General features: G+C 44.8%; 2 protein-coding genes across 2 annotated transcripts; both read right to left on the bottom strand.

Annotated features, from left to right (window-relative positions):
* Window positions 1-23,718: 23,718 nt before the first annotated feature.
* Window positions 23,719-30,690, bottom strand: LOC123188082 (disease resistance protein Pik-2). The gene is made up of 3 exons (XM_044600118.1): window positions 29,341-30,690; window positions 27,463-28,122; window positions 23,719-25,923 (listed from the first exon to the last, which is right to left on the bottom strand). Exons 1-3 carry the CDS (start codon window positions 30,454-30,456, stop codon window positions 24,061-24,063), a joined length of 3,639 nt encoding a protein of 1,212 aa, XP_044456053.1. The 5' UTR covers window positions 30,457-30,690; the 3' UTR covers window positions 23,719-24,060.
* A 1,971-nt stretch (window positions 30,691-32,661) lies between these two features.
* On the bottom strand, window positions 32,662-44,364 carry LOC123188084 (protein FREE1). Its single transcript, XM_044600119.1, has 17 exons — window positions 43,587-44,364; window positions 43,321-43,407; window positions 43,094-43,225; window positions 42,083-42,217; window positions 41,755-41,820; window positions 41,549-41,659; window positions 40,970-41,062; window positions 40,000-40,107; window positions 36,935-36,965; window positions 36,785-36,858; window positions 35,728-35,768; window positions 35,449-35,599; window positions 35,091-35,352; window positions 34,545-34,773; window positions 34,270-34,420; window positions 33,990-34,172; window positions 32,662-33,026 (listed from the first exon to the last, which is right to left on the bottom strand). Exons 1-17 carry the CDS (start codon window positions 44,286-44,288, stop codon window positions 33,009-33,011), a joined length of 2,574 nt encoding a protein of 857 aa, XP_044456054.1. The 5' UTR covers window positions 44,289-44,364; the 3' UTR covers window positions 32,662-33,008.
* Window positions 44,365-72,089: the final 27,725 nt, after the last annotated feature.

Genomic DNA, 72,089 nt, shown 5'->3' with positions numbered 1-72,089 from the left:
TCAGTTCTTTGCCTCTGTTTACTTTCATCCCAGGGATGAGCGGAGGATGACCTGGATGACCAACACCCGTCAGATGTCTGCTACATGGAAGGGGTTCATGGATCTACTTCACATTCCTGATGACGGGCTTCACACCCCCGTTGGTGTTCGCCCCCACGCCAACTCTGAGTCTGTCAACAAGAACCTGCTTCAGCCATTCCTTGTTAAGAAGGTGCTCCCCAATGGCAAGTCAACTTGGGTGTTGAACTCCTTTCTGGATATCATGCATCGCATCTTCCGCAACACTCTGTTCCCAGGCATTGGCGACAAGGACGAGGTTCATGCCTATCTAGTGGATATGTTGCTCCTGTGTGCAGAGGCACATTCATCTCAGACTCAACCACTTTGATGTAGGGTGGAACCCTAGATGGCCGATCTTTCACGAAAGGAGCGGATCCCTACGAGGAACACGAAGAACATGAGGGGGGAAACGAGGGGAAACACAAGAGAAACACTCAACCAACAAGAAATAGATCACACATGTGCTAGATCCTCGAAACACAAAGAGAGATACAAGATCCAAAGTCAACAACGGACGATACACGGTAACCGGTTCTTCTCCGTGAGGAGGTCTTGATGGGGCCACCCAAGAGGGGGTCTTGAATCCAAGGGGATCTTCTCCGTAGAGGGGCCGCGGTCTCTCTCGTGGAGTAGATCTGTAATGGATGAGCGTAGCTCTATCTCTCAAATGAGCTATCACAACGCTAACCTAGAAAGGAGGAGGGAGAGGTCTATTTATAGTCTTAGTGCAAATGGGGGGAAAGTGAAGGGGTACATGGGCCTCAGCCCGCAACTGGACACAACCAGGTACCGGACGTCCGCTGGGGACCGGCCGTCCGGTGGCTCATGGGCGGCCGGACGTCCGGTAGGGGCCGGTCGTCCGCTCGATCTGGCTCGGATGCTGGTGTAGTGGATTTCCGGTCTGGACCGGTCGTCTGGTCGCCGGTCGTCCGGTGGCATCGGACGTCCGCTCATTTGGCTCGGGTGCAGGGACAATGGTCGTCCGGTCTGGACCGGTCGTCCGATGGATCTTCAGACGCCGGACGTCCGGACCCGACCGGTTGTCCGGTGGCTGGAGCTTCTTCGACAGCTCTTCTTCTTGCGTCTTCTCTTCCAGGCTTCCCTCACGGATGGTGTAGGTGATCCTTGGAGCTTGCACTCCTCCTCGTCATCCGTGAAGCTCCGACAACACCTATGCATGCACGATGGAGGGTCAAGTAGTATACCATCCTCGAAGGGGTCAAGTGAGCACGTGTAAAGGAGAGGATTCACCTTTATGTATGTGAAGTAGATGTCGCACGTGTCACTTGCCGAATGAACTCTTGACATGGTGATGTCCATAGGATGCTCCGCATCACACTTGATGTCTCACACATCATGTGGTGTGAGCTTCGGTTTGCGGTCTTCACTCACAAGGTACCTATCTATGGACCGTACTTGTTTCTGCTGCTCTCCACCACTTGGGAGAAGATGTACCCTGGTGATGAGTTCCTTGCTCCAAACTGGATTCGGCATGAGTCCATCAGCCTCCGCGTCAAGCCCAACTGGACCAACACTACCACCCGTGCTGAGGCTTCTTCTACTAGGAGGGCTGTTGGTGAGGAGGAGGCTGGTGCAGAGCATGTTGCTGAGGATCGTGCTGCTAGGTCTATCGCTCCTTCCTCTGAGCCGTCGTGGGCCAAGCAGTTAAAGGACAAGATGAAGACTCTCTTCTGCATGCAGGCAAAGGGACAGTGCAGGACTCATGTGGATGACAAGGAGAGTCGTCGCTGTGACAAGAAGGTCACGAGGCTCTTTGGAGAGGATGTGTCTGGCGGTTCTGAGGACGTCATCACGCCAGAGGCTGCCTGGATGACGAAGCAGGGGTACAAGTGGACCAGTTCAGAGGAAGACATCGAGGAGACCGTCCCCGCCGCTGAGTCTGACAAGGAGCACGAGGAGCAGTGGGACGACTTCTCTGCCTGAGCCACCCCGTGTGTGTAGGTGTCCTCTCTACCTTTTTGGCGTCTCGATGCCAAAGGGGGAGAGAGTGTAGGGATTTGCGTTGTGTCGTGCTTGGTGTGTTTGTTTGCTTTATCGTTTGAACCTCGTTTGCCTCGTTTGCTTTTGTTTGGTTTGTGCCTTCGAGACCTTTCCCACATATGGTGTAAGACATATGCACTCTATCTATCTTAGTTAACTTATGTTTGTGCTATCTTGTCTAGTGATAGCCTTCCTTTTACTAGATATACCTTGTTTCTATAATATAGGGGGAGCTTTGATCCTAGTATGTGTGCCGTGCAGTCCAAAGCACTCATCTAGGTGGCACACATCTAGGGGGAGCCCGTCTATATTCTAGAGAGGAGGGGTTTGCGGTTGCTTAATGCTATTTCCCTTGTGCAAATCCCGTATTGTCATCAATCCACCAAAAAGGGGGAGATTGTAAGGGCATATTTATCCCTAAGGTGTTTTGGTGATTGATGACAACGCGTTTGCAGACTAATCGTGTGCCTTGAGTATCCCAGACATTTCATCGCTAGGCACAAGACAGTTGGGTGCCCCTCGAAGACTGTTGAAGACGGCGTCTTTTCTACGTTTCTTTTTGGTGTATTTGAGTCGTAGGAAAGCCGTACTATTAAGAGGGGGTCCGCGTTGGAAAGGTTTGGGTGGAATCATCATGAACACGTCTCTTTCTAGTCCCCTCCTTTTCCCCTAGAGCGTCCTCCGTTTTCTTGCCTCCTTGGTTCTGGCTGCTGGGTTGGCTCACGGTAGTACTGCTCCCAGGTGAGCGGTAGTACCGTAGGCACCAGCGGTAGTACCGTGCGGTGGCGCGGTAGTACCGCAGGTGCCTACGGTAGTACCGCTCCCCTGGAGCTGCACTACCGTTGCCCACCAGGCTAGTACCGCTCCTTCGTGGTAGTAGGGGCGGATGTAATTTTTTACATCCGCGCCTACCGCGGTAGTACCGCTTTCGCTCCGCAGTAGTATCGTGCTATGTTGTCAGGCAGTAGTACCGCCCCTCGGCAGTACTACTGTGTCGGGTTTTTGTTTCTTTCGTTTCTTTGCGGAAGTAGGCGTGGTTGTATCCTTCCCCCTGGCTAAGGGATTCCTGCCGTGTGGTAGTACCGCATGGGGGGCGCGGTAGTACCGCGCTCGCGGAAGTACCGCCCTCAGATCCTGTGTTTCTGATTTGACCTTGCTATTGCTAGGGTTGCGGTAGTACCGCGGGCCTGTACGGTAGTACCGCATGTCCGTGCGGTAGTACCTCTTGGTAGCAAGCGGTAGTACCGCGCGGCCCTGCGGTAGTACCGCTGGCCTGGAGCGGTAGTACCGCTAGCCGCGGGCTGGTAGGTGGATAACGGTTGGATCTTTGTCCCACACTATATAAGGGGTTCTCTTCTTCCCCGTTGACTTATCTCTTCCAACCCTAAGCTCCATTGTTGCTCTAAGCTCCATTTTCGCCCGATCTCACTCCCTAGCCAATCAAACTTGTTGATTTGCTCGGGAGTGGTTGAGAAGGCCTCGATCCACACTTCCACCAAGAAAATTTGATTCCCCCCACTAATCCCTTGCGGATCTTGTTACTCTTGGGTGTTTGAGCATCCTAGACGGTTGAGGTCACCACGAAGCCATAGTCCATTGTGGTGAAGCTTCGGGGTGTCGTTGGGAGCCTCCAATTGAGTTGTGGAGATTGCCCCAACCTTGTTTGTAAAGGTTCGGTCGCCACCTCCAAGGGCACCAATAGTGGAATCACGGCATCTCGCATTGTGTGAGGGCATGAGGAGAATACGGTGGCCCTAGTGGCTTCTTGGGGAGCATTGTGCCTCCACACCGCTCCAACGGAGACGTACTTCCTCTCAAAGGGAAGGAACTTCGGCAACAAATCCTCGTCTCCACCGTCTCCACTCTTGGTTATCTCGTGCCTTTACTTGTGCAAGCTTATTTGTATCATATCACTTGCTTGCTTGTGTTCCTATCCTTGTTGCATCATATAGGTTGCTCACCTAGTTGCATATCTAGACAACCTACTTTGATGCAAAGTTTAAATTGTTAAAGAAAAGCTAAAAATTGTTACTTGCCTATTCACCCCCCTCTAGTCAACCATATCGATCCTTTCACAAAGGTCTAGCACCCGGAGAAGAAGGAGAAACGACCCCCACGACAACAGTCGGGCTTCTTCGTCCTCTCATATATGGTGGAGACTCGACAGACTTAAAGTCAACCCGAAATATCGTTTAATTATCTTTCTAAAAAAGGATTTGGCTGGTCTCACCTCAAGGTCGGAGGGGGTCGGTGACGGGGACGATGGCGGGGATGATCGAGGGGGGGTCCTAGATTTCTGCGAAAACAAAAACCCTATAAGCTATCAACTAATCATATGCATACGCCTTGCATAGTGCTCTCCAATTTTAGCATTCAAAGTAGGAGTAGTTTTCCAATTTGAGCATTCAATAAGCAAAATCAAATCGCAAAATAAAGTAGTATTCAAATTAGGATGCATTCAATTATAAGCAAAACTACATCATGTCTTGCGTCCGTACATCGTTGAATATTATCACTAATACAACTCGAATACTATCATACATATAACATCGCTAGTACAGCTAGAATCATAGCGCCCAACGGGTATCGGCACGGGCGATGGACACCCAAATAGAAGGAACCATCACATGATCGCTCCAGTGAGATCCGTGAAGAACCTGCCAGGTATTGTCGAACCTGCCCACCAGCGCAACCATGTAGCGACGGACGTGCTCGTCCTCCTCGCTGACACGGTGACGTACCACCTCCATGGTGTCCGAAAGCCTAGGCATTGTCACTGGCCCACGCGACCGCCACCAAACAAGGATCGGGTCAACGACGGGCTGGCTCCTCACCAACCTACGCCCCCGGAAGGTAGCACCTCCCAATACCAGCCCGGCGGAGCCCAGTCCCGGACATGGCCCCTCAATCAAGCCGGCCTCCTCCACCGAGTCGACGACTGCTACCTCTTGAGCACTGCGTTGGTTTTCCCTGAAGAGGAAGGGATGATGCAGCAAAGTAGCGCAAATATTTCCCTCAGTTTTTTAGAACCAAGGTATCAATCCAGTAGGAGGCTACGCGCGAGTTCCTCGCACCTGCACAACACAAATAAATCCTCGCAACCAACGCGATAAGGGGTTGTCAATCCCTACACGGCCACTTACGAGAGTGATATATGATAAGATAATATTTTTGGTATTTTTATGATAAAGATGCATAGTAAAATAAAAGCAAAGGAAATAACTAAGTATTGGTAGATTAATATGATGAAGATAGACCCGGGGGCCATAGGTTTCACTAGTGGCTTCTCTCAAGAGCATAAGTATTCTACGGTGGGTGAACGAATTACTGTTGAGCAATTGACAGAATTGAGCATAGTTATGAGAATATCTAGGTATGATCATGTATATAGGCATCACGTCCGAGACAAGTAGACCGACTCCTGCCTGCATCTACTACTATTACTCCACTCATCGACCGCTATCCAGCATGCATCTAGAGTATGAAGTTCATGAAAACAGAGTAACGCCTTAAGCAAGATGACATGATGTAGAGGGATAAACTCATGCAATATGATGAAAACCCCATCTTGTTATCCTCGATGGCAACAATACAATACGTGCCTTGCTGCCCCTACTGTCACTGGGAAAGTACACCACAAGATTGAACCCAAAGCTAAGCACTTCTCCCATTGCAAGAAAGATCAATCTAGTAGGCCAAACCAAACTGATAATTCGAAGAGACTTGCAAAGATAACCAATCATACATAAAAGAATTCAGAGAAGATTCAAATATTTTTCATAGATAGACTTGATCATAAACCTACAATTCATCGGTCTCAACAAACACACCGCAAAAAGAAGATTACATCGAATAGATCTCCACAAGAGAGGGGGAGAACATTGTATTGAGATCCAAAAAGAGAGAAGAAGCCATCTAGCTAATAACTATGGACCCGTAGGTCTGAGGTGAACTACTCACACTTCATCGGAGGGGCTATGGTGTTGATGTAGAAGCCCTCCGTGATCGATGCCCCCTCCGGCGTAGCTCCGAAACAGGCCCCAAGATGGGAGCTCGTGGATACAGAAAGTTGCGGCGGTGGAATTAGGGTTTTGGCTCCGTATCTGATCGTTTGGGGGTACGTAGGTATATATAGGAGGAAGGAGTACGTCGGTGGAGCAACAGGGGGCCCACAAGGGTGGAGGGCGCGCCTGGGGGGTAGGCGCGCCCCCTACCTCGTGGCCTCCTCTTTTGTTTCTTGACGTAGGGTCTAAGTCCCCTGGATCATGTTCGGTGAGAAAATCACGTTCCCGAAGGTTTCATTCCGTTTGGACTCTGTTTGATATTCCTTTTCTTCGAAACCTTGAAATAGGCAAAAAAACAACAATTCTGGGCTGGGCCTCCGGTTAATAGCTTAGTCCCAAAAATAATATAAAAGTGGATATAAAGCCCAATAATGTCCAAAACAGTAGATAATATAGCATGGAGCAATCAAAAATTATAGATACGTTGGAGACGTATCAAGCATCCCCAAGCTTAATTCCTGCTCATCCTCGAGTAGGTAAATGATAAAAACAGAATTTTTGATGCGGAGTGCTACTTGGAATAATTTTAATGTAATTCTTCTTAATTGTGGTATGAATATTAAGATCCGAAAGATTCAAGACAAAAGTTCATATTGACATAAAAATAATAATACTTCAAGCATACTAACTAAGCAATTATGTCTTCTCAAAATAACATGGCCAAAGAAAGTTCATCCAAAATCGTATAGTTTAGTCATGCTCCATTTTTGTCACACAAGAATGCTCTCATCATGCACAACCCCGATGACAAGCCAAGCAATTGTTTCATACTTTAGTAATCTCAAACCTATAAACTTTCACGCAATAAATGAGCGCGAGCCATGGACATAGCACTATGGGTGGAATAGAATATAATGAGGGGGTTATGTGGAGAAGACAAAAAAGGAGAAAGTCTCACATCAACGAGGCTAATCAATCGGCTATGGAGATGCCCATCGATTGATGTTAATGCAAGGAGTAGGGATTGCCATGCAGCGGATGCACTAGAGCTATAAATGTATGAAAGCTCAACAAAAGAAACGAAGTGGGTGTGCATCCAACTTGCTTGCTCACGAAGACCTAGGGCACTTCAGGAGGCCCATTGTTGGAATATACAAGCCAAGTTCTATAATGAAAATTCCCACTAGTATATGAAAGTGACAAAACAAGAGACTCTCTATCATGAAGATTATGGTGCTACTTTGAAGCACAAGTGTGGCAAAGGATAGTAACATTGTCCCTTCTCTCTTTTTCTCTCATTTTTTTATTTGGCCTTTCTCTTTTTTTATAATTCCTCACTTGGGACAATGCTCTAGAAAATGATGATCATCACACTTCTATCTATTTACAACTCAATGATTACAACTCGATGCTAGAACAAAAGATGACTCTATATGAATGCCTCCGGCGGTGTACCGGGATATGCAATGAACCAAGAGTGACATGTATGAAAGAATTATGAACGGTGGCTTTGCCACAAATACTATGTCAACTACATGATCATGCTAAGCAATATGACAATGATGAATGTGTCATGATAAACGGAATGGTGGAAAGTTGCATGGCAATATATCTCGGAATAGCTATGGAAATGCCATAATAGGTAGGTATGGTGGCTCTTTTGAGGAAGATATAAGGAGGTTTATGTGTGAAAGAGCGTATCATATCACGGGGTTTGGATGCACCGGCGAAGTTTGCACCAACTCTCAATGTGAGAAAGGGGCAATGCACGGTACCGAAGAGGCTGGCAAGGATGGAAGGGTGAGAGTGCGTATAATCCATGGACTCAACATTAGTCATAAAGAACTCACATACTTATTGCAAAAATCTACGAGTCATCAAAAACCTCGGTACTACGCGCATCCTCCTAGGGGGATAGATTGGTACGAAAAGACCATCGCTCGTCCCCGACCGCCACTCATAAGGAAGACAATCAAATAACACCTCATGTTTCAAATTTGTTACATAATGTTTACCATACATGCATGCTACGGGACTTGCAAACTTAAACACAAGCATTTCTCAATTTCGCAACTACCCAACTAGCACCACTTTGATATTATTACCTCCATATCTCAAAACAATCATCAAGCATCAAACTTCTCTTAGTATTCAAAACACTCATAAGAATTTTTTTACTAATCTTGAATACCTAGCATATTAGGATTTTAAGCAAACTACCATGCTATTTAAGACTCTCAAAATAATCTAAGTGAAGCATGAGATATCAATAATTTCTATAAAACAAATCCACCACCGTGCTCTAAAAGATATAAGTGAAGTACTAGAGCAAAACTATATAACTCAAAAGATATAAGCGAAGCACATAGAGTATTCTAACAAATTCTAAATCATGTATGGCTCTCTCAAAAGGTGTGTACAGTAAGGATGATTGTGGTAAAGTAAAAAGCAAAGACTCAAATCATACAAGACGCTCCAAGAAAAACACATATCATGTGGTGAATAAAAATATAGCTCCAAGTAAAGTTACCGATAAAAGTAGACGAAAGAGGGGATGCCTTCCGGGGCATCCCCAAGCTTTGGCTTTTAGGTGTCCTTAGATTATCTTGGGGGTGCCATGGGCATCCCCAATCTTAGGCTCTTGCCACTCCTTGTTCCATAATCCATCAAATCTTTACCCAAAACTTGAAAACTTCACAACACAAAACTCAAAGTAAAAAATATCGTGAGCTCCGTTAGCGAAAGAAAACAAAAGACCACTTCAAGATACTGTAATGAACTCATTATTTATTTATATTGGTGTTAAACCTACTGTATTCCAACTTCTCTATGGTTGATAAACTATTTTACTAGCCATAGATTCATCAAAATAAGCAAACAACACACGAAAAACAGAATCTGACAAAAACAGAACAGTCTGTAGTAATCTATAGCTAGCGCAAGATCTGGAACCCCAAAAATTCTAAAATAAATTGCTGGACATGAGGAATTTATCTATTAATCATATTAAAAAATAATTAACTAAATAGAACTTTCCAAATAAAAATGGCAGCAGTTCTCGTGAGCGCTAAAGTTTCTGTTTTTTACAGCAAGTTTAACAAGACTTTCCCCAAGTCTTCTCAATGGTTCTACTTGGCACGAACACTAATTAAACACAAAAAAACACAACCAAAAACAGATGCTATATAAATTATTTATTACTAAATAGGATCAAAAAGCAAGGAATAAAAATAAAATTGGGTTGTCTCCCAACAAGCGCTATCGTTTAACGCCCCTAGCTAGGCATAACAAGCAAGGATAGATCTAAGTATTGCCATCTTTGGTAGGCAATCCATAAGTGGCTCTCATAATAGATTCATAAGGTAATTTAATTTTCTTTCTAGGAAAGTGTTCAATGCCTTTCCTTAATGGAAATTGGAACCTAATATTTCCTTCCTTCATATCAATAATTGCACCAATCATTCTAAGGAAAGGTCTACCAAGAATAATAGGACATGAAGGATTGCAATCTATGTGAAGAACAATAAAATCTACAGGCACATAATTCCTATTTGCAACAATAAGAACATCATTAATTCTTCCCATGGGTTTCTTAATAGTGGAATCCGCAAGGTGCAAGTTTGGAGAGCAATCATCAAAATCACGGAAACCTAACAAATCACACAAAGTCTTTGGAATCGTGGAAACACTAGCACCCAAATCACATAAAGCATAGCATTCATGATCTTTAATTTCAATTTTAATAGTTGGTTCCCACTCATCATAAAGTTTTCTAGGGATAGAAACTTCCAATTCAAGTTTTTATTCATAAGATTGCATCAAGGCATCAACGATATGTTTAGTAAACGCTTTATTTTGACTATAAGCGTGAGGAGAATTTAGCACAGATTGCAACAAGGAAATACAATCAATCAAAGAGAAATTTTCATAATTAAATTCCTTGAAATCCAAAATAGTGGGTTTAGCAACATCTAGGGTTTTAATTTCTTCAATCCTACTTTTATCAATTTTAGCATCAAGATCTAAAAACTCTGAATTCTTGGAACGCCTTCTAGGTAAAGGTGGATCATATTCAGTCCCATCATTATCAAGATTCATATTGCAAAACAAAGATTTAATAGGGGACACATCAATAACTTTTAGATCTTCATCTTTATTATCATGAAAACTAGAAGAACACGCTCTTATAAAGGCATCTTTCTTAGCACGCATCCTAGCGGTTCTTTATTTGCACTCATCAATGGAAATTCTCATGACTTTGAGAGACTCATTGATATCATGCTTAGGTGGAATAGATCTAAGTTTGAAAGAATCAACATCAAGAGCAATTCTATCAACGTTCCTAGCCAACTCATCAATCTTAAGCAATTTTTCTTCAATCATGGCACTGAAACTCTTTTGCGAAGTAATAAATTCTTTAATATTAGATTCAAAATCAGAGGGCATCTTATTATAATTTCCATAAGAATTGATGTACGAATTACCATAATTATTAGAGGGATTACTAGGATAAGGCCTAGGATTAAAATTTCCTCTATACGCGTTATTACCAAAATTGTTCCTACCAACAAAATTCACATCCATAGATTCATTATTATTCTCAATCGAAGTAGACAAGGGCATATCATTAGGATCATAAGAAACACTCTTACTAGCAAATAATTTCATAAGTTCATCCATCTTTCCACTCAAAACATTAATTTCATAAGTTCATCCATCAGTATGCCATTGAGAATAATTAACCATAATATTATCTAGGACTTTAGTAGCTTCTCCTAAAGTGATTTCCATAAAAGTGCCTCCCGCGGCCGAATCTAAAAGATTTCTAGAAGCAAAATTCAATCCGGCATAAATTTTTTGTATAATCATCCACAAATTCAAACCATGAGTAGGGCAATTACGTATCATTAATTTCATTCTCTCCCAAGCTTGTGCAACATGTTCATGATCAAGTTTCTTAAAATTCATAATATCGTTTCTAAGAGAGATGATCTTAGCGGGAGGAAAATACTTAGAGATAAAAGCATCTTTGCACTTATTCCATGAATCAATACTATTTTTAGGCAAAGACGGAAACCAAGCTTTAGCACGATCTCTAAGTGAAAAAGGAAATAGATTCAATTTAACAATATCATTATCCACATCTTTCTTCCTTTGCATATCACACAAATCAACGAAGCTATTTAGATGGGTAGCGGCATCTTCACTAGGAAGGCCGGAAAACGGATCTTTCATGACAAGATTCAGCAAAGCAGTATTAATTTCACAAGATTCGGCATTGGTAAGAGGAGAAATCGGAGTGCTAATAAAATCATTGTTGTTGGTATTGGTGAAGTCACACAATTTAGTGTTATCTTGAGCCATCATGACAAGCAAGCAAACTAACACACAAGCAAACAAAAAGCAAGCGGGCAAAAAGAGGCAAACGGGAAAGAGAGGGAGGATAGACAGAGAGGGCGAATAAAACTGCAAGGGTGAAGTGGGGGAGAGGAAAACGAGAGGCAAATGGCAAATAATGTAATGTGGGAGATGAGGGTATGTGATGGGTACTTGGTATATTGACTTTTGCGTCGACCTCCCTGGCAACGGCGCCAGAAATCCTTCTTGCTACCTCTTGAGCACTGCATTGGTTTTCCCTGAAGAGGAAGGGATGATGCAGGTATATTGACTTTTGCATAGACTTCCCTGGCAACAGCGCCAGAAATCCTTCTTGCTACCTCTTGAGCACTGCGTTGGTTTTCCCTGAAGAGGAAGGGATGATGCAGCAAAGTAGCATAAGTATTTCCCTCAGTTTTTGAGAACCAAGGTATCAATCCAGTAGGAGGCTATGCGCGAGTCCCTCGCACCTGCACAAAACAAATAAATCCTCGCAACCAACACGATAAGGGGTTGTCAATCCCTACACGACCACTTACGAGAGTGAGATCTGATAGATATGATAAGATAATATTTTTGGTATTTTTATGATAAAGATGCAAAGTAAAATAAAATCAAAGGAAAAAGCAAAGGAAATAACTAAGTATTGGTAGATTAATATGATGAAGATAGACCCGGGGGCCATAGGTTTCACTAGTGGCTTCTCTCAAGAGCATAAGTATTCTACGGTGGGTGAATGAATTACTGTTGAGCAATTGATAGAATTGAGCATAGTTATGAGAATATCTAGCTTTGATCATGTATATAGGCATCACGTCCGAGACAAGTAGACCGACTCCTGCCTGCATCTACTACTATTACTCCACTCATCGACTGCTATCCAGCATGCATCTAGAGTATTAAGTTCATGATAACAGAGTAACGCCTTAAGCAAGATGACATGATGTAGAGGGATAAACTCATGCAATATGATGAAAACCCCATCTTGTTATCCTCGATGGCAACAATGCAATACGTGCCTTGCTGCCCCTACTGTCACTGGGAAAGGACACCGCAAGATTGAACCCGAAGCTAAGCACTTCTCCCATTGCAAGAAAGATCAATCTAGTAGGCCAAACCAAACTGATAATTCGAAGAGACTTGCAAAGATAACCAATTATACATAAAAGAATTAAGAGAAGATTCAAATATTGTTCATAGATAGACTTGATCGTAAACCCACAATTCATCGGTCTCAACAAACACACCGCAAAAAGAAGATTACATCGAATAGATCTCCACAAGAGAGGGGGAGAACATTGCATTGAGGTCCAAAAAGAGAGAAGAAGCCATCTAGCTAATAACTATGGACCCGTAGGTCTAAGGTGAACTACTCACACTTCATCGGAGGGGCTATGGTCTTGATGTAGAAGCCCTGCATGATCGATGCCCCCTCCGGCGGAGCTCCGTAATAGGCCCCAAGATGGGATCTCGTGGATACAGAAAGTTGCGGCAGTGGAATTAGGGTTTTGGCTCCGTATCTGATTGTTTGGGGGTACATAGGTATATATAGGAGGAAGGAGTACGTCGGTGGAGCAACAGGGGGCCCACGAGGGTGGAGGGCGCGCCTGGGGGGTAGGCGTGCCCCCCTACCTCGTGGCCTCTTCTTTTGTTTCTTGACGTAGGGTACAAGTCCCCTGGATCATGTTCAATGAGAAAATCACGTTTCCGAAGGTTTCATTCCGTTTGGACTTCGTTTGATATTCCTTTTCTTCGAAACCCTAAAATAGGCAAAAACAACAATTCTGGGTTGGGCCTCCGGTTAATAGGTTAGTCCCAAAAATAATATAAAAGTGGATAATAAAGCCCAATAATGTCCAAAACAGTAGATAATATAGCATGGAGCAATCAAAAATTATATATACGTTGGAGACGTATCAACGACGAGGATGCGGGATAGGCATCGTCGACGTCGATGCGGGAATAATTGTTTGAACTAAAAAGATAAACTAGTTCTATTAATTTTCTTGCTAAAAATAAACTACTTCTATAGTAAAATAAAGTAGTTTTATTAAATCAACTAGTTCAAGTACTAATTAAGCACTTACTATAAATAAAATAAAGTAGTACTTACTAAAAATAAACTACTTCTATATATTGTAAAATAAAGTAGTTTTATTAAATCAACTAGTTCAACTACTAAACACTTACTATAAATAAAATAAAGTAGTACTTACTAAAAATAAACTACTTCTATATATAGTAAAATAAAGTAGTTTTATTAATTAATCAACTAGTTCAACTAAACATAAACTAACTTTAAATGCACTAACAGTAGAACTAATAACTTAAAATGCACTAAATCAACTTACCTTAAATGTAACTTTTGCAACACAATTTTTTCCTCTTCTCTTCTAACCATAAACATTGAACAAAAATAAAACTATACAACCTATAAAAATGCTATGAACAAAAAAAACTATGAACACATACACATACATCCATCCATATACATGCATATCCATCCATACATACATACATCCATATACATACATACATACATACATACATACAAAAACAGGGGCGGCGGTGCGGCGCAGGGGGGCGGCGGTAGCCGCGGCAGCGCACGGATCGAGATGGGAAGGGGCTCGCTGGGGGCTCGAGGCAGGACGGCGACAAGGCCGGTGACGAGGACGACGAGGAGGCCGGCGACGATGACGGTGACGAGGACGGCGGGCTCGTGGGGGAGGGGTTACGCGCGCGGCGAGGGCTCGGGGAGGAGCGGCTCGGGGGCGGCGATGACGACAGCGAGGACAACGTCGACGGCGGGTCAGGGGCGGGGCCACGGCGTCGAGGCAGGGGCTCGGGGCGGCGACAACAATGAGGAACGACTTGGCGGCGTTGGGGGGAATGGGAGCAGTTGGCGAAATTTTCACAAGTGCTACCTTATATAGCAAAACCAATCGTATGGGTTCGTGGCACCAACCGGTACCAATGCCCACCTATGGTCCCGGTTGGTGCCATGAACCGGGACCAAAGGTCTCTTTTCGGCAGCCCAAAGGGCGGGAACCTGAGGCATATGGTCCCGGTTGGTGTCACGAACCGGGACCATAGGTGGGCATTGGTACCGGTTGGAGCCACGAACCGGTACGAATATGCGCCTTTAGTACCGGTTGGTGGCTCCAACCGGGACTAAAGGCCTTGTGTTGCCCGCATCGCGGCACAAAAGTTTAGTCCCACCTCGCTAGCTAAGGGAGCTCGAGAGTGGTTTATAAGCCCCACTCCCGCTGCCCTCTCGAGCTCCTCTCAAATGCAGGCTTTCGGGCCTAAACACACTGTATCTATATTGGGCCTTCTACGGGCCTGAATCCTGACCCATGGGTGGGTTTCTAGTCGTATTCAAGCCGTGGTGGCCCAGTAGGTTGCTTTTTTTTCCAGTTTATTTCTTTTCTTTTTTGCTTTATTTATTTTATTTTGTTTCTAATTACTTACTTATTATGTAATTTTGCTATTAAAGTTTTTAACAGAAAAAGTTCTTTATGAATAGTCTTTTTGCTTTTAATGATTTTAAACAGAAAATACTTTGATAATTTTGTTTTATTTTGTTTATTTTTCCTTTTTTTCCGTGATTCTTTTTGTTTCTATTTTTATTTATTTTATTAAAGTTTATTTTGTTTTATTTTATTTCTACTTATTTGTTAAAGTTTATTTTGTTTCTACTTATTTATTTTATTTTGTTTCTACTTATTTATTTTAATTTGTTTCTACTTATTTATTTTATTTTGTTTTTACTTATTTATTTTATTTTGTTTTTACTTATTTATTTTATTTTATTTTTTACTTTTTTATTTATTTTATGAAAATTCTTTTTGCTTATAATGTTTTGAACAGAAAATACTTTGATAATTTTAGTTGCATAAATTTTATATAATTTTAGTTTCAATAATACTAAAGGTTTATAAAAGTTTTATGAAAATTCTTTTTGCTTATTATTTTTCTATTAGATTTTCATAACAGTTTTCTAGATCATTCTTTTTTATATTAGTTCATTATTTGAGCTAAATAACCCAAAAATTGAAAATGCACCATTCAAAACCACATCATCAATTTTCAACCCTTTCTGACTTCATTTGTTATTTTCATGCATTTAGTGATTTTTTTAAGCTATATGACCCTGAAAATGAAAGCACTACAAATGAACTCTGAAAAGGTTCAAAGTTGGCATGGTATCATCATTTCACCCACATAGCATGTGCTAAAAAGTTAAGAGGGTTACGGCAAAAACTGGATGTACTTCATGTACAAAATGGACAATCTCTTTCTAAGTATCAGGGTTTCATACGAAAACTCGTCTGTTACAAAGGAATTTCAATTTTTGAACTTATTTGAACTCCAGACTTTTTATGTGTTCAAAATGCATCATTAAAAGCCACATCATCAATTTTCAACCCTTTCCGACTTCATTTGTTATTTTTCATGCATTTACTGATTTTTTGAGCTATATGACCCTGAAAATGAAAAGCACTACAAATAAACTCTGAAAAGGTTGAAAGTTGGTATGATATCATCATTTCACCCACATAGCATGTGCTAAAAAGTTGAGAGGGTTACGACAAAAACTGAATGCACTTCGTGTACAAAACGGCGGAAACTCGTCTGTTACAACATGCATTTCAAATGAACTAGGAAAATGTTTAAAGTTGGCATGGTATCATCATAATAGTTGTGGACAGAAAGTCTTCACTTTTTCTTCGCTTGTGTGCTTTGCTTATTGCGTCGTAACCATGGATAATCTTCATCGTTTATCAGGATGCTTGGGTCAGCCTTGACTTTGAAGGGAGGAATTTCATGAAACTTTTCATAATCTTCGGACATGTCTGTCTTGCCCTCCACTACCACGATGTCCCTTTTTCCTGAAAGAACTATGTGGCGCTTTGGCTCATCGTATGATGTATTAGCTTCCTTATCTTTTCTTTTTCTCGGTTTGGTATACATGTCCTTCACATAGATAACCTGTGCCACATCATTGGCTAGGACGAACGGTTCGTCAGTGTACCCAAGATTGTTCAGATCCATTGTTGTCATTCCGTACTGTGGGTCTACCTGTACCCCGCCTCCTGACAGATTGACCCATTTGCACTTAAACAAAGGGACCTTAAAATCATGTCCATAGTCAAGTTTCCATATGTCCACTATGTAACCATAATATGTGTCCTTTCCCCTCTCGCTTGTTGCATCAAAGCGGACACCACTGTTTTGGTTGGTGCTCTTTTGATCTTGGGCGATCGTCTAAAATGTACTCCCATTTATCTCGTATCCTTTGTAAGTCAATATAGTCGAAGATGGTCCCCTGGACAACGAGTACAACTCATCACAAACAGTATTGTCACCTCTGAGACGTGTTTCCAACCAACTGCTGAAAGTCATGATGTGTTCACATGTAATCCAGTCGTCACACTGCTCCGGGTGTTTGGAGCGTAGACTGTTCTTGTGTTCATCGACATACGGGGTCACCAAGGTAGAGTTCTGTAGAACTATGTAGTGTTCTTGAGACCAAGAATGCCCGTCCCTGCATATTATTGAGATCGCTCCTAGCGTGCCTTTTCCAGTCAGTCTCCCATCATACCGCGATTTAGGGAGACCTATCTTCTTAAAGCCAGGAATGAAGTCAACACAAAACCCAATGACATCCTCTGTTTGATGGCTCATGGAGATGCTTCCTTCTGGCCTAGCACGGTCATGGACATATTTCTATAGGACTCCCATGAACCTCTCAAATGGGAACATATTATGTAGAAATACGAGGCCCAGAATGACAATCTCGTCGACTAGATGAACTGGGAGGTGCGTCATGATATTGAAGAAGGATGGTGGGAACACCAGCTCGAAACTGACAAGACATTGCGCCACATCACTCCTTAGCCTTGGTATGATTTCTGGATTGATCACCTTCTGAAAGATTGCATTGAGGAATGCACATAGCTTCATAATGGCTAATCAGACGTTTTCCGGTAGAAGCCCCCTCAATGCAACCGGAAGCAGTTGTGTCATAATCACGTGGCAGTCATGAGACTTTAGATTCTGGAACTTTTTCTCTGGAATATTTATTATTCCCTTTATATTCGACGAGAAGCCAGTCGGGACCTTCATACTAAGCATGCATTCAAAAAAGATTTCTTTCTCTTCTTTGGTAAGAGCGTAGCTGGCAGGACCTTCATACTACTTTGGAGGCATGCCATCATTTTCGTGCAAACGTTGCATGTCCTCCCGTGCCTCAGGTGTATCTTTTGTCTTCTCATACACGCCCAAGAAGCCTAATAGGTTCACGCAAAGGTTCTTTGTCACATGCATCACGTCGATTGAAGAGCGTACCTCTAGCTCTTTCCAGTAGGGTAGGTCCCAAAATATAGATTTCTTCTTCCACATGGGTGCGCGTCCCTCAGCGTCATTCGGAACAGCTAGTCCGCTGGTACCCTTTCCAAATATTACGTGTAAATGAGAGACCATAGCAAGTACATGATCACCGGAACGCATGGCAGGCTTCTTCCGATGATCTGCCTCGCCTTTGAAATGCTTGCCTTTCTTTCGACATTGATGGTTGGTTGGGAGAAATCGATGATGGCCCAGGTACACATTCTTCCTGCATCTGTCCAGGTATATACTTTCGGTGTCAGCTAAACAGTGCATGCATGTGTGGCATCCCTTGTTTGTCTGTCCTGAAAGGTTACTGAGAGCGGGCCAATCATTGATGGTCACGAACAACAACGCCTTTAGGTCAAATTATTCCTCCATGTGCTCATCCCACGCACGTACACATGTTCCATTCCACAGCTGTAAGAGTTCTTCAACTAATGGCCTTAGGTACACATCAATGTCGTTGCCAAGTTGCTTAGGGCCTTGGATGAGAATTGGCATCATAATGAACTTTCGCTTTATGCACATCCAAGGAGGAAGGTTATACATACATAGAGTCACGGGCCAGGTGTTGTGATTGCTGTTCTGCTCCCCGAAAGGATTAATGACATCTGCACTTAAAGCTAACCATACGTTCCTTGGGTAACTTGCAAACTCAGCCTAGAACTTTCTCTCGATTTTTCTCCACTGCGAACCGTCAGCGGGTGCTCTCAACTTCCCATCTTTCTTACGGTCCTCACTGTGCCATCACATCAACTTGGCATGCTCTTTGTTTCTGAACAGTTGTTTCAACCATGGTATTATAGGAGCATACCACATCACCTTCGCAGGAACCCTCTTCCTGCGGGGCTCGCCCTCAACATCACCAGGGTCATCTCGTCTGATCTTATACCGCAATGCACCGCATACCGGGCATTCGTTCAAATCCTTGTATGCACCGCGGTAGAGGATGCAGTCATTAGGGCATGCATGTATCTTCTCCACCTCCAATCCTAGAGGGCATACGACCTTCTTTGTTGCGTACGTACTCTCGGGCAATTCGTTATCCTTTGGAAGCTTCTTCTTCAATATTTTCAGTAGCTTCTCAAATCCTTTGTCAGGCACAACATTCTCTGCCTTCCACTACAGCAATTCCAGTACGGTACCGAGATTTGTGTTGCCATCTTCACAATTGGGGTACAACCATTTTTTGTGATCCTCTAACATGCGATCAAACTTCAGCTCCTCCTTTTCACTTTCGCACTTTTCCCTTGCATCAACAATGACCCGGCGGAGATCATCATCGGGCACATCGTTTGGTTCTTCTGGATCTTCAGCTTCCTCTTGATCTTCAGCTTCCCCCGTTGCAGCATCACCGTATTCATGGGGCACATGGTTGTCATCGTCCTCCTCTTCTTCGATGTCTTTCATCATAACCCCTATTTCTCCGTGCTTCGTCCAAACATTATAGTGTGGCATGAAACCCTTATAAAGCAGGTGGGTGTGAAGGATTTTCTTGTCAGAATAAGACCTCGTAGTCCCACAATTAGGGATGGACAACACATAAAACCATTCTGCTTGTTTGCCTCAGCCACTTCGAGAAAATTATGCACGCCCTTAATGTAATCAGAGGTGTGTCTGTCACCGTACATCCATTGCCGGTTCATCTGCGTGCATTATATATAATTATGTGTGTCAAAGGTAAGAAAATTAGACGAGTATGTATCTAAAGTAAGATTATTTTTTCTTTCAGAAAGAAGATAAGAACAAGAGGCTCACCACGGTGGTGCCGGCGACGAGATCGGCGCGGGCGATCGACGGCGGTGAAGACGAGGACGGGGCGTGACGGACCGCTAAACCTAGACAAATCTCAGAAAAAATGGAGTTCGGAGGTCGAGCTTCGAGAGGAGAAAGCTTAACTAATGTGGCTCGGACATTTTATCGAACACCTCATGTGCATAGGAGGTGAGCTAGAGCATCCAGTGCCCTCCCCCTCGCCGGCCAGCAAAAAACAGAGCACTGTGGAGTGCTCTGCTCGCCGGCAATTGGGTTAATATAGGCAACTCATTGGTCCCGGTTCATGGCAGGAACCGGGACAGAAGGCCGGGACCAATGGTTGTGGGCTAAAAGCGAGGCCCATTGGTCGCGGTTCTTGCCAAGAAACGAGACAAATGGGCCCGGACAAACCGAGACCAATGCCCACGAGGCCCCGGCCGGCCCCCTGGGCTCACGAACCGGAACAGATGCCTCCATTGGTCCCGGTTCATGGTAGAACCGGGACTAATGGGCTCGCCAGACCCGAACAAAAGCCCCTTTTTCTACTAGTGTGTATCTTGAAATAACCTGGTGGTCGCTTCCGTAGATGTGTGCATACCTGATTTGTTGTCACGCCTCTCACAGTAGCCTGCTGCATCTTCTCCTTTACAATGCCGAGCTCAGCCATGAACCTTGTGATAAATCCGTAGGTCGCATGAGGGGTCTAAAAGATAGCTTCATGTGATAAATCCATACAATACTAGCACAACTTCTAGGTAACCCAAATCGCAACACCTCCTCCTCACACCTGGCCAACAGCTTGTTTGCAAGATTTTGGGCCACAAATTTTGCGTGGAAACTCACACGGAAAAAAAGAGTGGAAAAAAAAACTCGCATGTGGGCTGTTGTTAGGTTCAGTCCAAAACCCGTTACAGCACTGAAAAAGAGGAAAGTATCGTTTTCCCCCTCAAATCCTTCATGATGGATCAAATCCCCCCTCAAGTCTAAAACCGGATTAATCACCCCCTCAAATCTGTAATACCGGATCAATCAGGCCCCGAGTGGTTTTGAGCAGGATTTTAGGTGGTTTTGGAGAAGAATCGCACGATTTCGAACTTGTCGGGTGGCGGCGAGCGAGCCCGTCGAGGACTTTGCTACCAGCTCATTCTCCACGTGTCCATCATGACGTACTGCAGCAGTAGCCACGCTATGCCCATTTGTGCCGCCATCTGCAGCCTGCGCGTCTCGGCGCACGCGGCCATGGTGGCCACTGTGCCAGTCGCCGTCGCGTGCCCGATCCCCATGAGCCGCAGCGGCGCGAACGCCACGGATGATGCGACGGCCCTGTTATGATCGTGACGCAGGTGGCGACGAGCACCGTCTCGATGGACGTCGGCGGCGCTGCCTGTGATGTGGGAGTCCGTCTTCGTGCCCTGCTGCACGAACATGGTCTGCGCTTGCGTGTTGGTGAGGAAGTAGACGGCCGGTGTGAGCCATATCGGGGTCAGCCGCAGCATAGTCGTCGGCCAGTGTGAGCCATATCATGCTCCTCCAATTGGATCGCCGTGCACAACCTCCATAGCCGGTTCAGGTTGCGTCTTCCAAGTCCTCGTCCGTGACAATGGCAGCCCTGTCCAAACAACTGGTGCACGAGCATGTGTGTTAATCTGAAGAAATCACTTGTGTTGGGAATCTAGTTGAACTGATTTTTTTTTAATAGGACCTGAATTGGTGGGTGTGCTGCAATCGCTTGTGGATTGGACTAAAGTATGTACACATGTTAAGACTGTCAGGTTAAAAAAGGCATAGTAGAGAAAGTCTGAGGAGCAGGAAAATTTGGTCACGTGAAGAATGTTGGGAATCCTATCCCGTGCTGTGCTGCCCGATGTGAGTTGCATAATCAGGAAATTAGACTGATTGATCATGTCTGCACTGCATATGTAACTGGTTCAGATTGCCTGGTCATCAAGCATGCATAAAACATGCGCCTGCAGGATCGGGCGACTCTGGCGCGAGGCGGCCGCCCTGATCAATGGCTTCGTGGAGGTCCTCTTCAACTCTGTCAGCGCGCAGGTTTTGCATATGGCTGTCTTCCTCCTCGGGGAGCTCGCCTCCCGAACATGTGCGTCGAGCCAAAGTCCGCGTCAGCGATCCTTCTGAGCCAGATTCCCCTAGAATAAGGGGTCGGCCGGGGGAGCACGTCGCCGGTGCCGAGATCCTAGAAAATTTCCACATCGTCGGCGACGCCGACAAGTTAGAAATCTTGCAGTTCCTATCAAAACCACCTAAAATCTTGTTCAAAACCGCTCGGGGCCTGATTGATCCGGTATTACAGATTTGAGGGGGTGATTAATCCGGTTTTAGACTTGAGGGGGGATTTGATCCATCATAAAGGATTTGAGGGGGGAAATGATACTTTCCTCACTGAAAAAAGAGCTTGTTTGAGCCCAGCAAAATATGGGCCTTTGTGCTACACTTGCCACTTCGTCCGACGGGGACACATGCGGCCTGCACAGGGAATACTGACGAGGGTTTTTGCTCCAAAAAGAAAACACTTATGAGGGTTTCTGTACAATTTATTTTGTTCAATAATAATAGATCAATTGTTTGCTGCTGTCTTCAGTCCAACAACCATTTGTTCTAACTCACACAAAATTCCCATTCAGATGCTAGCTATTAGCAATGATTCAGTGACCAAGTTGTACTATAAATTTGTGCAGGTTTTACTGCAATGATCTGTGATCAAAATAAATTGACAATCTTGCCACTTGCCAGAGCATTGTGATGTACATAAAGGTTTGAAAATGTCAGAAAGATGTGCCTAACTCGGTAATCACATTACAGATATATCGCGGAAGAAAAGCATATGAAAATACAACCAAATTTGCTAATGGAAACAGTTAGTATTCCCAAGTGAAATTACAATTTTCCCTTTAGGTAGATAAATATATCTTCTTGTCTTGGAAACTATTTTTTGCAAAAAAGTGGAACCTGATTGGATCTTGTTTACCAAGAACTAACAAAAGAAATCAGAAGTTATCCCTTCAAAATGTCAAAGATGGTTCGGAAGAACGTTGCAAAGATTGGTCAAACTGGATCAGACTACCAACAGCAAAACACTCCTCCAACCAGATAGCTAGTAGAACTGTGAAGGATAAGGATGTATCACTCCAGTATTGGCACCCATCAAAGATCAATCCATCTATTCCCAAAGTTGTACTAAAGTTTAGACATATTTTGGGACGGAGGGAGTATTTCATAAAGAAAATCAAACATGTCGACGAGCTGTAACGAAGGGAACACTACGAAATGATGTAATCCATCTAGTTGATACAACTTACCTGCCAAAATTTGGCACCACGGCAGGAAAGAATCATACATTCACAAAGAAAATGGGAATTCAGTTGTTGGTTTCTATGATGCCTACATGGATCAGAGGTTTAGAACATCGCCTATGACCTAATTAAAAATAAATAAGCAAAGCAATCGACATAATCAAACCAGGAACAGCTCTCTACCAACTCTCCAGAGAATGAGACCGAACTAACTCCCTCTTCTGATGGCAATCATAAAACCTACAAAAAAAATCGAAACCTCACAGAACAAACCACATAATGAAATCAAGATGAACATTCATGGCCCATACTCCTCACCGGCACCCATGGCCGCAGGAGCCCTGTCATGGTCCTCACCACCGCCAGCCATCATCAAGCCGAGTAAGTTGCACAATCACTGGATGCTTCATTGAGAAATTTAAGTTCTTCAAAGCTACAACTATCGATGGCATTACTACAGTTGCTTTCCATTTTCGAAAAGTTGCCTTGCTATTCAACCACGGTCAATCTGAGAGGACAAAAGGGAATTTAAGCAAGAGTATACTCATTATTTACACTCTTGACTGTAGGATTGGACTATTCTTGTTATCAAGATCATCATCTTAAGTAGACTTCAAACACTAGCCTGCTTTGGATCGGTGAAACCTATTTTTCTAAGTGATCTGTCTTGTGATGAGCTGTGCCTTTTCAAGACACTGGCATTTGGGAGTGTAGACCCCCAGAACATCCACGGCTAGTACAATTAGTAGATGACTTTGCCAAGGTGTTACACAATGTGCCAGGCACACTTGTTGCAACAAATACACTCATGGATGTGTTGAGAATGAACCTTAATGTTCAGTTTTGATTTTGGTGTTGGATATTGGACAAGGGGCTAAGATACGTTAAAAGAAACCTCTCTGCATGTGGTGTGCACTCAAGCATGCCTATAGACCAAGACCATCCAGTCGACATAACGGACTATGCTTTGATCCACTTAGCATGATACCTTGTACAACTAATGTCTCAATCAAGAAGGAATTGCCTAGTCTAACACTTGCTGAACTTACAAGAGATCCTAGTGTTACAGATACCTCCTCATTTTGTTACGCTGTGGAAGTATATAGCCCCAGGTTTGATGTGTGAAAGCAGAGCAACTAAGATGCAGTGCTACCAGATTAATGACCACCTTGACCTCCCAAACTATCAGGACGAAGTTCCTCCAACTTCACAACAGGTTTCTTTTGCTTTGGGTGGTTCTCAAGCACGGCGATGAGATCAGCCTTGAGTGCTTCATCACTGGAACCCTTGAGCAAGACTTCCTTGAGTTCAGGTAAATGCTTCAGGCCTAACAACGACGACCCACTACAGCAATCGACCTTGAGCTGCTCAAGTTTCTTCATTGTTTTTTCTCCGAAACTAACTTTTGAGCTGGAGCTGCAAGCAATCTCGAAGATCTTTATTTTCTTGAAAGAGTCTTCCTCTAGGTCATTAGTAATGACAGACACGTCGAGCTGATTATCTTGAAGGTGATCGACACGAAGACGTAGAATACATAATCCTGGTAGCTCGCTTAGGAACTTGATGACACCCCTAGTTGGTTTCCTTCTTCCTTCTGGAGTCGCACCGTCTGAGTGCCGGGAGACATTATCTTCCATCAACTTGGCTATTTCCAAATCCATCTTTGCAAGCATAGTGAGCTGCCCACTCCAGTTTGGCAACTGGTCTCCAAGCCCATGCATTTTAAGGCTCCTCAAGCCCTCCAAAGGCAGCGGTATACCATTCAAACAACCTTGATTGTTGTCCTCGAGCCGCATCGATAGTGATTCCAGATGGACAAGAGCTGAGATTGCGCGGAAAAACTCATTACTGTTATTCTTGTTAATGCCAGACACTCCGAGTTTGTGCAAATGGGTGAGCTTCTTGAGATCTTCTAGGACGGCCTTTGTCCCTGAAGCACTGACATTGACAACACCAAGTGTGTGCAATGCCGTCAGTTTCCCAATCCCTGGAGGCATCACAACACCAACCAGGTGATGACCACCACAGCAATTGGACAGCTGGGGCACTAAATGATGTGGTGTTGGTGCTTCATTTGCTGGAGCAGTGGTTCCCGCACGGATGTACTGCAGCTTCTCTAACTTGGTGATGTTCACCGGCAGGGTGACTATGGAGGTGTGTCTAACATCAAGAGTCTGGAGCTGCCTCAGACCTCCTATTGAACTCGGCAGATGGCAGATTTCATGGCATCCTCGCAGTGAGAGGAACTTGAGGCGACACATCAACTTCACAATCTTCTTGAGGTCGCTATACTCTAATTCCGATGCACCCTCTAGATCAAGCACCCGAAGAAGCCGCATACTTTCAGAAACGAAGAATGATTTCCAGTTTCCAAACACCGTGAGTGAACGGAGGCGTGAGAAGTCAATGCTCTCGAACACAATTCTATCTCTGACCCAGCTCTCTAATATCACAAGGTGACGCCCTGTGCGTTGGGTGGTTAAGGCACAACTGCCCCTAAGTTCAAACACAAGGTTCTCTTCCATTTGGCGCGAGACAATATACTCACGAAAGAAGCCATTGACTTGGCAAAAGACCATCCTTGTGCCACCCAAACCCAACGCAGATGCCTGCTGGATTATACTCAGATTAATGAGGTCACAGAATTGTTTCTCCCCAGTCATCTCTGCAGATTCTTCATGGCTGTCCCTGGAGTAACCCTCAGCAATCCACCGCCTTACTAGTCGCCTCCGCCGAATGTGGTGGTTTCGAGGGAAAATTGGTAGATATAAGATACATGGCTTGAGAGAATCTGGGCATTTGCGGAAGTATGAATTCATCCAACCAAACAGACCCTTTAGACTGTCAAACTCTCCGTTGTTCTCGAGCTCTAGCATAAACTTATTTTTGGTACAAAGTGTATGTTTCCATCGATCTGTATTTTTGGCGAATGAGCCGGCTATCTCAACTATAACTTTCGGAAGTCCACCACATAGTGAAGTAAGTTCTTGTAGCTCTGCAACTTCACTCTTGTTGGATACCTGTTATTCAAACAAATTTATATTCACATCAGTCAGAGCGCCAAAGTAAAATACACTGAACTTTCATATTGATTTCTAGATATAATGCATTGTACTCGGTATACCTTAATTTTGAATGCTATGATGCCATGAAGTAAAAAAGACAAAGGAGAATGATGCCACTATTTAGGTAGCACAAGCATCCTACTGTAACCAAACTAGAAAAAAGAAATACTTCAACTTATCTACAAGACAGTTTGGAGATACCGAGGATATCAGGTGTGACCCCATGTATTACACGGGCTTCCCTGAAACAAACACATGGTGGCAGATCCGAGGAGCGGTGGGAAAATCATAGAAAAATGGGGATCATAGAAATGGAAGATATCGAGCATTTTACCAAATATAGTATCCAAAATCAATTGTTTACAGAAACAGTAACAACATTTACTACATCATTAATATGCTAGATGATACCCCACGTGTTGCTGCGGGAATCAGTTGCATTATATTTCAATGAGATTTTGTAGTATGGAACATTAATATTTGGGTTAATAACATACAAACTAAAACTGAAAATACATATTATCTATTGCATTTGATAATTCTATAAAGGGCAGCCCGGTGCACGTAGCTCCCGCTTGATTATTTGATTATTGTATAGTTGAAAAAATATTTATTAAATATAAATAGTATAATATAATGGAAAAACTTTTTCCATGCTTGTTGAGGTGGGCCTTTGATGAGATGAGTGGGATGTGTGCATGTTGAAAGAAATAGAAGTAGCGGGGATCAACTATTTAGGTATATAGATATGTACAAAGAGTTCAAATTAGTCTAATTAAAAGAAATTACAAGGTTTGTGACCAGATACTAAAAGAAAGTGTTGCACACTTTTTCCTTGAAAATCAATGACATATGGGAAAATAAAATAGGGAATGATACTGTGAATCTTGGTACACACAGTACTTTCAAGAACTATGCAGGATTTATATATTATGACTGTTTCTCAAGTGCAGATATAAACTACATATGAATTATGTGGCATGTTATATGTATCTGGAACGTCAACATGATCCATTGTTCTTTAATGAAAATACTTTTTTTTACTGTGCTCTGCTCCCTTAGCTTGGGACCAGAACAACATCGACACCACATGGATAACACATTGCAGTGAATTCAGGGAGTAATTACTATTACAAGAGAGCTTTAAGGTTTCTAATATGTCAGATACCTAACATGACAGAAATTTAGTATTCAAAATAGATTTATAGATTACCATTTTGTATTTTTAAAAGGAGTGCATTCCACATTAGTACAATACAAATACTATGACACAAATCAACAACTAGGAAAGATGAAAACAATTTAGCACACGTAGTGTACTGAACAAAATAATAGCACATGCGTAAAACTGGTTCGCCCAGCTACAAGTATTGTGGTACAGAGGGAGTAAAACACGAGGAGAGGAGTCAAGTTACTTCGTACAAACATACATACAAGGAACTGGACAGAAGGAAGTAAAATGAATAGAATTAAGTTTATTTTGTGAAAATGCACCTTCTTGAAGAGTTCAAAGGCTGTGTCAGCTTCCAAACCTTTGACATTAAACACGAGCTCTCCCTTAACTCCACGGCAATGAGAGGCCATTTCTTGTTCAATTGTAACGGCGATGATAACATTCTGACGATGAGACCCTGATACCAAGTTAGCTTTTATGAGATCCCATTCTTCCGTGGACTGCAGTCCATCAATGACAACCAGGCATCTATGCTTTTTCAGAATCTCACGACACTCGGCAATGGGATTTCTGCTTCCCATCGTACACAAATCCTCAGTCTCACCGGCTTGAAGATATTCAGAACCAAGATTGGAAAGTAAGATCCGAGAGAAGTTCCATAAATTGAAAGGATGCGATACATCAACCCAACCATACTTCTGGAATAGTTTGCCTTTACAAATTCTGTCGCAGAACATGTTCTTGACAAGAGCTGATTTTCCAACGCCAGCTATTCCCCACACGGACATAACTTGGTAGCTCTTGGACCGTGCAATAATTACATTTAGACCAAGATCATTCATTTCCGACTCGCGTCCAACAAGAGGATGCCTGTTTATCCACTTCTTGGCTGCTTCCTCCTTACAGTTGCCGACTGATGCATTCTTGCTGGCGGGTGCATTATTGATTTCCCTGCCTTGATCCACATCATATCGAGATCCCTAAACATATGTAGTTACATATATTAGTTAATAAAAAATTGAGGACTTCACTAAATGTGTAAATAGTCTATTAGTGGGAGTAACTTAGCTAGTAACATGGTGTACTCCAAGAAAATTTTGCTTATGTGGCATGTAGTTAATGAAAAGTGGTAACATAATAGGTTACTGTAACATAGCGCTTTCCAAGACAAGATGAGCCTACAACTTAATAAATGAAGTCTTTATGACACTACTATTATGTTATTTTACACTATGAAGGTAGTAACTTAGACTAGTGTCATATGCATGACACTAGTAGGCTGGTTGTAATGGGGAGTATCATATACTAGTATCATGCATATGATACTAGTGTGTGATACTACCCCCGTAATGCATAGTATCATAAGTTAGTATCTTAGATTGCCTTATTAATTGCCATGCATGACACAAACTAGCGGACCATTTAATATGATACGGTATCATGATACTCCCTCCTTTCCGGTTTATACGGCTTATCTCAAAATTTTAGTTTTTCCATTTTATAAGGCTCAATTTAGTTGTTTCTCATCACATGTTCAGATTTCAAGGTGCATTAAATCATTGCATGCAAGTATTAAGAGAAAATTGACCAATGCATGTAATTTATGCATGCATGCATTGTAATTAATGCATTAGTAAACATACTTTTTTGAGGAAAACAAGAGCATTAATTGGGTGCTTTTGCAAACTACAAAAAGTATTCCACCACTCACCATCTACCTTGGTTGATGAGATTTTTTAATTGAGCCTTATAAACCGGAAAGGAGGGAGTATGATACTACATCCTCTCTTTCCTCATTTAATTGTGTGCCACATCATCCAAAACGTCTAGTTGGCATGCATGATACTACTTATGATACTCCCACTATAACCAGCCGTATAAGTTAGAGGGTGTTTGTTTCCAGGGACTTATTGGTTTAGGGACTTAAAAAAGTCCCTATAAGTCCCATCTAAACCAAACAGGAGGGACTTATAGGGACTTAAAGTGGGCATTTGGGACTTATGAAATAAGACTCTTAAGGAGGGACTTATGGGGACTTATAGTTGTAATATGGTCTTTTTATCCATGTTAAGTCCCAGGAACCAAATAGGTAGGGACTTTTTAGGGACTTATGAACCAAACAGGTCCTTACTCCCCACTATGACTAGCCTTAACCAGTGGGAAAAAAAACTGATGAGGTTCTGGCTAGGCTTAATTACCTTTGTAAAGAAGGCGTAAACAGAGTGCTCTGCTGAAAGCTGGTTGAGATGCAGCACTTGGTATGGATGTCCAACGGACAAGCTTGCTACCTCGAACTGGTGGGTGGGCAAGATGATGCAGCTGCCATTCTTCATGTTTGGAAAGAACCTCCTGATAGCATCCCAGTCTGCCATGGAGGACACGTCCTCCAGCACAACGAGGTACCTGTTGTTCATGACAAGCTGCTCGAAATCCTTGAGGGGTTCTGCTCCTCCCGCGGCCTCCATCTTCATCAGGACTCGTACACCACCTACGGAGGTCGCATGTTCCTCGCCGGGAGAGGAGGGGGCTGCGTAGAACTGAGCCGTCAAAGACCGGAGGAACTGGTGGGGATCGAAGGGATGCATCAGCTTCATCCAGGCACGACAGACGAAGTTTTGGCAGGTCCCTCTGTCGATGTAGGCGTTCCAGGCGATGGATGCCATCCCAAGATCTTCCCCGCCTCCGGCGCCGGTGCCCCAGATAGAGATGACTCCGAGGTCATGGTCTTTCTTGGGGAGCAGCTGGGTGAGATCCCCTTTCTGGGTGGTTCTAAACGCCGCCTCGAAGAGCCCGTTGAACGCCGTGGCGCCACCGACGGCATCGCGGGAGGAAGCCGGGTCGTGCTTGTCGGCAGAGGCGGGCTTGGAGCCGGAGTCGCTGATGAGGCTGTAGCGCGTGTTCCTGCTGCTCACGTCCTCCACCCTGGCCTTGAGCCGGTCCAGCTCGTCGACCGCCTCGTCGAGCGGCAGCGGGGCGAGATCCAGGCAGGGCGCGAGGAGCCAGCTCACGGGGTTGAGGAGGCGGAGCCACCAGCTGCTGTTCTTGTCGAGGTGGACGACGAACTCGATGCAGTCCTCCACGTCGTAGGCCAGGTCGCGGATCTGCCGCACCCAGGTCCGCACCACCGGGTTCTCCAGGCGGTCGCTGTCGGCGTTGTTGAGGAAGGCCTGCATCATCTGGAACTCGCCGGTGATGAACACCAGGTTGCGCTGCGCGCTCTGCAGCAGCTTGGACTCCTCCTCGATCGCCGCCTGGGCCTTGGTCAGCGCCCCATCCACCACCGACTTGGCCATGCCCACCACAAGGTCCGCCATGGCTCCGCCGCCTACCTACCGACCAAGCTTACAGTCTATGTTCAAGACCACATACTACTGTACTTCACTCCTCAAGCTGCTTTCAATTATTGAATGGACAGACAACAAGCTGCTATATGAAATCTAGGTAATACACCATCGTCTTTGTGTCAGATTTTCATTTTTGACTAGCTAATTGTCCGTGCGCTTGGAACGGATGCATGTAAATTCTAGTAGTTCAACACAGTCATGTCTAACATACTCTTTTGAGCCACGGACTTTGTAAATCCAGTCCCGCGGACGCGCCCGAGCACGTCCACGGACACTGACGGTCACGCATCAAGTAATGCAATTCACATCCGGACATTGTAATTATCACATCTCAAATCTATACAAACTCATGCAACTATAACGATGCACACACATCGTCTGGCTACTCCATTGATATATTTGGCTATGATGGAAATCATCCACGGCTGCCCTTGCCCTTCTCGGCGCCCATACCGTCCTTCTCGCGGAAGTACCGGTCGAAGACGCAGTAGGGATCGAGCTGGATCTGCTCGTCGCCGGAGCTGTCCTCGTCGTCGATGTCCTTCTTCTCCTTCGGTGGCAGGGCCGTCTACAAGGGTGGCCAAGGTGGGCGACCGCACAGGGCCACCAAAAATATGGGGCCCCATATCGCACTAATCTAATGCTAATTAATTCTGAAAAAAATCTACATCTAATTATCCGGTATGCCCCGCGTGATCTTAGTGGCCAGCGATTTCTTTCCTACTCTGCGCACGATCCCGCAGTTTGCTTGATTATCTTCTGTGCTTGCGCGGGATTCCTTTTTCATCTCAAACCAGCAGTCTTTTCGGGCGCAACACGCCATTTTTTCCGGATCTGTTGATTGGCATGTAATTGCATGCATGAAGATTAGGTAGGAAAGAAAATTATCAGTAAGGAAAGGAGATCCCTTCATCCGTGGGGATTTTTTTACTGTAGACTTCAAGTGGAAACAATCCACTAGCAACTTAGGAAATCAACGAATAAACCAAATACATTCACTATTTTACCCTACCAAAATATATACTTAGTATTTTGAAATTTCATAAAAAGGTTAATGCACCTAAAAAATAAAATAAAGGTAGTATGATTTAAAGAAAATGGGCCCTATTTTATATTCGTTGTTCGTATCACACAAATGTGCAGACTTAAGTACTTCAGTATGATGTGATTCATGTAATTGGTTGCTTAGCAGTGCATGCAAGAGCAGATCATAGAGTGATATCATCTTCGATGACATGAATTAGTCAGCCATAGGGCAATTTTCTTCTATTTCGCACCGGGGCCCGAAATCCTGGAGACGGCCCTGTTCGGTGGCAGTCCGGCCATGACACAGACCGCCCGATTCTGCTCTCGTACAAGGGTGCGCGTGTTCCCCCGCTGCCGTTTCTTCACAATGCGGGCGCGGATGGCTTCCTCCTCTGCAGTCGCCCGCGCCGTCGTATCAGCTACTTCTGCCTCCGCCAATTTCTTCCCACGGCGGACTGCCCGTTCCCAGTGGGACTCATAGTCTACCCGGGCGGTGATGGGGGAGGAGAGATTTTTCGGCTGCCGGGACCGCGATGATCCAGCCCCAGAGGACCCGAGCGCCCATTGAGCCGACGCAATGGAGTCACACCGGACAGATCCGTCCATCGGCCGAGCGCTGTCCTCACGGAAGCGGTGGAGTGCAATGCGGACTGACATTGCCTCCTCCAACCCGCACGGGATGACATCCCAGTCGACGGATTCGGACTGGTCGGAGTCAGATCCGCTGCCCCGCCATGTCGGAGATGGCCGAAAATCGCCAGAGGTGAGCTCAGGTGGCGGAGGGAGTGAAGGGGAGAGGAGTGTGAAGTTTCTAGGGTTTGGTCCGGCGAGCGGATGGGGACGAATATATATGGGTCGGGTGGGCCCGCGTGGGCCGGGTCCGACGTGACAAACGCATCCGGGGGCCCGCGTATCCGCCTCATATTTGGGCTGAATATGAAAGGTGCCGGTCAGCCCGGACGTTTGAGGCCCGTTTAAGACATCCGTCTGGGTCGAAAAATCGTGATTGGGTAGACTGCCTGGGCGTTTGAGGAGGGTTTGGAGCACCCGGCTGTATATGCTCTTAGGTTCCTCATGCACATTAGACGTCATTATTGACTTTTTAATCATAAAAGAATTTAGAACCTGAAAGTGTTTGCATTCATGTTGTCAAGGAAATTGATCTCATGTAGTGCATCTAAATTATGTTTTTGGTCTATCACATTACAAATTTGGTTAATACAAATTCAAATCCATGCCATGGTTGTGAAAAAACTTTTTGGTACAGAAATCTCCAAAGGAAGTAAAACTAAATATATTTGCAATTGTGTGATATCAATGGGTCATGTTCCCACAACACACTTTTCATTAATACCTTTTTTTAGAAAAGGGCGCCATGGCTTGCTTTATTGAATGCAAATATTGGTTTCATCATCCACTTTTGTAGCATTGATCTTGTTTTACTTGACGTTCGACATTTCTCGACATCTCTCACAGTAAAGTGGGAAGTTTTGTGCTCACATGGAATGGGTGACCTGAAATTTGATGACACATGTTAGCATCGGTCGAAATATAAAGATTCTACGTTAATATAGTGTACATAAGAAAGTGTGAAATATGAAAATGAGAAGTACCAGATTTACTAAAATGTCAAATATGAAAATGAGAAGTAACAACTTTACTATACTATCTGATGAATTTAAATAATAAAAGGTGAATGTATAATATCTTAAAATGTGAATCATTCTTGAAATATTAAATACAAATATTTCAGAAGCTCGGATGGGTTGGAAGCCCCCACCTTCAGGTTATATCAGAATTAATGTCGACGCTAGCTTTGTGAAAAGTATTAGTGCGGCAAGTGTGGGTGTGGTGGCTAGGGGTTATGCTGGCAAAGTTATGATCTCTTCATGGGACTACATTGGGAGGTGTAATAGCATGGAGGAAGCGGAACTCTGAGCTTGCATTGCTGGTCTCTATATAGATATAACACTACATTCTCCTATAATTTTAGAGACTGACTTTTGTTGCTGCGATTTTTGCAAATGAATTTGATGATAGATCAGCTCTGCACGATCTAAAGAAGGAAGCATGGGGTATCTCTAAGCTAATGGATAGCTTCAGAGTTTCAAAGATTAGGCGTTCCGCTAATAAGATGGCCCATCTAATAGCTAAGTTTAGTTTTGATAATAGAGCGGATGGGATTCTTGTTAATGATGTACCGCCTTATGTGGTGAATTCTGTAATGAACGATTGTAACACGTCTTTTGGTTAATTAATATATGAGGTGGTGTTAAAAAAAAATACAAACATGAATGCAAGTGGGGCATTTCCTATCGATCTAGTTGTACCTAGGCACCACTGTTAATCTATTCAATTATGTAAGTTTTTATCTTAAATGCTCAGCCTACAAAAACTATTAAGGATTATTCCTTCGCAATTTAGAGAAATTAACTATTCTCAACAGGGAGACAATGTGTCCAAAGGGAATTTCATACCTCCTCGCTCACTGGAAGCTTATTGAGCATATTGACAATGTTCTCTATGGAAGGTCTCTTCTTCTGATCAATCTCTACACACTGTAGACCAATATTGATACATGCTTCTACTTGATCGAAACCATGTTCTTCTAACTCAATGTACTCAGACATTATTTTCTCCAGTGTCCAATTTTCTTTTACCTACATAAAAATGTGAAACCATCATAATGCAAGGAAATCAACTAAGAGAATATTCTCAATTTTTAGTCTTCAAATGATAAAGTATATTAATTCTTACTCCATCAATATATTTCCTTGCATGCTTCTGGTCAGTGCTAGAACTATTCATCTCTCTCGTGGATATCTCCATTATGATTAGGCCTAAACTATATATGTTTGACCGAGCCGAGATTTCGCCATTGTACAGATACTCCGGGGCCATGTACCCACTAACAGCATTAGCATCAAGGTATTAATCAGCATTATTAATTGGAGATGTGAAAATGAGTTTTGCAATACAGTATAGGAACAAGATAGCTGATATATCACTATAATAAACATGCACTAACTTACATCGATCCCACGACACTTCGTGTGTTCTTTCGGGTTTGATCTTGGCCGAATATTCTGGAGAAACCAAAATCCGCAATTTTCGGTGTCATGTTGTCACCCAATAGTATATTTTGAGGCTTCAGACCCAAATGGAGAACGGGACTAGGCAAGGTATGTAGAAAATGTATACCCTCACATATCCCCTTTATTATTTTAAAGCGCATATCCCAATCAATGCTACTGGATTCACCTGAAGTAACATGTCATGGAATTTTATAGTTTATCTACGATGGTGGATAAAAATGATAATAATAACTCAGAATAAAAAACGACAGCAAAGATCTTCTGAAGTGAAAAATCTCCACCAAAACAACAGCAAAATTCTTCTATTGATAATGTGTGATGTTATCCTTGTCTACTCCAAAGGATAACATCACACGTTATCAGTAGAAGAATCTTGCTTGCTAGCAATATTACCGGTGTGAAGAATAGAGGACCTTATGCAAAGTCATGCTAGAACTCCAAACAAGGTGCATGAAAAATAATAGCAAATGATATATGACATACCAAAAAGATTCTTGTGAAGGCTCCCCTTAGGCAAGTATTCATAGCAGAGTACAGTGTCAGTGATCTCTGCGATAATATATCGTCCGTTGCTCTGCACCAATTTGTTTTGTGCTTCCCGGCAGTAGGCAACCAACTTGACGATATTTTCATGCTCGAGCACCATAATATTCTGAACCTCATTCGCGAATATTGTGTCACGTGGTACAGGCGAATTTTCCGCGAGCTTCTTCACAGCAACCACTCCACCATCGTCCAGGATCCCCTGTTCAATGTCACAAAAAACTAATCTAACTTAGCACCTTCCCGTATCAACATCTGAATTGACAGAAAAAATTGTGGCAAAATCATACGGTACTACCTTATAAACTGACCCGAACGCGCCCTGACCGAGCAGTAGCTCATCGGAGAAGTTCTTTGTGATTTTGTTCAAGAAGTCTAATGGTAGCTCGTTCGGTAGGCTCTTCAGGGTCATACCTCCGGTGGCCATTAATTGCTGATGATATAAGAAGCTGCCGATGCGATCAATTACAGCGTGCAATTTACGAAAGCAAGGAAGTTGCTGAACAACATCACTAATTAAGTACGCACAAGGAAGCTGTATCTGGAAATAATTGAGCAGTTCGTCAAGTGCACTGACCTTGGAGGGGAACGCTTCTCGTCCTCGATGATGGATCCAAGCTGTGGGAAGAGAACACCGGGAGAGGGAATGAACTTCAGATCTGGGATGAATAGACTGCTTGCTCCCGGTGCCACTGCCCACTACTATGTGTAAAGCAAAAGCAAAGAAGCAAAGGAGAGATATTTCCTATGATCGGTTGACTTGACTGTCGCTAGCCTAACATGTTCTTTCACCTGGGTCCGCCCTCGTCAGTAGACGCGGTTTGGTCTGATTTTACTTCTGGTTCAGTTTCCTTGTCAACAGGTAATTTCGGTCACATGCATTTTATTTTATTTTTGAAAAAACTTTCAATCTGTTCATCAAACATCATGCATTTTGGCTCGTAAGCATTCGTTAACTCAATATGTTTGCATCCCGCTCACAAAACGATATATTTTCTGAGACAGGAAGCCAAACAAGATCAAGTCCACGTCATATTCATGTGTAGTCACGAGCATGCAGTTCTTCATCTTATGTAGTTGTATAAATTGCTTCAAAAGCAATCCAACATTCGGTTTCTGCAAGAGCAGAGAAGCTATGCCCAAAAGGGAGCGGTGATAGAACTGCGGTCAGTACGTGACCAAAAAGAAAAGTCAGACTAGAAGGACACGCTCTCTTCACCAACGAGTATTCTGTTGGAATTCTTCACGAACCAGCATTTTTGGCAACGACTTCCCATGTTTAGAACACACTCATGTACAAGAAAAATAAATACAACCTACGTCGATTACCAACACAGCCACACAAACATCTACAAGTTGAACACACACGCTTATTTCTGGTATAGAACTGGGGAAAGAAATAGAGTTATCAACAGAATAATTTGACAGGTCACGCTCCGTCTCCCTGTGTATCAATTGGCGCTGACGAGAAAAGCATGCTGGCACACTCCACACTCGACTGTTTCAGAGCCAGAGATTGGGACTTCAACCTGCAGTTCAACATTCATTTGATATGTTATGTTAGTGACCAACCAACAATTATTACGAGACCATTTTATATTTCAGCTATACACTCCCTATAATTTGTGACGGACCTGAAGATGGACTGTGCAGGTAGGGCACGCAACTTCCCGCATTCTTGCTCCAGATGCACCTCCAGACGCCGTCCCTTTGACAGAAGAAATTTTAAAATTTTGTTGCATTACTAATGTTAAAAAATGCATTTCATGGGAACATGAAAATACCTGAAGACTTGCGATTCCTCTCCAGTTCCTCCTGTTGATCAAAGGAAGTTTTTGTTAAATCATTGATTTCACAGAACAGATCACATTAGCTTCAGTCTTCGCAGTCATAATAATAACTACTCCCTCTGTACCGAAATACTTGTAGTTGGTCCAACTTGTACAAGTATTTCGGAAAAGAGGTAGTATAATGGTAACACAATTTTCCAAAATCTAATTAGTAATAGGATCTAGAGTACGGTTTCCAAACACTAGATTACAAATTTAGTCACTACAGCAATAGACACTGCACAAAATATGCAAAGCTGCCAAAATAACCATACTTCATTTGCAAGAAGTTCAAAAACAGGAAGATCTTCAAATAATAATGCTGCTCCTCTGTGCTTCCACATTTGGTTATATTTTTTTAGATCAAACAACACCAACAACAAGAAAGCGTTTCAGTCCCAAACAAGTTGGGGTAGGCTATAGTTGAAACCCATAATTCTGGCACATGGATAGCTAATTTCCACGCACCCCTATCCATGGCTAGTTCTTTGGTGATATTCCAGTTCTTCATATCTCTCTCTTTATAGACTCCTCCCATGACAAGTTTGGTCTACCCCGACCTATCTTGGCATTATCAGCAATTCAGCACGATTTATCCATCCGCTATGCACTGGCGCTTCTGGAGGCCTGGCGTTGTATATGCCCAAACCATCTCAGATATCAGGTGTTACCCAGCTATCACGTATATCATCATTCCTAACCAATCCTTTCTTGTGTGGCCACATTCATGTCAACATGCGCATCTCTACTACACCTAACTGTTGGACATGTTGCCTTTTATTTGGCCAACATTCTGCTTCATACAACATCGCAGGTCGAATCGCTATCCTATAGAACCTGCATGTTAGCTTTTGTGGCACTATTGTCACAGAGGAAGCTTGGCGGCACTTCTTCCATCAAGCTTTGATTCGATGGCTCACATCTTCATCGATATCACCATCCTTCTGCAGCATTGACCCCTAATATCGAAAATTGTCCTTCTGAGGTATCACCTGCCCATCAAGGATAACCTCCTCCTTGTGGCTAGTAGTACTGAAACCGCACCTCACATACTCAGTTTTAATTCTACTAAGCCTAAAACCTTTCGATTCCAAAGTCTGTCTCCACACCTCTAACTTCCTTTATTAACCCCCGTCCGACTATCGTCGACAAGCACCACATCATTTTTTTTCGAGAAAACGCAAAAGACCTTTGCGTTTCATTTCATTGAAAAGATAGGGAGTCGATTACAGTCGTCCTAGGACGAATAAGCACCACATCATACACCATGGGATATCTCCTTGTATCCCTTGTGACCTCATCCATCATCAAAGCAAAAAGAGAAGGGCTCAAAGTTGACCCTTGGTGCAGTCATATTTTAATTGGGAAGTCATCAATATCGTTATCACTTGTTCGAACACTTGTCACAACATTATCATATATGTCCTAGGTGAGGGTAACGTATTTTGTTGGGACTTTGTGTTTCTCCAAGGCCTAAAACATGACATTCTATGATATCTTATCGTAGGCCTTCTTCAAGTCAATGAACACCATATGCAGGTCCTTCTTTTGCTCCCTATAAGCTCTCGTACAAGAAATGGCTTCATGGTCGACTTCTCGGGCATGAAACAAAACTGTTTTTTGGTCACGCTTGTTATTCTTCTTGAGTGGTGCTCAATGACTCTCTCCCATAGATTCATTGAATGGATATCAGCTTAATTCCACGGTAATTAGTACAACCTTGAACACCTCTCACCCCCCACCCCCTGTTCTTGAAGATTGGTACTAATATACTCCGCCTCCATTCTTCTGGCATCTTGTTTGACCAAAAAAATAAGGCTGAAAAGCTCAGTTAGCCATTTTATCACTATGTCTCCAAGGCCTCTCCACGCCTCAATGGGGATACAATCAGGACCCATCGCCTTGCCTCACCTCAAACTCCTAGATTCGTCACACAAAACGTCTGTTGACTGTTGATATCGTCAAATGAGTCATCCAGCTCAATGGTAGAGCTCTCATGCTCGCCATTGAACAGCATGTCGAAGTACTCTTGTCATCTATGCCTGATCTTCTCGTCCTTGACCAAAAGCCGATCTGCTTCGTCCTTAATGCATTTGACTTGGTTGACATCCCTGGTCTTCATCTCCTAGATCTTGGCCATCTTATAGATGTTCGTCTTCATGTTTAAACGCTAGTAGAGGTCCTAGTACACCCGACCCCTTGCTTCACTCACAGCTCGCTTTGCGGTCTTCTTTGCCACTACTATGTTGTCAACACTCCTATTCGGGTGTAGGCGCCTGAAACAGTCTCTTCTCCTTAGGCCTCCTTTGGTTCATAGGATAGGATAGGAATACCATGGAATAAGAAATCCATAGGAAGAGAGAGACATGTATCTCATTTCCTATAGGGAAAGGAATGTCATTTGATTCACAGGACAAGAATTTTTCCATTGGGTCTAGGCTGACTTTTTTTCCTTTGAAATGTGAAAAATTGGTTCTTATCTTTCATAGGAATAGGAATCAATTCCTACAAAGGCCTCCTTTGGTTTGTAGGAATCTCATAGGATTCCTATAGGATAGGATTTGCATAGGAAATTTTCCTTTGAAGCCCTTTGGTTTGTAGGAATGGATTCCTATTCATATGTAGGATAGGAATCAATCGTTCACATTTTGGAGGAAAAAAAACATTAGCTAAGACTCAATGGAAAAATTCCTATCCTATGCATCAAATGACATCTCTTTCTCTATAGGAATTGAGATACATGTCATCTCACTTCCTATGATCTTCCTATTCCTATAACATTTCTATCCTATGAACCAAAGGAGGAAGGGCTTCAAAGGAATTTTTCCTACAAAATTCCTATCCTTTAGAATTCCTTAAAAATTCCTATAAACCAAAGGAGGCCTTAGCCTTCTGGACATCATTGTTCCACTACCAAGTATCTTTAGCTTCACTTCTACTTTGCTTGGTCACCCTGAACTCCTCTGAAGACAACTTCCAAACGCAAGTTGCCACCTTCATCCACATATTGTTTGCATCACCTCCTTCCTCCCAAGAGCCCTCCTCAATAACCCTCTCCTCGAAAGCCTAATATGCCTCCCCCTTGAGCTTCCATCACTTCGTTCTAGCGACTTTGAATCGCTTATAAGCTGGACATAAATTCGAAAGCAGAAGTCAGCCACCACAAGCTTATGTTGAGGGACAACACTCTATCCATGTATCACCATACAATCCAGGCAAGCATGCTTGTCTTCTCTTCTCAAGAGGACCAAATCAATTTGGCTACAGTGTTGACCACTACTGGAAGTCATTAGATGGGATTCTCTCTTTCTGAAGAGGATGTTAGCTACGATCATGTCGTAGGCTAAAGCGAAGCTTCAGACATCCTATGAAGAGCTTCTCGCCAATAGGTACACTCCTAACATGTCCTCCAAGCGTTCGTGGAACTCCCTCTCGGTGCTCTCATTGTGGCCTACTTGTGGGGCATGCGCACTGATAACATTGAGAACTAAGTGCCCTACGACCAGCTTGAATCCGGTCTCCTTGCCTCTTGACGTCTACCACTCCATACTTGAGGCTCTTGTTGATCAAGATGCCTACGCCATTTCTGTTTGTAGTTGTCCCGGTGTACCACAACTTGAAGCCAGAATCCTCCAACTCCTTCGCCTTATGTGCCTTCCATTTTGTTTCTTGGACACATAGGAATCAACACCTCTCCTCACTGATGTATACCCTACATTCCAGCTACCTAAGCGGATCCTACTAGGCTCAGCTATCTTCCTTACCCTTCGCACTTTTTAGATCAAAACAAAAAAGGAAAGAAATCAAAGTATGGCTAGGGGACTCCTTTTAGCACAAAGTAAGTTTTCAAATTTGGTCTTTATTCGGCGGAATTGGCTTGTGTATCTGGTTTGTGGCCAAAACTATGGCAATATTCCTTTTCCATTGGCGTTCATTTTTTGCCACTTATATGGGTGTATCACATAGAGAAAGGGTCATCTAGTATATTACCTTCAGTTTTTTTGCAAGATCTCCATGACTTTGCACTGTGGTAGATCTGTTTGCAGCTTCCTGTGCCATACTAAGCCTCTGAGAAACCTCTGCCTGTGGAAGACAAGAATTATTATGAGAACTTGGCAGCATCTCTTTACACGTCAAGCATATTTTCACACGCGACTATCAAAAGCTGGAATAGTAGTGCAGCGAAATGCTATCCATAATACAGCCGCTACACTGGTAATAATAATGAAAGACAAATAAATGCAAAGGATCTGAGCCACTGAGTAGGAAAAACACCAACAATAAGAAACACAATAAATAGATTTAACAAAATGAATGATGGCAAAAACAACTACAGCGAAGTCAAAGACATGCCTAGGGAGACATGCTAAGCAACCCAACAAAGGCTGAAGAGTTGTAACAAACTTGGCGACGTAATTCTTTTTCCAGTTGGCTAGCGGGAAAAAAAGTATGAATTGACACCTTTCTTTTAATAAGGTAATTATTGTCAACAATATTTGGAAGGAAACAGAGAACTAGAAAGTGAATACAGCAAACTTTGAACTAAGTCCACACAGTAGCAGAACATACCATGCATCTATCGCAAACTCGGACAAGTGGAGCATTATCTTCAGCTGTCAGAGCAATTCTTCCTTGGCTGCATTTATCACAGAAGATCTCGCCACAGTTCCTACAATGATGCTGGAACAAAGAATAACAAACTCATATCAACACATTATAACTTCATTGTTCTGATGATAACATGAATAGCTGAACAAAGCTACTATATAAATTACCCTGCGGTTGAAATGACTGAAATCACCAGCACAAGACTGGCATTTCTTAGCAGCCTCATCTGGAACCTGAAAGTAGAGACACAGTAACAGTACACATTAAGTATATTGCAACATTTGATGCAAGAATGCGAGAAGAAAAATATTCATAAGATTATTAAATGGAGGTCCCACCTGAATCAATTACTTCAAAGGGTTAAGAGTTTAAGGGATCATGGATGACAAGAAATGCTCCTAAACAGTTCTACAGAAATAAGTAATAAAGTGATGTGTTTCAAACAATCATGTGACTACCATGCAAGTAAATGGGTATTGAGCAGCTTCATCTTACCCAATGATCTTTCACTTCATCAACAGGTTTCGCAAACATCCAATCAAAACCTTTTTTCTTCTCATTTGATTGTATTGAGGATTTGCTAGCGTCTACCGGTCCTTTGGCTCTTGCATCTTCACCGATCTCCTTAAACTATGTTATAGAATCACAAAAGTAAACAAGGCTTAATCTAAGGAAGAAATTCTTAATGCAACATGTAGAATCAAACAGTGTCACGTATGTAGTTCCAAGCTAGTAACCAATCTGGGCAACAAAAATATCGAATATTAACATAAAAATCCATGTAAACAAAAATATGGCTAAAATAGAATCAGCAAGATAGGAGCAATTCAAACACAACAAGTGTAAAAGAACAGATAAAAACATGTTAGCACACAACAAAAAATTGGCATGAGAATTTACTCGTCCGGTCATACTATAGAAGGCGAAATATTCATGAAAAAAATACTCCCTCAGTTCCTAAATATTTGTCTTTTTAGAGATTTCAAATAGACTACCACATACAGATGCATATAGACATTTTTTAGAGTGTAGATTCACTCATTTTGCTCTGTATGTAGTCACTTGTTAAAATCTCTAGGAAGACAAATATTTAGGAACAGCGGGAGTACATATTTCATTTTTTACTACCTATCTTCGGTCCAAAATGTATGCCATTTCAGTACTAAACAGCTCTCACCAAATAACCCTATTGATAGTTTATCGATAGTAATATTGACTGATCAGCATAATTGGGTAAACCATGCAAAAAAATAAGACATTAGCTCCTTATTTCCACAAGTATGGAGTTAGAATAACATGTAAACTGAACCAGAAGTACCAAACCAACACCATAGCATGGATAGATAACTAGAGTAAACCATTCGTACTGATAGTTATTACAGATATAGTTGAAATGTGAAGCAGCAACACGCCCCGTAAAGCATTGGAAGAAGGGTTTTCACTGTTTTCAATATAGTTAGGAGGCTACTCACAGATGGTGAAAAGATAATGGTGGTGTTGTAATACCTGGACTGTTGCTGCTGTTACAGTGTCAAGCAAAGTATTGGAAGTATAGCTGTTTGACTTCAGCCTTATTCTCTTTGCTTCAAAATCCACCGAAGTCTTTGCCCAAATCGCAAATACAGTTGAATCCAAAACCTAAATAAGCAGTGTCAACCATTAGAATGCCCTCACTACTGCATATCATGAGAAAATATAACCATAATCTTCTGCAAAAATGCTGTCCAACACACCTCCCATTTCGTCAGTGTATCAAGGGGATAAATCCTTAGGATCCTGCTTGTGCTGGGATCAAGCATGCGGATTCCATCCAGACCAACCTGCAACAGCATATAATAATTAGTAAGTACAGATTTTATGTATCATAACAGTCCTTCAATATGGAAGTTGGAACAAGCACATATATGTTGCAAAACCATAGAACGATATCATAATTTCGGAGTGAAACAATACACCTAACATGCCTAAACTGATAATCATACCGTTACTGAAGTTGTACCTGGCAAAGCACATCGGTAGGGCTTCCAGCACCCTCTGGCAGCAGCTTAACCCGAAATTTCTGCGCACCACCACTAGCATCCTCATGGGTTTCTGCTTTTGGAACAGCCCTTGCAATCTTCCCAAAGCTCCCACCCACACTGCCGCCCCCGCCGCCGTGTGGCTGCTCCGTCCCTCCGGACGAGAGTCCAATCGACCGCCCGTAGTCATCAAACATCGCGGCTCCTGACCGGGTCGGCGCCGTGCCCCGCGCGCCGTACGGCTCGGGGCCTGCGTCGCCGGTATAGGCATACGCGCCCTCGTTCAGGTAATCGTCGTCGCCATACCCAGCGGCGGGCTGCTGGTAGCCTCCGCCGTAGTACGGGGCGTCATAGGGAAGAGGCGCTGGGCTGGGTTCCGCTGCGGGAACCGGCTGGGTCGGCTGCGAGTAGCTGTAGTACGGCGCCGGCGAGGGTTCAGGCGGGTAGGGCGTGGGGTTGTAGGGCGGGTACCCGGCGTACTGGGGCGGCTGCGTGTAGGACGGGGCGGATGGCGGCTGCTCGGGGTAGCCGCCGACGGAGTAGGGCGGCGCGGAGGCGTAGCCCCCCGGGATCGGGGGGTCGGCGGCGGGGGGGTGGGGGGGCGGCCCCGGCGGCGCGTACTGGTGAGGGTAGTAGTGGCCCGCGGGGGCGGGGGAGGCGTAGTCGCCGCTCCCGTGCTGCATCGCCGGCGAGGTGGAAGGCGACGGCGATTTCCTCTCTGTCTGTCTTTTCTCCCCAAAACTCTGATCCGATTCGATGCTTCGCGATTGCGTTTGTTTGCAGGGGAAGAAAGGGTTAAAGAAGGTGGGGGTTCGTTTCGGAGGTTGACGCGTTGGCTCTGGAGCGTGTCCGCGCGCGGTGGCCGTTGGATCTCGTCGGCGGGTGGAAGTGGACGGTCACGATGGTTGCTGTGGCGGTATTGGGTTCGCCTTTCGCGGGAGTTGTTTTGTCTGCCGCTCTGACTACGCGTCCGACACGGCGGGGTTACTGGTGTGTGGGTCGAATTGGGCCGTGCACGTCCTTCATCGTAAAGGCCCACACGACCCGGATTGGCTTTGAAAAATAATGCTTTTTAAACTGCAAATTAATGATTTAATTAGTGTGGGTAGTTTTGCCCAAAAGGAAAAATAGTGGGGCAGTTAATTGTGCTTCCCTGACAAATCTTCCTTGAATTCACTTTAATTTTGCTAAATATAAAGAGCATCAATTGTTTTAAAAATGATTTATTTAATTCTCAAATGGGAGCAACTACCATAGAATCTGAGCCTAGAATGCAAAAATAGAAAAACAAAGCAGAACCATCGGATGTAGCATCATTGGTACAGATTGAGGTGGAAGGTTCTCAATGTACATTTCAAGATAACCTCCTACAAAAAGTTACATACATAAGATAACTTTTGCAATAACCACCTCAAAACTCTCAATATCAATCATTCAACTCTTTATTAATAAGAGCACTACTTCTCAATTATATTCGGGCGCCAACCACGTAACTACAGTTGCACGTCCACTACCAGACACTAATGCGCCCGGTATTGTTATTTATTATGACTACCTCTATGGTTGCACATCCTGTAACTACATGCAACTATATTTATGTATTTTTAAAATGAAGAAAGGTATAAAATAAAAGGGGAAAATTAAAATTAAAATAAGAAGAAGAAAATAGACAACATCCGACTGTGAGGAGGCAACAACACATGTAGGCCATGTTCGGTTCGTAGGTTTTGCGAAGGAAAAGCGCTGGAATTGCAAAACAGAGAAAAGGAAGCTGGAGCAGCGTCCGGAATGGAGGAAAGAGCATATTCATTTCCCCTGCAACACTTTCACAGGATGCTCATTTCACAGGAAAATAAAAATCCACTATGATCTCTGGTTTTCTCACCCTTTCGTGGATGCCCCAGGCAAAGCGTGGGAAGGAGAGAAAATATTGCGGTGCTTAATGGAGTTGGGACCCACCATCTTCCTAGGCGACAATGTCAGTGGACAAAGTTGCTGACAAGAGTGTTGCGCCTGCATGCATGGTTATTACTCTATTTCCTTGTGGGACCCATCTATCCTATACTTCTACTACTGCCATCCGAACACATGAGGTTTTATGTTTTCTATGTTTTTGCATTTCAATGCTTTCACACTACATTTTGACCATATTCGTACGTTTTATTCAACCCCTCTGTTTTCTATTCCAGTGTTTCAAACAGGGTCGTAGTTGTGACGCCCTCGATTCAATCGTACATTAATCATACACGCAAATGCATACGATCAAGATCAAGGACTCACTGGAAGATATCATAACACAACTCTAGACATAAATTAAAACAATATAAACTTTGTATTACAAGCCAGAGGCCTCGAGGGCTCGAATACATAAGCTCGAAAACATAAGAGCCAGCGGAAAGCAACAATATCTGATTACAGACATAAGTTAAACAAGTTTGTCTTAAGAATGCTAGCACAAAAGTAGCAACGATCGAAAAGGCAAGGCCTCCTGCCTAGGGCCCTCCTAACTACTCCTCGAAGTCGAACTCCACATAGAATCATCCTCGGGGTCCTCTGACTCCTGGACTCCATCATATGATCGCAATAACCGGGAAAGGGGAAAAAAAGTAGCAAAGCAACCGTGAGTACTCATCCAAAGTACTCGCAAGCAAGAATCTACACTACACGTGCATTGGTATCAATGAAATGGGTAGTATCTGTTGACTAAACTGCAAAATGCCAAAACAAGAGGGGGATAGCTAGTCCTATCGAAGACTACGCTTCTGACATCCTCCATCTTGAAGCATATAGAAGAGAGTAGATGGTAGGTTCATCAAGTATCATTGTATAGCATATTCCTACCCGGCGATCCTCTCCTCGTCGCCCTGTGAGAGAGCGGTCACCGGGTTGTATCTGGCACTTAGAAGGTGTGTTTTATTAAGTATCCAGTTCTAGTTGTCATAAGGTCGAGGTACAACTCCGGGTCGTCCTTTTACCGAGGGACACGGCTATTCGAATAGATAAACTTCCCTGCAGGAGTGCACCACATTACCCAACATGCTCGATCCCTCTGGCCGGACACACTTTCCTGGGTCATGCCCGGCCTCGGAAGATAAATATGTCGCAGCTCTACCTAGGCACAACAAAGAGGTCAGCATGCCGGTTAAATCCTAAGCGCGCATGGCCCTGGGCCCATCGCCCGTTGCACACCTGCATGTTGCGTACACGGCCGGTGAGCAGACCTAGCAACCTCCATTACAAAGGAAGTTGATTTACGCGGTCCAACCCGGTGCGCGCCGATTAGTCGCTGACGTCAAGAAGGCTTCGGCTGGTACCACAACGTTGAGTGCCCGTAACTGTTTCCGCGTAGTTGGTTAGTGCGTATAGGCTAGTGGACAGACTCAGATCAAATATCCAGATCTCGTTAAGCATGTTATTTGAAGTATCCGCGGACGCCGACCAGGGATCAAGCCCACCTGTCTCCTAGGTGGTCACAACCTGCCCTGTCGCTCCGCCACAAAGTAACAGTCGGGGGCCGTCGGGAACCCAGGCCCACCACTACCTGGATGAAACCACCTGCCCCTTCAGCCCCCACATCAGAATCACTTGCGGGTACTCTACGAGCCGACCCGACTTTAGTCACCACATGTATAAATATAGTATGTATGTATATACCCGTGATCACCTCCCGAGTGATCACGGCCCAATAGTATAGCATGGCAGACGAACAAGAATGTAGGGCCACTGATGAAGTACTAGCATCCTATACTAAGCATTTATGATTGCAGGTAAAGGTAACAACAGTAGTAGCAAAGACAGGCTATGCAGCAGAATAGGATTAACCGAAAGCAATAATATGTTACACTACTCTAATGCAAGCAGTAGAGAGAAGGCATAGGCGATATCGGGTTGATCAAGGGGGGGGGCTTGCCTGGTTGCTCTGGCAAGGAGGGGTCATCGATGACGTAGTCGTACTCGATGGCATCAGCACCGGTCTCGGGGTCTGTCGGAGAAGAAGAGGGGGGAAGAAACAGTAAATACAGGGCAAATAAAGCATCACAAACTATAACAAGGCAATACACGGTGTCAGGGGTGATCTAACGCATGTATAGGTGATATCGACAAAGGGGGAAAACATCCGGGAAAGTATTCCCAGTGTTTGGCATTTTCGGACAGTCAAACCGGAGGGGGAAAGTTGCGTGTTCGCTATTCTAGGGATGTGTTGCGGACGAACGAGCTGCGTATTCAGATTTGTCTCGTCGTTCTGAGCAACTTTCATGTACAAAGTATTTCCATCCGAGTTACGGTTTATTTTCTATTAATTTTCTAAGTTTTATTCATTTACTAAAATTACTGGATTTATTATTAAAAAATTAAATAGCAAAAAGCTAAGTACACCCGGTGCAGTGCACCCAGAGTGCACTAAGGGGCTGACAGCGGGGCCAGCAGTTGACTGGCCCACAGTTGACTAGTCAATGGGTCCCACGGGACCCGTATGTTAGTGTCTCAGCCAGTACCTATTTATTTTTATTTATTTTTAACTTAATTCCTTAATCCCTTTCCTCTCTTTTTTTCTTTATAGACCGGCCCCATGTGCAGTGGCTAAGGCCACAGTTCGATGACTGGGAACGCACACGGGCGCTCCCAGCGCGACGCCGGCGGCGACGACCTTGGCGAGGAGGCGCAACGCAGGGGCGAACTAGTCCCGCAAGGCCGGTGAGGCCAGCGTGTGGGCACGCGGCCAGGAAGTTGGGGCGAGCCCTGGAGAAGCAGGGGATTGGGGGCAAGTGCGTGCAGGCGCGACTCCTCGCACGGCCATGGCGAGCGCGCGACGGCGCTCCGAGTGTGCGGGCGAGGGGGCGTCCGGGCGGAGCAGGATACAGGGGGACGGCGGCCGCGGTGACAAGGCAGCAGCAGCATGCTGTAGCGGATACAGACGGCGCGGCAGCAGGCAGCAGGTACAGCAAGTGGCGGCGGGGAAGGCAGCAGCATGCGGCAGTAGAAGCAAGGCGGCCCGAGTGTAGTGGGGGCGCGGCCGCGGTGCGGTGAGCGCGCCTGGGCAAGGCCAGGGCGCGGCCCGGATGCAGCCAGGGGCCGAGGGGAGCACGGTCACGGGGGGGGGGGGGGGGGGGGGGGGCGGCAACCAAGAGCTGGGGCGCGGTGGTGGGACAGTCTACGGCGACGAAATCGAAGGGGGGGGGGAAGGGGAACCGGTGCAACTCATCGAGAGGAAGACGATGGTGAGCTCGTGCGGGGCCGGGGTTGACAAGGTGGCGCGGATCGACGATGAGGCCGCGGCGGCCGGAGGTGGAAGAAGAGCTCGATCCGCACGATGCAGAGTCGTCGAGCTCGAACGGGTGGCCATGGATGACGTAGAAGAACATTGTGGAGCTCCTAGACTCCTTGGCGGGGTGCGGGGACGATGGTGGTCGCGGGGACGATGACGACTTGGCGACGGTCGAGCTCGGGCAGGGATGGGATCGAACGAGGGAGGGGCGAGGAAGAAAATGAAGAGAGCTAGGGTTCGGGGGAGAGGCCGCGGGTTGCTCTTAACCTCAGAGGGGACCATGGGATGGGTGCCATGGCGGCATCGCCGGCCAAGGAGGCCACGATGGCCGCCACGCTTCCCCCCGCCTCCTCTAGCGGGAGGTGGAGGGATATGGAGGTGGGCTGGGCCGTGAGCTTTGCTAGGTGGACCAGGTGCCCAGTAGGTTAGGTTAGTTACAATTTTCTCTTTTTTTAGTTTTCCTTTTTCTTTTTCCTTTTCTTTTTATTTGTTATGTTTTGTGCTTATCTTAAATAGCAAGTAGGTTTAGTAAAATAGGAAACTTGTCCCCATAATTCATATTGCAAAATTAGACAATGCCACAAAAAGTTTGGTCCCAAAATAAAATAGTTTAGTATTTTATAAAATACAAAAGGCATTTAACTAATGGTTTTAGCTATTGTTTTAATTAGCTTAGTGTATTTAAACATTTTATAAAAATGTGTGAGGGAGTCCTGTATTAGGGGGTCTCCAAACAGGCGGACTATATCCTTTGGCCGGACTGTTGGACTATGAAGATACAAGATTGAGGACTTCATCCCGTGTCCAGATGGGACTCTCCTTAGCGTGAAAGGCAAGCTTGGCAATATAGATATGTAGATCTCCTCCCTTGTAACCGACTCTGTGTAACCCTAGCCCCCTCCGGTGTCTATATAAACTGGAGAGTTTAGTCCGTAGGACAACAACAATCATACCATAGGCTAGCTTCTAGGGTTTAGCCTCTACGATCTCGTGGTAGATCAACTCTTGTAATACTCATATCATCAAGATCAATCAAGCAGGACATAGGGTATTACTTCCATCGAGAGGGCCCGAACCTGGGTAAACATCGTGTCCCCTGCCTCCTGTTACCATCCGCCTTAGACGCACAGTTCGGGACCCCCTACCCGAGATCCGCCGGTTTTGACACCGACATTGGTGCTTTCATTGAGAGTTCCACTGTGCCGTCACCGTAAGGCTTGATGGCTCCTTCGATCATCGGCAACAATGTGGTCCAGGGTGAGGTTTTCCTCCCCGGACAGATCTTCGTATTCGGCGGCTTCGCACCGCGGGCCAACTCGCTTGTCCATCTGGAGCAGATCGAAAGCTATGCCCCTGGCCATCAGGTCAGGTTCGGAAACTTAAACTACGCTACCAACATCCACAGAGACTTGATCTTCGACGGATTCAAGCCCATGTCAGGTGCGCCGCACAATCACGACGAGCATGACGTAACTCTGCCATCGGACAGTGTTCAGGAGATCACACCTGCAACTACTCCGGCCCTCAATCTGGAGCAAATTGCACCATCCGAGGACGGAGGGATAGACCCCGCCATGGAGGCCGCACTCTCAGTGGCGACGGAGCTGGATACTGACTTCACCCCTTACGAGAGTCGTGTTGCCGAACCACTGGATTCGTCCCCGGCCACGGACTCCGAGCCGCCTGCGTTCGTGCCTATCGAATCTGATTGGGCACCGATCATGGAGTTCACCTCCGTGGATATCTTTCAGCACTCACCTTTCGGCGACGTGCTAAATTCATTAAGGTCTCTCTCCTTGTCAGGAGAACCTTGGCCGAACTATGTCCGGCTAGAATGGGATGCGGACGACGAAGAAATTCGCTCCCCACCCACCACCCACTTAGTAGCCAATGTTGATGATTTAACCGACATGCTCGACTTCGACTCCAAAGACATCGATGGTATGGACGACGATGCAGGAGACGAGTAGGAACCACCGCCCACAGGGCGCTGGACCACCACCTCATCATATGATATATACATGGTGGACACGCCCAAAGAAGGCAATGGCGACGAAACAACGGAGGATGACCCCTCCAAGAAGCAACCCAAGCGCCGATGTCAGCGGCGCCGCTCTAAGTCCTGCCATAGCAAAAGTAGTGATACCGGCACAAGAGAGAATAACACTCCGGATAGTGCCGAAGACGACAACAATCCCCTCTAGCACGATTTAGAGCGGGGGGGGGGTGAACAAGCTAGCCCTCCAGAGCGGGCAACAGATGGAGAATCAGAGGAGGACAATTACATGCCTCTCTCCGAAGACGAGGTGAGCCTCGGCGACAAAGAATTTATCGTGCCTGAGGATCCCGTCGAACAGGAGCGCTTCAAGCGCCGGCTTATAGCCACATCAAATAGCTTGAAGAAAAAGCAACAACAGCTTCGAGCTGATCAAGATTTGCTAGCAGACAGATGGACCAAAGTCCTTGCGGCCAAGGAATACGAACTCGAGCGCCCAACCAAGAGTTATCCAAAGCGCAGGTCGCTACCTCACCTCGAGGAGGAAGCATTGAAACCCACATCACCAGCGTATGATGCGGCTGATGGGCCACCTCGTGGCCAAGACAGAGAGGCATTTCAGCCCGAAGTCCAGCCCGCACCCCGCTGCCAATCAAACAAAAATACCAAGGCCCGGGGCAACACGCGGGACCTACGAGACGTATTGGAAAACAAGGCAAAACATGCAAGATCGATCTACGGATCACAAGGGCGCGCACCAACACGCGACGATGACCGTCACGCCAGATACACTAAAAGTAAATCCGCTCGGGCTGAATACAGCAGACAAGACTCATATGAACTGTGTCGTGATATAGCCCGGCACGGAGGCGCCACACACCCCCTATGCTTCACTGATGAAGTTATGGATCACGAATTCCCGGAGGGTTTTAAACCCGTAAATATCGATTCGCATGATGGTACAACAGATCCCGCTGTATGGATTGAGGATTTCCTCCTCCACATCCACATGGCTCGCGGTGATGATCTGCATGCCATCAAGTACCTCCCACTAAAACTTAAAGGACCAGCTCGACATTGGCTGAATAGCTTGCCAGCAGACTCCGTCGGCAGTTGGGAGGATTTGGAAGACACATTCCTTGACAACTTCCAGGGCACTTATGTGCGACCACCGGATCGGATGACTTGAGCCATATAACTCAGTAGCCAGGGGAATCGGCCATGCAATTTTGGACACGGTTCCCAACTAAGAAAAACCAAATTGTCGACTGTCCGGACGCAGAGGCCTTAGCGGCATTCAAGCATAACATCAGTGACGAGTGGCTCGCCCGGCACCTCGGCCAGGAGAAGCCGAAGTCTATGGCAGCCCTCACGATACTCATGACCCGCTTTTGCGCTGGCGAGGATAGCTGGCTGGCTCGCAGCAACAACACATCAAGGAATCTAAGCACTTCGGATACTAAAGATGCCGACGGCAGACCACGTCGTAACAGACACAAGCGCCACAACAACGGCGATAACGCCGATGATACGGCAGTCAATGCGGATTCAGAGGCTCTAGATCCGGTCAGCGGAAAAAGCCATTCAAAAGAAGTACTCTGGTCCCGTCTAGTTTGGATCGCATACTCTATCGCTCGTGTCAAATCCACGGCACCCCCGATAAGCCAACCATCACACCAACAGAGAATGCTGGGTGTTCAAGCATGCCGGCAAGTTGAATGCCGAAAACAAGGACAAGGGGCTGCATAGTGATGACGAGGAGGAGCCCCGGCCGCCGAACACGGGAGGACAGAAGAGGTTCCCCCCACAAGTGAAGATGGTGAACATGATATAGGCAACCCACATTCCCAAGAGGGAATGGAAGCGTGCACTAAGGGACGTCTATGCGATAGAGCCCGTCGCCCCAAAGTTCAACCCATGGTCCTCTTGTCCGATCACCTTCGATCGCAGGGACCACCCCACTAGTATCTGTCATGGAGGATCCGCCGCATTGGTCCTAGACCCCATCATCGACGGATTTCACCTCACTCGAGTCCTTATGGATGGCGGCAGCAGCCTGAACCTGCTCTATCAGGATACAGTGCGCAAAATGGGTATAGATCCCTCGAGGATCAAACCCACCAAAACCACCTTTAAGGGCGTCATCCTAGGTGTAGAGGCCCATTGCACGGGCTCAATTACACTGGAAGTGGTCTTCGGATCTCCGGACAACTTCCGAAGTGAGGAGTTAATCTTCGATATCGTCCCGTTCCGCAGTGGCTATCACGCACTGCTCGGGCGAACCGCATTTGCAAAATTTAATGCGGTACCGCATTACGCATACCTCAAGCTCAAGATGCCAGGACCTAGGGGGGTCATAACAGTCAATGGAAACACAGAATGCTCGCTCTGCACGGAAGAGCACACTGCGACCCTCACAGCAGAAGCACAAAGCAGCCTTTTAAGGCAAACCGCCAATTCGGCGATACAGCCCCCGGACACCGTTAAGCGAGTCTGGAGTAACCTGCAACAGGATCGCCTGGCACGTTCAGAGCTTGCCTAGCAATTCGGCCCCCGTCCTAGTCCCAGTCAAGAGACGAAATTCATGCCGCGCACACATAATTACGCACTGAAAATACCATGGGCATAGGCGGGGGCACGATTAGGGCACGTCCCGCAATGCGGCTTAACCGCCCTAGGGGCTGCATACCTTTATCATTTTTTCTCTTTCAGGACCTTACTCTCTGAAAGCCCTTTTCGGCAGTATGACTGCCGGACACATTACGGGAAGGAACAACCAAGGAGGCAAGAAGCTAAGACATACAAGGGAACCCCCAGGTGGTCTCTAATAACAATCGATATACCCGCTTTTTACTACCCATACGCAGCTTGCCCTTGGATAGGACATGTCAAATAGTCCTATTTCTTGCTTATTGCACTACTTGTATCAGTATGCTTCGACATATTATTTAAATAACAATGCATAGCATTAGCCTATTATTGCATCATCTATCCTTTTTTTCTCTTATATGTTCCTTTACGACAACTTGCACCCGTACATTCTGGTATGGTCAGTACGCCAGGGGCTTTCGTTTACCCCATAATACGACGTGAGAAGTCCGAACACTTTCGACAGTGCGGCACCCCGAATTTATAGCATTATATGCATCAGCTCTGAATCATGTCTTGGGTCAATAGTTGGGTTTGCCCGGCTCCCATGTTTTGGTACCTTACGTTCCGCCATATCGGCTAAGGTAGCACAGTGAGAACTACTACGATTGTGTCCCGGTTCTTTCGGACGAGCACCTCAGTAGAGAAAGCCGAAAATTGACTGTCATGATAAGGCGAGAGCTGGTCGCTATTCGAGAGGTCTCAAGTCCTTAAAGACTTTTTCCGCTTCGGGCGAGGAGTCGGCCTTGCCCGACTTAGGCGTATATAGTGCCCCAAATTCGGCCTTCCGAATACTAGGGGCTTCTCCAAAATTTAAAATTGTAGATTTCTATGGCTAAGTGAGAGTGATAAAGCCTTATAGTCTGATTGCCTGGTTCGTTGTCCTGAACACCTCCCTCGAAGGACCCAAAATTGGGATAAAGAGTGCTCAGGTTTATCCCGAACACCCCAGCACTAGTTACATGGGGGCAGAAGCCGACGCCTGGCCAACTCTCAGATTTTATAAACGGCCGCACAGAAGGTAATATTTTAAATTCAAAAAGCGTTGCATAGCGCAAATGAACTCGTTTCACATTATAGGATCACATGAGCATGTTCACTCAAAAATTACATCTCTAGCACATTCCTCCGCCACAAGGCGGGAACCCTTCAGGACACTGTCATAATACATTTCGGGGCAGCGATGCTCCTTGCCCTTCGGCGGCCCCTCCTTCACCAGCTTTACGGCGTACAGCTTCGCCCAGTGCACCTTCGCCCGGGCAAAAGCCCTACACGCACCCTCGATGCAGACGGGGCGCTTTATGGCTTCAAGCCATGGGCAGGCATCCACAAGCCGCCTCACTAGATCGAAGTAGCTGCTAGGCAGGGGATCGCCAGGCCACATCCGGACTATAAGACCCTTCATGGCCTGTTCGGCCGCCTTGTCAAGCTCGACAGTTGCTTCAGCTGGTCGCTCAAGGGCATTGGGTGTTCGGTCCCAGTATATTGAGACCAGAACAACTTTTTCGTCGAGCTCCCCTCCTTAGCTCGGTAAAACTCCGTGGCATCCAGTACACTGCGGGGAAGATCTGCGAACGCTCCTGGAGAGCTCCGAACTCGGGTAAGTAAAAGGAAAGTTTCCTTCACATGCTTGCTTTGCATAATGAATGCCTTACCCGCTGCTATCTTCTTCACTGCATCAATCTCCTGGAGGGCCTTGTGGGCTTCAGCCTTGGCGCTCCGTGCGCTTTCGAGCGCCTTCGCAAGCTCGGACTCTCGCGTCTTAGAGTGAAGCTCCAAGGACTCGTGTTTTTTGGCAAGAGCCTCGAGCTCTTGCTGCACCTCCCCTACCCGGGCGTCTTGCTTTTCCCGCTCAATGCGCTCCTTGGCCGCTTTGTCTTCGGCCTCGGACAACGCCTTCTTCACGGTCGCCACCTTGGTCGTGGCCCCTTGCAAATCCATGATGATCCTATTACTTTACAACCGAATTTCTTTTTAATATATAGACAAGGTATCGCTTACCTTTGCTCTCCTCGAGCTGCCTCTTGGTAAGGTCGAGCTCTTCCTCGGACCGCTCAAGGTCCTGCTTCAGTCCAGCGACCTCCGCAGTACGTGCGGCAGCAGCCAGCAGTGAAGCGTGCATATGCACATAGACATATTCTGATTAAACTCCTAAGTCATTATTTGATCCTCTATTCGGCCTTTCTTCGCGAATGCCAAACAGAGCATCAGGGGCTACTGTCTATGCGGTAATATGTTCCTATATTTTGATTGCTTACCTCAAAGCCTGTTAGGAGGCTAGCACAAGCTTCGGTTAGTCCGTTTTTGGCGGACTGAACTTTCTCGATCACCGCACTCATGATAGTGTGGTGCTCTTCGTCGATGGAAGTGCCGTGAAGTGCTTCCAGCAAGTTGTCCGGTTCCTCTAGATGGACAGAGGCTACCGGCATGGGTAGCTTGCCCCTCTTAACGAGGGATCGCCTACCGGAGTCCGGAACCACCGAAGGTTCCGACGCAGTGTTTGGCTGGGGGCCGAAGTTGGAGCGCATGGGAGTCTTGCTCCCTTTGCACCCAGGGTCCGGAAGGTCGCCTCGAGGCGCCCCCAGGACTACCTCCCCTCGGCTAGGTGCCTTTTGAGACAACACCTCGACGTTGTCCGTAGGGCAAGGGGTGGAGGCGGTCGGAAGTGAATCACTATTCATATCCGACGAGTCCAAAGAACCGTCCGACGAAGATACGTCGAGACGGGCTCAGGACGGACTGCATAATCATATTCGGCATAAGGAGAAGTAGTGCAATAAAACATACCATGAATTACTATGGTATCCAGATACTTACGACTTCGCCAGGGGCTTGTCCCTAGGTAACCACTCGTCGCCGCTGTAGGCAGCCGTCGTGGAGCAGTCGGGAAGGAGGGTCCTTCCCTTCTTGGACCCTTCGGCCTCCCCGGTTGGGGCGGCCTTCCTTTTCTTGTCTCCCAGGGCTGGGGGGAGAACTTTCCTCTTCCTCCTCCTTGTTTTCATGGGAGGAGTGCGCCTCAGAGTTATCGGACAATGAGTCCGATATAACCTTGCGCCGGAGACCCTTTCGGGTCCCCGTGGCCTTCTTCACCGGCACCTCGTAAGGCGCCGAAACCAGCATCTCCGCTAGGAGAGCATCTGCAGGATCTTCCGGCAGGGGGGTTGGGTAATCGATCTGCTCCGCTGTCTCTACCCAGTCCTGTTAAGGGCATGGAAGCTTAGATCCCGCACATGATTAAATTGGGGCAAATAAATATCCTATGAGATATAAAAACTTACCAGATTGGCATGGCCCCTTGCGCTGAGTCCGCAGTCCTCGGTAAGGGGAGGAGGTACCTCGGTGCCCTTGAACAGCACCTTCCAGACATCCTTGTGCGTCGTGTCGAAGAGCTCTCACAGCGTCTGGTGCTTGGCCGGGTCGAACTCCCACAAATTGAATACCCGTTGTTGACACGGGAGGATCCGGCGGAAGAGCATGACCTGGACCATGTTGACGAGCTTGATTTTCTTGCTCATAATGTTCTTGATGCAGGTCTGGAGTCCCGTCAGCTCTACCGAGGAACCCTAGGACATGCCCTTCTCTTTCCAGGAAGTGAGCCGCGTGGGGATTCCGGATCAAAATTTGGGGGTCGCCACCCAGTTGGTGTCGCGCGGCTCGGTGATGTATAACCACCCCGATTGCCACCCCTTTATGGTCTCCACATAGGAGCCTTCGAGCCAGGTGACGTTAGGCATTTTGCCCACCAAGGCGCCTCCGCACTCTGCTTGCTGGTCGACCACCACCTTCGGTTTAACATTGAAGGTCTTCAGCCACAGGCCGAAGTGGGGCCTGATGCGGAGGAAGGCCTCGCACACGACGATAAACGCCGAGATGTTGAGGATGAAATTGGGGGCCAGATGCTACCTCTTGAGCTTGCGTTGGATTTCCTCGAAGAGGAAGGGATGATGCAGCAGAGTAGCGTAAGTATTTCCCTAAGTTTTTGAGAACCAAGGTATCAATCCAGTAGGAGGCCACGCTCAAGTCCCTCCTACCTGCACAAAACAATAGCTACTCGCAACCAACGTGATTAGGGGTTGTCAATCCCTTCATGGTCACTTACGAGAGTGAGATATGATAGATATAATGTTTTTGCTATTTTTGGTATAGAGATGCAAAGTAAAAAGTAAAGGCAAAGTAAAAAGCAAAGCAAGATTAAAGTGATGGAGATTGATATGATGAGAATAGACCCGGGGGCCATAGGTTTCACTAGTGGCTTCTCTCAAGAGCATAAGTATTCTACGGTGGGTGAACAAATTACTGGTGAGCAATTGACAGAATTGAGCATAGTTATGAGAATATCTAGGCATGATCATGTATATAGGCATCACGTCCGGTGAGAAAATCACGTTCTCGAATGTTTTATTCCGTTTGGACTCCGTTTGATATTCTGTTTCTCCGAAATACTGAAATAGGCAAAAAACAACAATTCTAGGTTGGGCCTCCAGTTAATAGGCTAGTCCCAAAAATAATATAAAAGTGGAAAATAAAGCCCAATATAGTCCAAAACAGTAGATAATATAACATGGAGCAATCAAAAATTATAGATACATTGGAGACGTATCAGGCATCCCCAAGCTTAATTCCTGCTCGTCCTCGAGTAGGTAAATGATAAAAAGAGAATTTTTGATGTGGAGTGCTACTTGGCATAATTTCAATGCAAATCTTCTTAATTGTGGTATGAATGTTCAGATTAGGAAGATTCAAGACAGAAGTTCATATTGACATAAAGAATAATAATACTTCAAGCAAACCAACAAAGCAATTATGTTTTCTTAAAGTAACATGGCCAAATAAAGTTCATCCTTACAAAATCATATAGTTTAGTCATACTCCATTTTCATCACACAAAAATGCTCTCATCATGCACAACCCCGATGACAAGCCAAGCAATTGTTTCATACCTTAATAATTTCAAACTCATAAACTTTCACGCAATACATGAGCGTGAGCCATGGATATAGCACTATGGGTGGAATAGAATATAATGGTGGGTGTTATGTGGAGAAGATAAAAAAGGAGAAAGTCTCACATCAACGAGGCTAATCAATGGGCTATGGAGATGCCCATCAATTGATGTTAATGCAAGGAGTAGGGATTGCCATGCAACGGATGCGCTAGAGCTATAAATGTATGAAAGCTCAACAAAAGAAACTAAGTGGGTGTGCATCCAACTTGCTTGCTCACGAAGACCTAGGGCACTTGAGGAGGCCCATTGTTGGAATATACAAGCCAAGTTCTATAATGAAAATTCCCACTAGTATATGAAAGTGATAACTCAAGAGACTCTCTATATGAAGAACATGGTGCCATTTTGAAGCACAAGTGTGGAAAAAGGAATATTAGCATTGCCCCTTTTTATTTATTTTCTCTTTTTTGGGCCTTCTTTTTTTTCTTTGGCCTTTTTTTGGGACAATGCTCTATTAAATGATGATCATCACACTTTTATTTATTTACAACTCAATGATTACAACTCGATACTAGAACAAAGTATGACTCTATATGGATGCCTCCGGCGGTGTACCAGGATATGCAATAAATCAAGAGTGACAAGTATGAAAAAATTATGAACGGTGGCTTTGCCACAAATACTATGTCAAGTACATGATCATGCTAAGCAATATGACAATGATGGATGTGTCATGATAAACTGGATGGTGGAAAGTTGCATGGCAATATATCTCGGAATGGCTATGGAAATGCCATAATAGGTAGGTATGGTGGCTGTTTTGAGGAAGATATAAGGAGGTTTATGTGTGAAAGAGCGTATCATATCACGGGGTTTGGATGCACCGGCGAAGTTTGCACCAACTCTTGAGGTGAGAAAGGGCAATGCTAAAAGTGCGTTATATCGACTAGAGGGGGGTGAATAGGCGATTTTTATGAAATTCTTCACTGAGGAATTTGCCAGCGAGGAAATTCCTTAGCGAAGAACTACTAGCAGCGGAATAAGTACTCAACAGTAAACATAACAGAATACAAGCATAGTCATCATGATGAAATGAAGACAGGCATAGAGTACAGGAAACGTAAGCACAGGATAACACAGGATGAAGAGAAACAGACTGAAGAAATTGAACTGAGGAAATTGAGAAAGTCTTCAGTCAAAGTCTTCAAACACAGATATGAACAAGTACACAACTCAATTATGAGGAAATGAAAGAGTTGAGGAAATGGAACCAGTGAGCTTGGTGAACACAATGATTTGGTAGACCAGTTCCAACTGTTGTCTCAGTTGTACGTCTGGTTGGAGCGGCTGAGTATTTAAACTCGAGGACACACAGTCCCGGACACCCAGTCCTAAACACGCAGCTCAAGACACCCAGTCCTCACCATATTCTCCTTGAACTAAGGTCACATAGACCTCGCCCAATCACTCGTGGTAAGTCTTCAGGTGACTTCCGAACCTTCACAAACTTGGTCACTCGGCGATCCACAATTCCTCTTGGATGCTCTAGACCATGACGCCTAACCGTCTGGAAGAAGCACACTCTTCAAAGGTAACAAGCGTCGGATCCACGCAGGATCAATCTCTTCAGTGATGCTCAATCACTTGGGGTTTGTAGGTGTTTGGGTTTTGGGTTTTTCCTCACTTGATGATTTTCGCTCAAAGTCCTCGGAGGATGGGTTGCTCTCAAATGACAAGTGGCAGTTTCTCTCGGAGCAGCCAACCAGCTAGTGGTTGTAGGGGGCGGCTATTTATAGCCTAGGGAGCAGCCCGACATGATAAGATATAAATGCCCTTCAGTGATATGACCGTTAGGTGGATAGATATTTTGGGACAGCTGGCGCATAGCACAGCAACGGTCAGAATTTTGAGTAGCAAAATCCTTAGGGCTATCATGTTCCTCACTGTATAGGAAATCCGCACTGGCAAATTCCTAACTCCTCAGTCAGGACAAATTCCTCAGAGACCAGAAGAACTTCGTCTTTGTCACTGAAGAAATTGACTGAACTGTATGAGATTTCCAATGGCTTCACTCGAAGGGATTGGTAGGTGTAGGATTTTGAGTTGAGCATCACATGGAAAATTTTCCTTAGTATTTCCTCGACCCCCTTTTCTAGTACGGTGTTTCCTATGACTCAAGAAGGAGAAAATGAAACTACAAAAACAAAAAGTCTTCATGCTTCATGTTCCTCGAACGAATACCAAGTCTTCAAGGTCACACCAATTTCTTCACTTTCAAAGTCTTCAGAAAGTCTTGAGTGATTCAAAGTCTTTAGTCGAAGAACTTCATTTTTAGGGGTCGACTTTCTTTGTAAATATCTAACTCCTCATAGGCTTATAGACCTGTGTACACTCACAAACGCATTAGTCCCTTAACCTATAAGTCTTCAATACACCAAAATCGCTAAGGGGCACTAGATGCACTTACAATCTCCCCCCTTTTTGGTGATTGATGACAATATAGGTTAAGTTTTCAACGGGGATAAACATATGAAGTGTAACTACTGATATTGAGGAATTTGATTGCAAGATATAGAAGAACTCCCCCTGAAGATGTGCATAGTGAGGAATTTGCTGTTGAAGCAATGCACACTTGAAGAGTTGAATCATGGAGATCTCCCCCTATATCTTGTAATTCATACACGCATTTGACATATAATAGTGAAGAATATGAAATGCATGATGAAATATGGTGACTGATGTAATTCAGCATGCGTGCATTAGCATATATGAGGAATAAGCATGCAGCAAAACATATCAAAAGTATCAGAGCACCATCGGGTTTAAGTTTACAACTCGATCCAATAAAGTCTCAGAAGAACGAGAGTTGTAACTTAACAAAAAAACGCCCATATAGAAAGACCCGCTTGAAGACTAACTCAAAATTCTCCCCCTTTGTCATCAAATGACCAAAAGGATCGAATATGAGGATTAACGCCCCTGAAGAATATCAAGTTGATGAAGGAGCGCCAACATTGTTGGGGTCGTTTGTCGTAGTAGGGCCTGCCACAGTGTCATCCAAGTCTTCATTTTCATCAGTGTCGTGCGATGAAGAATATGAGCTAGCCACCAGAGAAGGAACCTTGACCTTCTTGAATTTCTTCGGTGGAGGTGCAGACCAGTCAAAATCTTCATTGAGACCCATTTTCTTCAGATCTTCTTCACCATACAGATGTGACAGGATTGCCCAGGTGCGACCGAAGACTTGATGGAGGTAGTAATGGTTTTTCTTCACTGCATTGTGTGTGGCAGTCATGTTGTGAAGAAGTGAACCAAACTGACGCTTAACCCATTTGTGATTTCGATCCACCTTCTGGTGAAGACTAAGCAGAAGTTCATGGTCAGTCATCACGCGCGGAGCAGTGGCTTGAGGAGTGGACTTGGGTGCATTGGCAGAGTCATGTGTGGCAGATTCATCATTGGTGGAATAAGATGGAGCTTTGCGAAACTGACCATCCAATGGACGAATGCCTTCATCTATTACAGCTGGTGCCTTGCCCTTTCCATCAATTGAGGAATATGTGTGCTTGAGGACTTCAATTAGGGGCAAGTAGCTGAGGTGATTCTGGAAATCAGCTTTGTAATTGAGTGAAGACCTTGTCCTGAGGAATCTCATAATCCAAGGTGCATAAGGCTTCAGCTCAAACGGAGACAGTGCAACATTTTCCATAGTCCTCATGAAGAAATCGTGATAATTGACAGGAATGCCATGAACGAGGTTGAATACCAGATTCTTCATGATGCCAACAATTTCCTCATCAGACGAGTCGTGGCCTTTGATAGGACTGATTATCCTCGTAAGAATACGATAGACAGTTCTGGGCACGTACAACAATTCCTTCACGAGGAATTTGGTTCTTGGTGCTTGACCTGGCTTCAAAGGTTTCATCAGCACCTGCATGTAATGATGTGTGAGCTCAGGTTCACTGTAGATGCAGCGAGCTTCTTCAAGGGGAGGACTGAGTGGTAGAGCACGAAGCAATTCAGATGCTGGTGCAGTGTAGTGAGTGTTTTCAGACATCCAGTCCAGCACCCATGAATTCACATCTTCAGCATCTCCGGTGATGTGCAACGTTGCATAGAATTGAAGAATCAGTTCTTCATTCCAATCGCAGATGTCAGAGCAAAAGTTTAGCAGTCCAGCATCATGAAGAACACTGAGGACTGGTGCGAAGCACGGCAGAGATTCCATATCCACGTGAGGAATATGCTCATGGTAGAAGATTTTCTCCTTGCTGAACAACACTGAGGAATAGAAATTGGCTTGACTAGCAGTCCAGAAACGCCTCTTCTTAATGCGAGCAGAGTTATATGGGTTGCAATCTTCGAAGAATACGTGCTCGCCGAAGAAATCATCAGCCTTGAACTTTTGCTTGCATGAGAATGGATCCTTTGGCTTCGGCAGAGGAGTGTCAGTGAGTTGCATCACGACCTCAGGAATCTCAATCGCAGGTTCTTCAGGCTGAGGAATTTCTGGTTCCTCCTCAGTGACAGTCTGTGTCGTTGGTTGTTCAGCAGCAACAGTTTCTTCAGTGCTAGTCGCTGGAATTTCCTCGTGGACAGATGTAGTGGGATGAGTTTCTTCAGAGCCCATTTGTACAGTTTGTGTGGGGGACTGAGGAATTTGCTGTAGAGGGGTGAACAATGGAGAGTTTGGATGCTGACTTTCCCAGAATTCATCACTGATTACGGGTGTGGAGCAGCCAACGTCCACATCTTCATCTTCCATTTATTCAACGCCAGCCTCTTTAGCTATGAACTGAGGCATGGGAGAGGAGATGATAGGTGTTGAAGGGATTGCATCCACTTCAATTTCTTCATCCAATGGTTCAGACGAAGCAGCAGAAGGAGTTTCTTTATCAGATCCACTAAGGATCACATATTCTTCATCAAAAGGAACAAGGTCCTTTGATGGCCTGGTTGAGATGGAATAGCATCAATCGGATTTGCAAATGAACCTGTCATAGGCTTCATTTTCTTCGGAGCTGAAAAATCTAAAGCAACTAATGCTTTCCTTTTCTTCACTGCAGTACGCTCTGCAGCCTTGGTCTTCTTCACATCTGATGCAGATGGAAGGATTGGAGTTGAAGTTGGTGCATGAGCAGCTGAGGAATCTGGTTGATTTTCTTCTGGTACAACTGATGCAGTTGCCCTGAGTTCTTCATTTTCTTTAGGCGCACCACTAGTGGGTGCCCTGGCAATTTCTTCAGCGGCTGGAATGCAGTCATCAGCCCTAGAACTCACATTTTCTTCAGCAGCCTGATTGTCATCAGTGGTGCTGGCATTTTCTTCAGTAGGCTGAGCAGATGCTTCAGCCTGAGGAATTTCCTGTTGCATTGGGGCTGCAACATTGGAAGTGAAGTTATCCGCAGGTTTCACAAAACGAACCTTGGCTCCAAGCCAATCAGCGCGATATGCATCAAAGTCATCACTGAGTTTCTTGATCTCAGTCTGAATAGTGATAAGTTCTTCAGTTGTCATAGAGACAACGTTTTTCTTCAGATAGCGCTCTTTCTTGTACTGCGCTTTCTTGATCTGCCTGGCCATCTCAAATTTCCACTTTTCTTCTTGAATGAAGTGGGTCAGCATGTGACTTTGGCCAGGAGTCAGCTTGAAGTCAGGCATGGGAGTGTTGGGGTCCTTGTGCCAAACATCAATGTAGTCGAGGATCAACTTGGGATCCAAAAGCAGTGGCACCTCTGTTCCTTTGGCTCTAGCGGCCCTGACTTGCCTGTCTTTGATGATTTCTGCAAGTTCATCATCATCAACTTCGTCTTCATCAGACGACACTTGGAAGGTGACTTGCTTCTTCTGAGGACTTGGGCGAGGACCTCGTCCAGCAGTGGCCTTTGTCTTCAGCGGTGAGGGGCCAGCTGAGGAACTTGGTGCAGCTGAGGAACTAGCTGAGACACCTGAGGCAATGGAGATGCCTGCAGTCCTTTGGCACGAGGCGAGATGCACAGGTGCTGAGGATTTAGTCGGAACAGCTGAGGGCTTTGGCGAAGGAGCTGAGGACTTTGGAGGAACAGGAGCAACATGAGGAATTGGCCGTGAGGGCTTTGAGGATTCTGGCCGTGAGGGCATTACTGAGGAACTTGGCCTTGAGGGCATTGTTGGTAAAGCACTTGGCTTGCGCGCAGGCTTCTTTGACATAACCTTCTTTGGCTTGACAGAAGAGGCCTCAGCAGAGGCAGCAGCAGCAGTAGAGTCTTCATTGAATTTCCTCACTGCTTCTTTGACTTGCTTAGCCAACTTGGCTTGGCGCTTGGCCCATTCATCAGGATAGTCCTCACCGAGCTTGAGGCTAGTGGGATCAGCAATTTGGCCAGGTGCCAATGGAGCTCTTGGGCATGGAGGATTGAGTGCGAATTTCTTCATGTACTTTGGAGTTACATACCTGTACTCCCTCCATTCTCTTGCCCATCTCCTTTCTATCCTCTGTATGCGCACCTCGCGCTGATTTTTGTCCTCTTTGCCAAACTTGGCCTCATCAGGAGTGCAGTAATCTTTGTATATGTCCTCAGGGATTTCAAAGGCAGTCATAACCTCAGGCTTCTTTCCTCCTTTCTGTGGCCTTTTACCATCAGTCATTTTCTTCAGTTGAGGAATTTGAACAATTGAATTCTCTGAAGAAGTATGCAACTTTTCTTCTAGGAACGCTGCAAATGAGTTAAGTTGATGAGAACCTAGTGATTCAGCAGCTAACATGTGTACCTGTGAACAGAGTATAGTTGCGAGGAATTTGGAGAGGTCATATGCGTTCTCAGAGGGTTTTTCAAAAAGAACAAGTTTGAGGAATTTGACCAGATGAGTCTTGAAGAATTTCACTAAGCGTTCTTTGTCTTAGGTTAAAAAGTTGTATAGATCGAAGATCCACACAATTGAGGAATCTTGAAGAAAAATGATGCTTAGAGAAACGAATCAAGAACAGATGACTTGTGAGGTGTTTAGTGTGTGAAGCTATGAAGAAAAACACCTTTGAAGATTTTGAAGATAATCATTTGAATCAACGAGGGCAGTAAAAGTAACTTTTAATTACCATGGACGAAGAACATGACGAACTGGTGTGAGGAGATGTGAAGTTCGTCTGTGCAGATCTTCCATGCCCTAACTTGGTGGAGGAAGATGGCTACGGCGGCGGCGGAGTGAAGATTTCCACGGTCGGCGCGAGTACGTCGGCGACGAGGTCGAGGCAGTGAAGCTCTTCCTCACCGGCGGTGATGAAGTAGCGACGACGCTAGGGTTTGAGAAGCTCGAGCTGGAGAGAGAGATCGAGCGGAGTAAAAAAGTGAGGAAGGGAAGGAGGGGTATTTATAGCCACGGTGAAAAACTGCTCGCCCGAAGAAATTGGACGAACGTGCCCCTAACCCTTCTCATTCGGTTGACATGTGTCACCCATGTACTGAGAGGTGGACATCGTGTGCGATCGTGGGTGAGTGGATAAGTATAACGTGGGATGCGGAACGGTTTGAGCGGCAAAGCCGAAAATTTTGATAAGATAGGTTTTAAAGTTCTGTTCGCAATTTCTTCAGCTGACAAGGACACAGTGAAGATTTTGAACGAGTTTCAAATAGAACGCACATGAAGAATTTGTGAATAGATTGGGTTGAGTATAGCATAGAGGGGGAAGGGTCCGATCACATTCACTTAGCAGAAAAACCAACTTGAAGAATTAGCAATAAGTGAATGTGGTAGAGGACATAAACTTATATATATATAGCCAATGAATAAAAACGACGGAAGCAGTGAAGACAATGCAAAGTTGAAGAATATGAATAATTGAGGAATTTCAACTTTTGGTGGTGGCGTGACCCACCGTATAAGAATGATGATTTCAGACACCGCGTACAATTATCGTAGGGTTCTAAGAATCAAATTCTTTGTTAATTTCTTCACACTAAGAGTGTTGTTCTTCATTGAATTGAAGGAAAACGTTTCTTCATGTGTTGCACATCTAAGTCATCAATTTTGCATAAGTGTTAGGATGAGTGTCCTTTTCAAACAACATTCGAAGATTCTAGGATATTTAGCTCACACCACAACTTTCTAAATCTCTTCTCATCCAAGGGCTTTGTGAAGATATCGGCTAGCTATTCTTGAGTCTTCACATGCTCAATAGAAATGTCGCCCTTCAACACATGATCACGAAGAAAATGATGACGAATCTGAATGTGCTTTGTCTTCGAGTGCTGAATTGGGTTGTGAGCAATCTTGATGGCACTCTCATTGTCACAGAAGAGAGGCACATTCTTCATGTTGACGCCGTAGTCATTGAGAGTTTGCTTCATCCATACCAGTTGAGCACAGCAAGAACCAGTGGCAATGTACTCAGCTTCAGCAGTAGATAGTGATACACAGTTCTGTTTCTTTGAGGACCAACAGACCAAAGATCATCCGAGGAAATGACATGTACCAGATGTTGACTTGCGGTCCACATGATCACCAACATAGTCAGAGTCAGAATATCCAATGAGATCAAAAGCCGAGCCCTTGGGGTACCATAATCCAAGTGTTGGTGTGTGAGCTAGATATCGAAGAATATGCTTCACAACCTTATGGTGTGATTCCTTCGGTGTAGCTTGAAATCGGGCACACATGCAAACACTGAGCATTATATCTGGCCTAGATGCACATAAGTACAATAAAGAACCAATCATGGACCGGTATACCTTATGATCGAAGTCAATACCATTTTCATCAGTGCACAGATGGCCATTTGTGCGCATAGGAATTTTGACGCCTTTGCAATCTTGCATGCCGAATTTCCTCAGTACATCCTTGAGGTATTTCTCCTGAGATATGAATATGCAATTGCGTTGTTGACGAATTTGAAGACCTAAGAAGAATTTCAACTCTCCCATCATAGACATTTGGTATTCTTCACTCATCATATAGGCAAATTCATCACGGGTTTGAAGCCTTTCGTCATGAGGAATACCTTCAAAGTATCACACCACGCCCGTGGGGCCTGCTTGAGGCCATAGAGGGCCTTGTTGAGTCTGAAGACTTTGTCAGGATTCTTTGGATCTTCAAAACCTGGGGGTTGAGCAACATATACTTCTTCCTCAAGTTTACCATTGAGGAATGCACTTTTCACATCCATTTGATATAAAGTGATATCATGATGGTTAGCATAAGGAAGTAATATGCGAATAGCCTCAAGTCTAGCAACAGGTGCAAAAGTTTCATCGAAATCAATTCCTTCAACCTGTGTGTAGCCTTGAGCTACAAGCCGTGCCTTATTCCTCACCACAAGGCCATTTTCATCTTGCTTGTTGCGGTAGATCCACTTTGTGATGATGATATTGTGCTTGCAAGGATCTGGACGTTTGACCAGTTCCCAGACATTGCTGAGCTTGAACTGATGTAATTCTTCTTGCATGGCCTAAATCCACTCAGGCTCCAGAAATGCTTCATCTACCTTAGTGGGCTCTGTAATAGATACAAAAGCATAGTGCCCACAAAAGTTAGACAAATGTGAAGTTTTTGAGCGTGTGAGAGGACCTGGTGCTTTGATGTCATTGATGATCTTTTCAACTTGCACTTCTTTTGCAATGCGAGGATGAGCTGGTTGCCGTTGAAGAATTTGATCAGCGTTTTTTCAGCACCATTTTCTTCAGCATTTTCTTCAGGTGCATTAGCTCAACGTTCTTCATGTTCTGGAATGAATTCTTCGGCAGATTCTTCAGTGAGAATGACATCCTCAGTAGCCTTGAACTTGATAGTTTCCTCAGGTGCTGGTTCATCTATCACAGTAGGTAGGTGCTCTCTTTGCGACCCATTAGTTTCATCGAACCGCACATCTACAGTTTCAACAACCTTGTGAAGAACGTTGTTGAAGACTCTGTAGGTGCGCTAGTCCTTTCCGTAACCAAGCATAAAACCTTCATGTGCTTTCGGTGCAAATTTTGAGTTGTGATGAGGATCTCCAATCCAACATTTAGCACCGAAGACTTTGAAATAACTTACATTGGGTTTCTTATCAGTGAGGAGTTCATAGGCAGTTTTCTTGAAGAATTTGTGAAGATATACTCTGTTGATGATGTGGCACGCAGTATCAATTGCCTCAGTCCAGAACCGACGAGGCATTTTGTATTCATCAAGCATAGTGCGAGCCATCTTAGCAAGAGTCCTGTTCTTACGCTCCATGATGCCATTCTGCTGAGGAGTATAAGGAGCAGATAACTCATGAGTAATACCAAGTTCATCAAGATAGTCATCGAGACCAGAATTCTTGAACTCAGTGCCATTGTCACTTCTGATGTGCTTGATCTTCACACCAAAGTTGGTTGAAGCCCTCGAGGAAAATCGTTTGAGGACTTCCTGCACTTCATGTTTGTAAGTAACAAGGTGTACCCATGTGTAGCGAGAATAATCATCAACAATAACAAAGCCATATTGAGATGATTCATTTGAAATAGCAGAATAATGATTAGGACCGAAGAGATCCATGTGAAGCAATTCAAATGGGCGAGTAGTGGTCATGATAGTCTTCGCTGGATGCTTGGCCTTGGTCATCTTTCCAGCTTCACAGGCTCTGCATAAGTGATCCTTGAGGAATTTGACATTCTCGATGCCAATGACATGCTTCTTCTTCGCAAGCGTGTGCAAATTCCTCATGCCTGCATGACCAAGTCGTCGATGCCAGAGCCAGCCTTCTGAAGCTTTTGCAAGTAGACACATGGCTGGTTGTGGTCCTGTAGATAAATCAACAATATACAGGTCTCCTCTCCTAAAGCCTTCGAAGACTTTGGAATTGTCAGCTTCCATAACTACAACACAACGGTACTTGCCAAAGACAACAACCATATCAAGATCACAAAGCATTGAGACAGACATAAGGTTGTATCCCAAGGACTCAACAAGCATGACTTTGTCCATGTGTCGATCCTTTGTGATCGCAACCTTACCTAGACCCAATACCTGACTTTTGCCTTTGTCAGCAAAAATGATATGCTTCAGATGCGACGGAGATAGTGGAGCATCCATCAATAGATTCTTGTCACCAGTCATGTGGTTTGTACATCCACTATCGAGGACCCACTCAGTGGCTTTGGGTTGATCATCCTGCAGATGAATTAGTGCAGCTTATAAAATCATATACTTCATCAGTGAAGAATATGACATCAATTCATCAAGCAAAAGAACAGATAAAGCAATATGAGGACGTGAGAAATGAAAGTTCATTTCTTCATGATTAGCCTGCGTCCTATCAGGCATACTCAGGTCTCCAGCAAATTCTTCAGACGATTACGTACGTCTAGAGACCTGACCCTGCAGAAGAGATTAGTTCTTTTTATTCACCACCCACATCTGAAGGGGTGGCAAAGAGTTCATCACTCTGCGAGCTCCATACGAGAAGGATGGCATAGAAGCCAGTCCATTTCGTTTCACATAAGAGGGGTTAGAGTAAGCATAAGAGTATGCAGAGAAATTCTTCGAGGACTTATGGACATAATGATTTGAAGAATAATGCACATATCCATAATCCTTAGATCTTCCCTGCGAAACAGACGGGTTAGCACGATGATGTTCATATGAGGACTTTGATCCATATGAGGAATATGATTCATGTGAGGAGTTTGGTCCGTATGAGGACTTGGATCCATATGAAGAATTTGGTCCATATGAAGAATTTGATCTGGGGTTCCTATTCTTCACAGGTGGCGTCATGATGACATTCACGTGAAGATTTTCAAGGCATCTTTTGGGAACCCAGATTTTCTTCATAGGGGGACCGTTTCTACAGTTAGTGCCAACATATCTAGCAAATACTTCGCCATTCTGATTTTTGAATAGTTTGTAGTTGGAGTCAAATGACTCATCATCAGAATGAGGAGATTCACATGCATATCCAGATAGGTTAGATGGATCAACTGGAGGTCCCTTTGCAGCAACCCATGTAGTTTTGGGGTACTGCTCAGGCTTCCAATATGTACCATCAGCATTGAGTTTCCTCTCAAAGGCAATACCCTCTTTCCTAGGGTTCCTGTTGAGGATCTGCTTTTTAAGCACATCACAAAGAGTTGATGCCCTTTGAGGCTTTTGTACATGCCTGTCATGTACAATTCCTTCAACCCTGCATCATCAGTGATACTAGCAATGTCCTCACATGAGAAATTAGTAATAGCAGAGGCATGTGAAGAATTTGAAACATTAGCAGCATTTGAACATTCAAGTGAAGAATTAGCAGATTCACGTTCAATGCATTTTAAACATGGAGGAACAAATTCTTCCTAAGAAGCGCTGATTTGTTGAGCAAGTAATGAATTGTGCTCCTTCTGAAGATCTTCATAACTCACTCTTAACTTCTCAAGGTCTTGCTTTCTTTGAAGAAATTCATAAGAAAACTTCTCATGATCCGATAAGAGAGTGTTATGATGACTTTCAAGATTGTCAAGCTTGGACTGAAGTCTCTGAAGATTTTCAGTCAAAGTTTCAGTGCGATCCATTTCTTCACCCAACATATCATCACTTTTGTCTAGCATGTTTTGAACCTTTTCTAAAGCCCTTTGTTGTTTTATAGCAATCTTAGCAAGTTTAGAATAGCTGGACTTAAGGTTTTCATCAGATTCATCATCACTAGATTCAGAGGAGGTATATTTGAGTACCTTGGCACCCTTTGCCATGAAGCAATAGGTGGGAGCATAGTCATCATCGCTTTCATCAGCATTGTTGGTGAGGTCATTTTCTTTGGTGTTGAAGATAGACTTGCTGACGAATGCAGTAGCGAGAGCTAGGCTCGCCACTCCGAATTCGGACTCCTCAGATGTCTCCTCTTCCTCATTCTCTTCAGATTCAGCCTCAGAGTCCATTTCCTTGCCAATGAATGCCCTAGCCTTCTTGGAGCTGCTCTTCTTGTGGTATGAAGACTTTGAGGATTTTGATGATGAAGATTTTGTGGATTTCTTCTTTTTCTTTGCATCATCAGAACTGTAATCCTTGTATTTCTTCTTCTTTGATTCCTTTTCCCACTGAGGACACTCTTGAATGAAATGTCCAGGTTTCTTGCATTTGTGACAGAGCCTCTTCTTGTAGTCACTGGATGAGGAATCATTGCTCCTTGAGGATCTTCCAAGGCGACCACGTCTTGAGAACTTTTGGAACTTCTTCACGAGTAGTGCTAGATCATGGGTTAGTTCTTTAGGATCACCAAGGCTGCTACCAGAGTCTTCATCTTCGGATTCAGATACTGCCTTGGCCTTCAGTGCACGTGTTCTGCCATAGCTTGAACCACAGAGATCTCTCTTTTCAGCAAGTTGGAACTCGTGAGTATTTAGCCTTTCGAGAAAATCAGCGGGATCAAGTGACTTGTAATCAGTATGTTCTTGTATCATCAGTGCTAGAGTGTCAAATGAGGAATCAAGCGATCTCAGCAATTTCTTCACCACCTCATGGTCGGTGATGTCAGTGGCACCAAGTGCTTGACGCTCACTTGAGATGTCAGTGAGGCAATCGAAGGTTTGTTGAACATTTTCATTGTCGAGTCTTTTGAAGCAGTTGAAGAGATTGCGAAGAACATCAAATCGAGAGTCACGCTGAGTTGAGACTCCTTCATTCACTTTGGATAACCTGTCCCAGATAAGCTT

The sequence above is a fragment of the Triticum aestivum genome, chromosome 2A (assembly GCF_018294505.1).
Source record: "Triticum aestivum cultivar Chinese Spring chromosome 2A, IWGSC CS RefSeq v2.1, whole genome shotgun sequence".
NCBI lineage: Eukaryota > Viridiplantae > Streptophyta > Magnoliopsida > Poales > Poaceae > Triticum > Triticum aestivum.
The sequence above is the reverse complement of the archived record's forward strand: the minus strand, read 5'-3'. Positions and strand labels throughout refer to the sequence as shown.

Coding starts and splice junctions, on each gene's coding strand:
- LOC123188082 (XM_044600118.1), bottom strand. CDS start 30,456: ATGGCGGACCTTGTGGTGGGCATGGCCAAGTCGGTGGTGGATGGGGCG. Junction 28,123..29,340: donor TTTACGCCTTCTTTACAAAG/GTAATTAAGCCT, acceptor ACATATGTTTAG/GGATCTCGATATGATGTGGA. Junction 25,924..27,462: donor CCTTTGAACTCTTCAAGAAG/GTGCATTTTCAC, acceptor TTTGAATAACAG/GTATCCAACAAGAGTGAAGT.
- LOC123188084 (XM_044600119.1), bottom strand. CDS start 44,288: ATGCAGCACGGGAGCGGCGACTACGCCTCCCCCGCCCCCGCGGGCCAC. Junction 41,821..42,082: donor ATGAAGTGAAAGATCATTGG/GTAAGATGAAGC, acceptor CTCTACTTTCAG/GTTCCAGATGAGGCTGCTAA. Junction 36,859..36,934: donor GAGGAATCGCAAGTCTTCAG/GTATTTTCATGT, acceptor CTTCTGTCAAAG/GGACGGCGTCTGGAGGTGCA.